Raw genomic sequence first — 72,089 nt, 5'->3', positions numbered from 1 at the left:
GTGAAAATAAAGGTAAGTTGCGGAAAGGTCCCAGAAAATACCTCGTTCTGCTTTCCTGACTTCGTCAGGACAGTATTGAATAAGTTGAAGAGTGCACACTCACATGTGGTTGGGTTAAATTGTCAGCATACATTATTTACTCCACAAATGCTTTTTGAGTGCCAACTCTTTGCTGAACTCTGGGTTCCATCATTTGCATTCAAAACCACACTGGGTGTCAGGGAAGAAAAGTGCCATCACTCTCACTCAGTTTCAGATGAGAAAATCATGGAAGAAAGTTTTTCCTGGGGGTTATTGATCCAGCTGTAAAGAATGCCCAGGCTTCTGCCCAGGCCGGCTCAGGTGCAGCAAGGGCAGGGCCACACTCTTGCCAATGACGATGTGCAGGACCACCTCTCACCTCACTGAGCTACAGTAGGACGAGGAGACACAGGCAGGAGGTGGGCTGTCCTGCACCAGTACCGGCCCAGCTCCCTGGGCCTGTTGCTCCCTCAGAGGGGCGCCACTCTGCCTGAAATTCGTCCCTCCCTCCAGGCCCCCAGTGTGGAGCTGGGGCTCTGCCCGGCTACCCGGGGGCCACTGAGGAACTCCCAGGCCTGCTGTCTCCAGCATGGCCCCAAGGTGGACACTAGCCCCTGCCGCTGTAGGTGCCATGCTGCTTCAGCTATGACGAACGAGCCATTTGTGAAAGAGACCCTGAGAAGTTCGTGTACTATGTAGTCAGTAGGCTGACCTGAGACCTATGTAAGAGGAAAGGCTATTCCAACAAACAGACTGTTTTGTACTAGAATTTGCTAACTTGTAACATGGGATTTTCCTTTTGGCCAATAATCAGGATTTCCCTATAAGTCACGTGTAGGAAATGTAAACTCTAATTATGACAGCTACATTGAAAAATAATTGTACTGAAATTCACTTGTCTAGCTTCATTTGGTTTTAGTATTTTTTAACTTTTTTAAATTTATTTTTTACACAGCAGATTCTTATTAGTTTATCTATTTTATACATATTAGTGTGTATATGTCAATCCCAATCTCCCAATTCATCCCACCAGTACCCCCCTGCTGGTTTTAATTTTTAAATGTTTGTAAAAAGAGACTGTTTTGGGGGAGATGGGGGAGAAGGTGGGCGATTTCTTTTGTAAACGTAAAATAAATGAACATGCATTGGATACCAAAAAAAAAAAAAAAATAGTGAAAGAATGCCCAGGCTTCTGGACAAGCGCAATGCTTGACTATACTCAATGCTGTGGGCTTCCTAGCACCACTAAGCCATACAGAACAGGCTGTTTTTATTAAATATTTCCAAGGGTAATCCTTATTTGCTGAGCCGTACCTGCCACTAAGAAATCAAGGATTCAGCTTAAAGTTTTACTTGGCTCTTCCTGGGATTCCATCTCCTCCAGCCGCAGTCTCCTCCCTAGCCTTGCCTCTACCTCGGTAAACTATGACGCGGGCTACGTCTCGATTCCTGCTACTGAAAATAAGTAGTGTGTGGACTACTTGAGTCTTGAGTGCCTACTGTTTAAATTATTATCAGTTTGTTTACCCAGAATCTGTTGCTATAGAAGTTTGGTGTTCTTATAAGAGCTCCATTTATTCAAGCACTTTACAAATCAGTCTAGTGGTCTTTCTGGAAATCATGAGTTGCTTTTATGCACATAACATTGTATTAGATATCTTGAAAATGCCTTGAAAACAAAGGGAAGCAATTACAACAGGATAATTGGCACTGGCAGGTTTATTATCTAAAAATTCCCAAAGAATATGAAAATTCCATGACTTGGAAATATATTTCTCATAATAAAGAGAAAGATAGAGGTGATCATGAGGGATGAGGATTGAAGGAAACACTGAGGTGAACTGAAGAGGTTGGGCTGGAATGAACTAGAATGACAGGGTTAAACTGGGAAGGCGTGAATCCTTGAAGATTTGATCTAACATCTTCACCTGTAGGCATGATGTCATCTCATGAATTTTCCTTTATAGGAAACCACTATAAAGTATTTGACACCAGGAATAGTGGTGGTCCCCTCGTCCTCTTGGGAGTGGTTTAAGGTAGACTCAGAAATCTTTATTCCTTTTTCTTTGGAATTTTAGGAGCAGAAACTATCCAAATTCAGCTTCATCATACATTTATTTCTAATACAACACACATTCAGATTTTATAGAGCAGGCTTACAGAATCTTATTTCTTGAGCTCTCCCAGTCTTTGTTTTTTTGGCTGCTTTTGGTCAGACAGGGTCCCCTGAACTAGTTCACTCAGCATGCAAATATCCACTATGAAAATATGCCCATTCTGTAATCATTCTCTTTTGCTCACTCTGGGTACTGTATTTATTGACCTTAAGGGTGACTAGTCTCAGAAGATTTGACAGAAAGAAAAATTTCTAAAAAGTTTTTGGGTCATTGTCTCAGCAATCCCACTACTGGGCATATAGCCTGAGAAAACCATAATTCAGAAAGAGTAATGTACCACAATGTTCATTGCAGCACTATTTACAATAGCCAGGGCACGGAAACAACCTAAGTGTCCATCGACAGATGAATGGATAAAGAAGATGTGGCACATATATACAATGGAATATTACTCAGCCATAAAAAGAAATGAAACTGGTTATCTGTAGTGAGGCGGATGGACCTAGAGTCTGTCATAAGAGTGAAGTAAGTCAGAAAGAGAAAAACAAATACCGTATGCTAACACATATATATGGAATCTTAAAAAAAAAAAAAGGTTCTGAAGAACCTAGGGGCAGGACAGGAATAAAGATGCAGATGTAGAAAATGGACTTGAGGAAATGGAGATGGGGAAGGGTAAACTGGGACGAAGTGAGAGAGTGGCATGGACATATATACACTACCAAATGTAGAATAGATAGCTAGTGGGAAAGAGCTGCACAGGGAGATCAGCTCGGTGCTTTGTGCCCACCTAGAGGGGTGGGATAGGGAAGGTGGGAGGGAGACGCAAGAGGGAGGTGATACGGTGTTATGTGTATACGTATAGCTGATTCACTTTGTTATACAGCAGAAACTAATACAACCATGTAAAGCAATTATACTCCAAAAAAAATGTTAAAAAAACAAAAAGTTTTTGGGTCATTGTCCCACATGCTATATAGCAGGAGAAGGGGAGAACTATAATCCAACCTTAGAGTGGGAAACCCTGGGCTGAACCTGCCCCACCAAATAGTATTTGGATGGCATGAATGAGATCATTTAATGTATTTGGCAGTCGAACTGGAAGTCTTAATGTCATTATGCCTCAGGTCTAGGAAGAGAGAAAAGAGGTTTTAGCAAAAGAAAAAGACAATGAAACAGTATCTGTCATCTGTCTTCTCATCCACAAGTCTGTATTTCCCTGTGTAATAAACCATGAAGTTTATCTTCTGGCCAATGTGTTAATATCAGACTCATATTTTGGCAAAATAACTAAGTGGACTTTTGTTTTCAGGGTAAGAATATTTTAAAAACCAAGACCTTTCAAAAGAAATATTGGTCTCTTTCCTTATGACTATTGATAAAGAGAAGAGTAAGTCACAGCTCAGGGCTTTCTGATCCACCAGCCAAATAATTTTAGACAGATAGTGCATGATCCCCAAGGAAGTGCAAACTTCAGTCCCTCTATAAATATTATGGTAAATTCTGTAAATTCAACACTTTTTTTCATCTGGACTCTACAGTTATTCTAAAAACCTGCTTCTAATTTAAGAGAATTTTGTAGGGGATGCAAAATATATATTTTGAATAGAAGAAAGGATGAAAGTCGGTATTTTAAGCATAGAAAACATGCATATAATAAACTTATAAATATGATTTGTCCCAAATGAGAAAGATCATCATGACATAAAGGTTTTCAAGTTACTAAATGTTGTAATATTTTATCACAAAATAGATTTATATAATTTCCTCCTTCTTCCCTGCTCATCTCTGCATATAGGGAATGAGAAAAGAAATCAGGACTAATAAACTCTAAATATTAAAAGATTTTATTTTTTAAAACAATTTTTAAAATTATTTTAAAGATTATAATTATAAATTATAATAAAGATTATAATTTACCATAATCCTTAGATGTTTACACCAGGGGGAAATGTACTGCAGTCTTGAGGAGAGGAAAAGAAAGTAAAGTGATAACAAATGCAAAATGCTTTTGTATAATTATCAAGAGCTGCGAGAATAATAAACTACATCGATCTATCCTTTAGACTGTTGTTCTGCCCAAGTCCATATAATAGTTTACTCTTAGCAGCCACATAAAATCCCATTAATATTTTCTGGTTCTTCCTTATCTCGCCCAGTCTCATTTTGTGTTCTGCTTGGCACATTCATTCATTCATGATCTTTCCACTATTTTTGTGTAAACTACATCATTCCTTTACCACTGGGCTTCATTGGTGTTATTCATACCCGACCTGGAACACCATTTCTTCAACTTACTGCCTACCCTTGTCTTACAGATGTTTTTAGCATATTCAGCCCAAGTTCCTTTATGAAAACTTCTACACTTCTTAGACTACTTGGATTATTTATTTTTCATTAAACTTCACAAAATCCACACTGCACAATTTATCCTTTAACTGTCTTCTAATGGTTTTCAAGTGTGATTCTTGCTTTGACTTCTAGGATATATTATTAAACTCTCTAGAGAAGAAAACATATCTTAAGTTTCTACTCTACCTAACATGAATCTTAGCAATTCTGGGCTTAAATCTGATGTGGCATGAATACTGGAAGGTGATTGATTTGGTTTTGTCTGTTTGACAAAATGCATGCTAATTTTCCAATTATTTCAAATATCTGTATGAAATGAGTGCTGCATCAAAAAGAGAAGGAATAAAAAAAAGTGGCTAGAATGGGGTGGGAGTGAGTGAATGTGAGTGAAGAAGAGGTATAGAGTATATACTCATTTTATTTCATCTTCTCTTTGAATCTGATATTACAGCCACCATTTTAAATTTGAAGAGACTGATACTCAGAGAGGTTATATGTTTTGCTCAAGTTTATAAGGCAAACATGGCAGAAGCAAGATTTGAACACTTGTCTTTTGATTCAATGCTAAGGTTCTTTCTATGATGTTGATAATCAGCTTTCTCAACAAGTTACCATAAAAATGACTATTAAGTGAATATTAGTGAATGAGGAGTGAACAACGAGTCAATTATTTTATTGAAAATGAAATGAATCAGAGCTAAAATACATGGTATTGATTTTGGTCCCTATTAAACCTGAGGGGGTGTTCATACAATGTAGAGTGAGAGTCAAAGAAAGCTTTGCATGTGGGGGAGAGCTTGATCTGGGATTTGTAAATGCAGAGGGGACAGGGGAAGGGCACTGGAAGAATGAATGAGACAGGGATAAGCCTGGTTTATGCAGAGAGCAGAAAACCTAATTAGAGTGGGAGATATATTTTAAGGTGAAAAATAGAGTTGGAAGTTAGTGTATTGGTCAGTTTTGCTGCAATGTTGCTGTGTATCAAACAAGCCCCAGATCTTAGTGGCTTCCCCTAACGAACATTTCTTTCTTTCTCATGAGTCTGCAGGTTAGGTATGCCTCTGCTTTGTCTGGTTAAGATTTCCTGGGTTCAGCTGGATTTGGCTGTAGTCTGCAAGTGATATTTGCTCATCCTATGACTCAGGCTGCAGGATCTATGATAATCTGGAACACGGTTTCTAATGGAAGATATCGGAAACTCAGGAGGGCTCACAGAATCTTGCCATGCCTTTTAAACCCTTGGCTGAGAACTAACATCTTGTCCCTTCTGTCCATTCCATTTGGCAAAACCAAGTGACATGCCCACACCTAATATCAGTAGGGTGGGGAAATATACCCAGAGGGAAGTCATGGCAAAAATGGGGAAGGGAGGAAACATTGTGAACAAATCAAACTATCTGTCAGGTTCAGACTGGGTAAGTCTTGGGTAGGGGAGTAGGCAGGTGATGGAAGGAAATAAAGTTAGAAAGGTTCACATTATTGAAGGAGACATGTATTCTCTTACCCTAGGCAATGGCAGAAGGAAATCCTGTTTTGGGGAGTTCTAAATTACAGCAGACTGTATGGTGGCACGAAGGTGGAAAAGAATGACTTACCATAGAGAAAAGTACCTGCTATGGTAACAGAGGTCTAAGGTCTGGTTAAAGTTACCATTGGAATAAAGAGAAAAGAGTATATTAAGGGTACATTGAAAAAGCAGTAATGACAGAAAACACTAAAAAATTCATCCCAATACTTCAGTCTTGTGTCCTGGAAGAACTGTATGACCAGGAGGAGGGTAAAAGGGAGATGGGATGGGACTAAGATGCCGAGTCCCTTTGGGATAGCTGATTTGCAGTGGTGATGGAGTAAGTGGATGCACATTGCCAGCAATAATTACAAAGAAAAAGAATCCAGATAAGATGTCAAAATTTTAAAAATAGACTTTAGAATCATCTGCATATGGATGATGATTTTAGTCATCAAAGTGAATTAAATAGGGCTTCCCTGGTGGCGCAGTGGTTGCGGGTCCGCCTGCCAATGCAGGGGACACGGGTTCGTGTCCCGGTCCGCGAAGCTCCCACATGTCGTGGAGCGGCTGGGCCCGTGAGCCATGGCCGCTGAGCCTGCGTGTCCGGAGCCTGTGCTCCGCAACGGGAGAGGCCACAACAGTGAGAGGCCCGTGTACCGCAAAAAAAAAAAAAAAAAAAAAAAAAAAGTGAATTAAAAAACTTAAAAAGTTAGAGTGAGTAAAGAGTTAATTATGTTATTTTATTATTAACATTCATTTATGAATTAAAAACTTCTAACGATAAGAATTATAATGAGCAATATATTGTCTGTATTTCTACTCATCTTTGTGGTCAAAAAGTAGAGAGACCAGTTACTGCTTTCTAAGTTAGATTGCCCTTTCTCTTTGAGTACGCCCACATACATTAGGTAAAATAGGGTATTTTTCTTGAGCTTTAAGAGGATTCCAGTGTGTAAATTCTGACATATGCTACAACATGGATTAACCTTGAGGATATTTTGCTAAGTGAAATAAGCCAGTCACAAAAAGGTGACTACTGTATGATTCCACTTACATGTGGTACTTAGAGTGGGCAAAATCATGGTGACGGAAAGTAGAAAGGTGGCTGCCAGGCATTTGGGAGGTGGTGATGGCAGGTCACTGTTTAATGGTCCTAGAATTTCAGTTTTACAAGATGAAAAGAGTTCATGGAGATGGATCGATGCACAACATTATGAATGTATTTAATACCACTGAACTGTACATATAAATTGCGTAAGATGGTAAATTTTACGTTATGTGTATTTTACCACACACACGTACACACACACAAAGGATTACAGTGTGATTGGATGCAAAGCTTCTGGAACTAGAGTCTTTCTGGTGTCCACAGGGAACATGGTCATTACTATGTTCACTGAGTCAGATCAGGCTGAAGAAAGACCTTCAAGAAAACTTGCCAGAACACCAGACTGTGTGTCAAAGTCCTGAAGGTCAATAACACCAAGACCCAGTATCGTAGGATGAAAATACCCCTGGACTAGGATTCATCGGTCAGGAAGTTTTTCTGACTATATTAGCCATGAAAGCTTGAGGAATTGTTCAGGACCTTACTCAAATCAGGAGTCACTTTGGTAAGTAGTGAGACAGAAATTTCCGGGTACCAAGACACCAGTCAATAAATAAGTCATGGGGATGTAATATACTGCAAAAGGAGCATGGTAAATAATGTTGTAATCATTTTGTATGAGGACAGATGGTTATTAGACTTATCATGGTAAGCATTTCATAATGTCTGCAAATGTCAAATTATTATGTAGTACATCTGAAACTAACGTAATGTACATCAACAATGTTTTAATTTAAAAATTCAACATTAACTTTAAAAAAAGACGAGTCAAAGGTATTGCTTTGACTTTTTATTCTCTACCCAAATCATCATTAAACCCCATTCAGATATTACCCACACAGGTTTCATCCCTCTACTGTTAAGAATTCCTTCATCTAAAGTCTGAGCAGTCCTAGAGTTTTCACTACTCTGTTTTTCTGGTGGGTAGAGGACAGAGACATCCGGATGACCTCTTCAAAGTGGTGCTAGGAGTTTGAGCATGTCCCGAACTCTTTAATTGTACCTCTCTTGAAGGTAATGGAAGGCCATGGTTAACAACCACTCATGATTCTATTACTTATATGAGGCAAGTTCCATAGGTCACTCTTTCTTCTCTAACAGCAACGTTAAAAGAATGAAACAAGCATTATAGCTTTTATTTATTACAACATCTGGAGTTTTCTTTCTGGGAAAACAGCGCACAGATGGTACTGTGCCTTGCTTGCCAGGTGGCAATAGGGTGGGTTTCAGACATATACAAGAGAATTTGTCCAAGAGTCCCCTGGAAGAGTATGCCAAATCAATAGTTCCAACATGTTCCATGAGCCAATGCCACCCACTGCCAAGTTTTTATTGTTACATAATAAAAATGTTAGAAGCATCACCGTACACTGCATATAAACATATAGAATTATACGCATACAAATATTAAGTAAATAAAAATATAACTATACCTTTATGACGTTGTATAATTTCTGTTTTCTGAGGAGGATTGCCCTTTATTCTAACAGTAAGTTCTGCTTAACTTTGGGGGTTAAAATGTCTCCTTTAAAAAATACAATCTAAAGGCTAATGCTCAGTATTACATGGCCCTTCAGTGTGTGGCTTCTGGACTCAAGTTTTCTGGGTGAGAGGATTATTTTTACCACCTGTTAGCTGAGTGGCATTTGGCAACTTGGTTAACCTCTCTACTCGCCTCTTGGGCAGTTGTGAGGATTAAGTGAGATTATTTGCTCATTTAACAAATAGCTATAGTGCTTACTCTGAGCCAGACGTTGCTCTGAGCCCTTGACAAATATTAACTTATGTAATGCTCACGATAAACTTATGAGTTACATGATACTAGTTATCTCATAAGTGAGGAAAGTGATGTAACAAGAGGGGAATTGATTTGTCCTGGTCGCATGGCCTTTAAATGGTAGAACTGGTATCTCCCAGGGAATTTGGACTTCACTGCCCACAATTTCACAGCCCACAGTAAGTGGGTAAGTGTGTGGTACAGCGTGTGGCACTGATTGTCATCATAATTATTGATGAACACTTTTTTTAATGTCCTCATTTGCCAAAACACTAATTTGGTACCTTAAATGCCTTCCTTAATTAGTTTAAAATGTTTTAATATACCATGAAATTGAAAATTCAACACATTCAATTTTGTGCCTTTTCTGACTCTGTTTCTTCATCTCTAAGGTGAAAATCATACCTTCTGGCTTCTGTACTACACTGGATTTTTGTGAAGATTAAATGAGATAATTAAGTGAAAATATTTTGAAAAACCATGATTGTTTTCATCAACACAGAGAAAGCCTTTTCATTTTTGTGGTGAATGAGAGGAAAGTTCCCTGGGCCACCCTTGCACAGGCGTACGCATGCATACTCTCAGAAGGATGAAAATCCCTTCAGTGTGTTGATTTAATGACACAGCCAGGTTTCATGCTGTTTTACAAAATACAGCACAGGCCTGAAACCCTTTGGACATCAGAGGGTACATAACTGCCACCTTTCTAATTGGGGGTTAAAAAGTGGGCACGAGAACCAAGGAATCTCAAGTCACTGTATGTAAGACAGTCCGGCTGTGGCGAGCAGATCATCCAGGCTGCAGACACTTGCACAATTTTACGAGTACAAACACCCAGGGTACCAATGCTTTCATGGAAATGCTGGCTGTGTAACTGTATTAACATTGGCAGAGGCTTGAAGCTATTTTCAGAAGTCTTCACAAACCTACAGGAAGTGCCTTCCCTTTTTATTTACATTCGGTATTGTTATTTTTAAGTATTGCACATGCAGGAAGACTTTTTTTCTTTGCCTCCATACAAACAGTCACATCTTTCAAATCACACATGTATGAACAATCATGAAAACGTAACATTTTGGTTGAGCCAATCTTAAAAAAACACCGCCCTCTCACCTGATTGAGATGCTAGATCTGATGGCTCTTTCTAGCAAAGCTTGAGTGCTCACAGACTTGGTGGTGTAGACTGACCCTCCCTGGGCTCCAGTGTGAGCTGTGGCAAAATCAATAAACAAATAAATAAAGTAAAGTAAAGACCAGAGGCTCCGTAGAGAGTTGGGGCTCCCTGTCTCTTTTATGAGTAATGAATGTGGCAACCACATAGACTTGGAAAGGACCGGGATTCTTAAATCTGCAAGCTGACTTTCAAGTAGGTCAGTGCCCTGTTACAGGGATTTGCTGGGAGTGGGAGGAATCAAGGAATAAGTAAGAAGTGAGGTAGTTCAGGCAGAAGACTGGGGGGGGGCTTGGAAAGGAAGATATGCTAGGGATTGCTGTAAATGCACCCTCACGCCCTCCCAAAATTTGTGTGTATTAAAGTTTGAAATCCCAGGATCTGTTGTGCAGTGTGACTGAATTCCCCAGCCAATCTCTTGAGAAGTAAGACAACTTTTGTCCAAAGAGGCCCACCTGATGAGGCCATCTGTCTCAGGCTGTTTCGCTGTCCTGGGTGGTCCCAGGCTCTTGAAAGGGAACATCTTTCTCTTGAGAAATACACATGAAGTAAATAGAACAGAAGCTGGCTCTTACACACTGGCATCCCCACTCCATTCCAAAGTCTTCATGTTTTCTTAAATATGTGTGGGGGGGGGCAGGTGGGGCGGTCTCTCATGTGTCAGTCCATTATGTGGCTGTTCTTAAATGCCAGCAAAGAAAGATGGCAAGAGAGAAGAAAGAGAGACCTGAGGGGCCCAGAGAGCACTTGCAGATCCAGACATAGTAAAACAACTGTAATTATCTTAGTAACTGTGACCTCTCCCCTCACAACCCAATAGTCAATCTTCAAGGTCATGGGAGGTCAGAACGATAGAAATATGGCACTGTGTTTCATGCAAAATAGTTGCTATTCTACAATACCAATTCTTTCCGTGTTTACAATGAAAAATATCTTTGGAACGCTAATATGGACCTTAATTTGTTTGGGAATTACCTTTTCAATAACGTATCCACAGAGATCAAGAAGAACAAAAAGAAGATTTATTTTTTATCACATTTGTTAAAAGAGGTTCCTACTCACCTCTACACAGAATGCTTACTTAATGGGTCACTCAACCCACTCTATATCTAAAGCATTTTTTGACTCAAAGAATAATAATTCTTCAGAAGAGAACAATGTACCTAAGGGACCGCTTCTTTAAGAGAAAGTCAGAAGCAGGAAATCTGTATAAGAGGGAACCAGTTGAAGCTATCATGTAGTTCCCTTTACCTCCTCTGGAGTAACCGAGACTGACCAGGCCTTTGCCCTGCTTTGGAAGCATGTGGAGAAGCCTGGGGAAAGAGAGAATCTCCACTTAGCTGTGCTAGTCATGAGGAGGTTCATCATTTACTCATACAATAAGAGGAGCTCTGAGGCTTAAGGTGTAAAGAGATGGAAAAGGAAAGAGACTTTTTAAAACTTCCAAGTTATGAGATTAAAGAGAATAGATCAATATTGGAAATGGAAGAGGAAGAAATGAAATGAAAACCAATCACAATACAGTGACTCACCTGGCTTTGATTTTTTTTTCCCATTTAAAAATATCAGGATACAAGTGAATTTCAACCCTCGTCCCGTTTTTAAAAAATAACTCAAGCTTATGTTGATCTCAAAACACAACAAAGACATTACAAGAAAGAAAAATTATAGTTTAATCTCTGAAGAACATAAATGCAAACATTCTAAACAAACTGTAAGCAGTGAAATATAGAAAGGATAATATATTACAACCTGGTAATGTTTATTCTAGGGATGCAAAGTTGTTTAACATTGATAATCAGTCAATATATTTTAATGCATTAAGAGAACAAAAGAGAGAAATCATGTAATCTCATAAATGCAGAAAGTACTTTTAGTATAATTCAACAGCAGGTCAAAGTTTTCTCAGGAAACTAGTAATAGATGGGAACTTTCTACTCTAATAAAGAGAAGCTGTAAGATCATATAGCAAACACACATTTAATGGTGAAATAGTTAAAGCTGGCCGTGGGATTGGGAATGAAACATAGATGCCCACTAACATCACTTCTCTTCAGCACTGTACTTAATTTAAGTCCTAGACAGTTCAGTAAGCAAGGGCAAAATAGTAAAATGTGTAAGAATAGGAAAGGAAGAATAGAATTATTCAGAGATGACATAATTGTGCATATAGAAAATTCAAAAACATCTATAGAAAAACTACATAAGAGTCGATTTGGCAAAGTTGCTGGATACAAGATCAATTTGCAAAAATCAATTGGACTTCAACATAGACCAGTAACAAACAAGTAGAAGACAAATGTGAGATCTTTACACTGAAAGCTAGAAACACTATTGAGAAAAATTAGAGAAGACCAAGGTAAATGGAGAGCTATATAGTGTTAAGGAATTGCAAGATTCAATGTTTTGAGACATGTTAAAACAGGTTTCCCCTGCTATTGGAAAGTAGAGCTTCCTATGAAATCTTTTATAAACTGAAATGGCATAAAGTGAAGGCTATTCCCCACTCTCCGAAGTTCACTTTATGCCACTTCCTTTTTAGGAAAGAAGGACCTATATTAGTGTCTGTTTTCACTAACTGAAAGAAGATTTTTGCTTTTATGAAAAAAGCTGTTACCATAATAATGTAGGTCTTTGGGAGGAATTACATTACTAGCTAGCTAGACCTGTCATAGAGCTATAGTAACTAAGACAGCATAGGATTAACATAAGGATAAATGTATGACCAAAGGATAGACCAGACAGTCCAGAAACAGAGCCATACATTAAATTAATGGCAAAGGTGACGAGGCACTGTGATGGGGAAAGGAAGTTTTTTCTTAATCAATAAATGATACTAGGCAAAATATACACACACACTCACACACACATGTACATATATATCTTAACCTCTAACATAAAAACATTAATCAATTCCAGATGTAATCCAGATCTAAATATAAAAAGTAAAGCAAAAAGGCTTTTAGAAAAACAATATAAAAAGGATTCCAAATGTGCCAATCATAAAGAAAATATGGTACAGTATATTATTACCTTAAAATTGAAAACTTTAATTCCCCAAAATACATCATCAAGAGAGAAAAAAGGCAACCTATAGAGTGGGTGATGATAATTGCAATATCTCTATCTGACAAAGAGCCCTTACACACATATACATTTTATGAATATATATATATATATATATATGAACATGTAAAGACTGTAACAAATCAGTAAGACAGACAACCCAAGAACTAATGGGCGAAAGACTTGAAAGGGCACTTCATTAAGAGAGGATATCAAACTGGCCAAGTTTATTATTCATTACAGAAATATAAATTAGCACCAACATGGCTAAAATGAAAAAGATGGAAAATATTAAGTGTTGACAAGGATGTGGAGCAATTCAAATTTTTGTACATTGCAGATAGAAATTTTAATTGGCACACCATTTGGGAAACTTGCAGTATCTGTTAAAGCTGAATACATGTGTAATCTATGACCCAGCAATTCTACTCTTAAGCATGTACCCAACAGAAATGTACATACACTAAAAACTAAAATATACTAGAATTCTTATAGCTGGTCTATTAATAATAGCCCAAACCTGGAAACTATCCAAATGTCCATTGATAAAAGAATGAATAATGAAATTGTGGTATATTTATACAATATATAGTATATAGGAATAGGAAAGAAAAAACTAGAACTTCACACAATATGGATTTATCTCATAAAAATAATGGTGACCAAAGGGAGCCAGACACAAAAAATACTGTATTATTCCATCTATATTTATTCCATTCATGTAAAGTTCAGAAACAGGCAAAATTAATCAACGTGGTTAGAAGTCAGAAAGTGGTCTCCTCTGGGGATGGGGCAGATAGTAGTGAGGAGGGAGCAAGACAGGGCTTTCTGGAGTGCTAACATGTTTACTTTCTGGATTTGGACAGCAGTTACATGGGTGTGGCCACTGGTGAATATTCACTGAGCTGTATACTTAGGATTTCTGCACTTTCTGTAAGCGCATCATTAAATTAATGAGTGATTTATAGTTCATTCTAAATTCGAACAAAATTTTTTTCTCATAGTGTTTTTGGCTAAGTTAATTAAAATAAAAGTGGACTGATTTATGCGTTAATTTACAAAACCTTTTTGCCACACCGTTAACGATGAAACCTATTTCTTTTTTTCCGCCAAAGCAGGATTTTCCATTACTGCCTGCTGCTACTGCATGAGACAGTTGCCATTTCAAACACTACTGGGAGGTTCCATTTCTTCTTGGAGCCTATTTAAATTACACATTTAGAACTTTTAATTACCAAAAAGTCCCCTGTGCCCTTTATAGGCATTTGGCAGTTCTCACCATCTTTTTTTTTTTTTTAATATAATAGTGTTTATATATTTTTACTTGTTGACAGTTTGCTTTACTTATTTATGGCTGTGTTGGGTCTTCGTTTCTGTGTGAGGGCTTTCTCTAGTTGTGGCAAGTGGGGGCCACTCTTCATCGCAGGGCGTGGGCCTCTCACTATCGCGGCCTCTCTTGTTGCGGAGCACAGGCTCCAGACACGCAGGCTCAGTAATTGTGGCTCACGGGCCCAGTTGCTCCGCGGCATGTGGGATCTTCCCAGACCAGGGCTCGAACCCGTGTCCCCTGCATTAGCAGGCAGATTCTCTTACCATCTTTAAATGGAGGAAAAGTTGTGTCTTAACGTTTATTTTACTGGCAAGTGAGCATAGGATTTTGGGGTAAAAGGCTTTTGCACTCATGCTTATGTCTGGTATTCCTTAGAAGAATTGTTTCACGGAATCATACATTCTACGTGAAATCAGGAGAGCTGAGAGGGCAGGCAGGAGAAAATGGAGATCAGTTCTCTGAGCGACCTCTTCACGGGTAGCCAAATTTTCATAATGAAAGATTGATGCTCTCTAGAGGTTAAATTTCATGAAACAAGCAGAGTTTACTGGACACACACACTGAGAAGCTTCTCCTTCTGACCTTCTGAAAGCTACTGTACTAAAACCACTCCCATACAAGGGCAGTCTTGGCAGAGAAAGGTCAAGTGTAGCTAAAAGCCACCATCTTGATGAAGCATTTCCTGATTTCTCTACTCATAATTAATCTTTTCTTCTCCTTTAATTCAATTTACTTTGTTCATATCCATTTTTACCTTTATATTCAACCAAATGATATTGTTCCCCTTTAACCAAAATGGCCTCATTTGCCTTTTTGATAAAAATTGAGGTGTTTCAAGGATGATTATAGCATCATACTATTACATTTTGTCTAATGTTGCACAAATCTTCCTTAACTAGCATGTTATTGCAACTTCCTCCTTATGGTGCAATAAAGAATTCTTAGGCCCAAACAGATATATTTACACGCATATTCATAGCAGCATTATTCACAATATCTGAAAGGTGGAAGCAATGCAAATGTCCATTGAAACATGAATAGATAAACAAAATGTGGTTCATACATGTAATGGAATATCATTCAGCCTTAGAAAGAAGGAAATTCTGACACAGGCTACAAGGTAGATAAACCCCAAAGACGTGATGCTAAGTGAAATAAGCCAGGCATAAAAGAATAAATATTGTATGATTCCATTTATATGAGGTTCCAGAATAACCAGATTCATAGACGCAGAAGTAGAATGCTGGTTGCCAGGGGCTGACGGGAGGAAGGAATGGGGAGTTATTGTTTAATGGGCACAGAGTCTCAGCTGGAGAAGATGAAAAAGTTCTTGAGATGGATGGACACACAAGGTGAATGTACTTAATGCCATAGAACTGTACACTTAAAAAGAGTAAAAATGGTAAATTTTATGTTGTGCATATTTTACCACAATAAAATCTTTTTTGTTAGAAATTTTAAAAATAATTCTTAGCTCTTTTCCCTCAGAAACTCATGTTTTTATGGTCATTTTGGTTTCCGATTTTCTGTTCTGCCTGTCCCCAATCCTTCTGTCTCATGTACTGACACATGCCCTGTATTTGACTTTGGACAACATTTTAGTATATTCCCAAACACAAGTGCTAAACACATTGCCTAGGGAACCTAGTAAAGCATTTTCTTTTGTTTAGCAGCAAGGCCTCACAACAGAGAAACTTAGTTATGTTTTAGTCCCATAAAGAAGCTATTTTGCCCTGGTTAGTTTTTTGGACAATGGGACACAATATTCTGAAACAAATAAATAATGACACTAATAATAGTGTTGGTATCATAGGAGGTTACCCACCTCCCTGCTTTAGAGTTCAGAGGAAATACGTCTTTAGAAATTAAAGGGTGCCTCATTTTCTGAGCGTATACAAACGTGAAAGTAACGTTGCCTCATGGAAAAGCTCATTACTTAAAAAAAATTAAATTCAGGTTGAAAGGAAAAAATAATAATTTCTCCTGTACTTTCTAATTTGTCTTATATTTTTTACTAAAATGTAAGCACCGTCCAACTGCTTATTTAATCTCTGCTTTCTCTTGTTCTCTCAGTCTCCTTTGCACACATAGAGCTCTTTAGAAACCACAGAATAAAATCCAAACTCTGTCATAGGTTACAAGATTCATCACAATCCAGCCACAGACTGTTTTTCTTACCTTCTCTTCTCATACTGGCCCAACACATCCTAGATTCACCCCAGTAGGATCACACTTTTCAGAACAGGCCATGGTACATACATCATGTGTTCCTTTGTTTTACGTATGCTATGTGCTCTGATCACAATACCTTCCCATCTTTTTCTGTGTCACGGCTTTTCATCCTTCTCTGAAACAGTTCAATTAGCACCTTCTCTGTGAAGTATTCTGTGCTTTTCCCCTCCTCTGCCCAGTCAATCACCTCTCCCTTGTCAAGGATCCTCAGAGATGAACATTCTACTGTTGTGCTCATAGCACAAGGTAGCCATTGTCCACAGGTAGGTCAGCTCTGAGACTAGAAGTTTCTCCAGAGTGGTGTCCTACACGCATCACAGCATCTGACACAGTGCCTTCATGTGGACTCTCAGACGCTTGTTTGAATACATGAATGAATAATGAATGGAGGAATGAGTGAAAATCAAGACATACACATTCATTATTGTGGATTTCACAGAGAGAACACAGAGGCTTGTGGGTCCAGAAGCAGGAATGAAAGTAAAGTTTCATTTCCAACAGAGGAGGCAGCGTTTTATAGTTACTGATTCAATGTCAACCCAACCTACAGCACAAAGTCACTTACTCTGTATCTGCCGAGCAGAGCACACTACCATAACACATGGCATGGCTGTGAAAATCAGTTCACATCAGTTAACTCCTTCTAAATTGAAAGGTGGTAAATTGCCTTCAATATATAAAATAAAAGTAGTGTTGTCCTCTAGCAATTTTTTTTTTTTTTTTAGTAAAAAGAATCCTTTTCTTCATAGAAAATGCATGGCAGGAAAGTAAATAGAATTGTTTCCACTTATAATGCTTTCAAGTTATATCCCCGGAGCCATCTGGCCTGAGATATAAATGTGGAAAGAAACTCAGTTTTATGCATACACATGCTCACACACAGTACACCCTCTCGTGTAAACCAGGCAGTGACAAGTTACTTGGATGCTAAATCGAAACTCGTCCACCAAACAAAATTGTGCACTGTGTGGGAGAGCATTAGGGCTGCTGGGTTTGAAGGTTTGCCTTGGCTGGAATTCACTGCAACACCACCCACCTCTCTCCAATTGCAATATTCTAACCAGGTCACCTAGATCCTATGAAACAGATGTTCATTGAAGAGAAAAGGAAATAGGTGGTGTCCATTGAAAAGTGATAGCCAGGGCAGAGGGGAAAGTATATTTTTACCTACAACACAAGCTGAATATTCTGGAAAATTCTTGGTAGGGCAGAAATTCCTAGCTCTCCAGGAATCTGCAGCACTTAGTAAGCACTTCAGTATACTGAGAGGCAGGAAAGCAGAGTGGAGAATGGCTCAGACTCTGGGAAGAGCCTGGCTTTGACTCAGCTCTGCACGTCCTAGCCATGGACCCTTGGGAAAAATGACTTAAGCTTTGTTTTCAGTTTCTTATCTATAAACCTGGAATAATAATACCTACTTCATATGGTTCTTGTGATGATTATGTGTGTTGATACACATAAAGGACTTCAAAAAGCGCATAACACAGTCAACTGTTGTCACATTGCCCAGTTGGGTTGGCAACAAACTTAAGTTTCTAACAAGGGAGGAACAGCGCTCAGGGCTTCTTCAGGAGGCTAGAAAACCCAGTCAGTTCTCAGTGCTAAGAAGACTTGCACTTACAAAAGCCAGGAATGGAGATGGCAAAACAACCAAATACAGAGCCTCAAATCATCCTTTGACATCACAGAAGCCACACTTTACAAAAGTGCACCACAGGCTGTGGACTGGTTGCAGTCCTCTACCTGGGAATCTTCTTAGCAATTGGACAGAGCTATTACTTGGTAATGCTTGGCCTCAGTTTTGGGGCCCCAGACTCCTTGCTTGAGTCTTCCTCCCCTGCATCGTCACGACCTTTCCAAACTTTCACTCATCATTGATTTGCCAAAGGGCATTTTATGAAGAAAGATGACTGTAACATTGGTAGTTTTCATCTTACAAAGTACTTTAGAGTGTTTCTTTCAGTTTCTCATAGTCCATCCTTTCTTATTTTCTTCTAGCACTCTGAACTATAATGATTCAACTGGAGAATTTTTGGATCTAATGATATTATGGATCAGATAACTTTAATACTAACTTTCTGCAAACATCTACATATGCTGGATAAGTTGCAATACCCATTATTTTAAATGCATAGTTACATTTGTAAGGGAAAAAAAAGTAAATCTTATATAAGTGAAAAAAAAAAAAGCAATCTGAAAATCAGGATAGTGATCCCATTACTGGAAGTGGACTTTGCTAACTAGAGTGAGGAGTGGTGTACACGTGGGGTGTTTTCAGTCTTAATAATCCAAAGACTTGAGTTTCATGTCTGCACAGGGACAGAAGATGGTGGTCTCAAGGCTGCATGAGGCTGGGAGATGGAATTGGAAAGCCACACAATCAGGACTTTACAAGGAGAAACCAGAAAAAACATACTTCCATTGGCATAAGTTGGTGGCAAGGAAACTTTAGAGTTCTGTCAAGATCCAGGGTAAAAAAATAAAATAAAAAGACTTTGGAAATTAGGAATAAAAGGGCCATTCTTAAGCTGATAAGGGGAATTACAAAAATGTCTAGAACAAACATCAAACCTAATGCTAAAATTTTTAAAACTTCACTTTGGGAGAAGGATATCAATACCACCACCTATAGTCATTATTAGTCATCACAGTGAGGGGAAAAAATGGTATAAGAATTGGAAGTGAGGAGCTCAACACATTGTTTTACATTCTGTGATTTTCTTCATAGAAAACACTAAAAAATATACAAATTGCTAGATATAATAGGGGAGTTTAGCAGGGTAGAAGAAAAAAAAACTGAAACAATTCAAAGAAAAATGGTCAAAGGATTTGACCAGGTGCTTTACTAGAAAGGAAATACAAACAGCCAGTAAATATATAGAAAACAGCTCAACTTGACTAGCAATCAGGAGAATTCAAATTAAGACCATGCTGAATTGTGATTTTACATCCACCTGACTGGCAAAAAACAAAGTATGATGAACTAAAGGAATCTTCTAAGTGGATCTCTGGAGATCTTTTTGTCTATATAGTTTCCTCCCTTCTGTAACTCTGCCCCAGGACTTCCAGCCACCTCACCCTCTCTGACCCCCAATCTGTGCTTCCTCAGCTCAGTGAGACAACCAAACATTGCTTGCAATGATTTTCCCTGTTGGAATGTGCCTCCAGCAGAAAGTTAGCTGGACAATCATTGGACTCACCTTGTTTTTCCCCTTCTCTCAGGCATCACAGTCTGGGACTGCCTGTTGTCTAACACCTGAAAACAGTTGTTTAATTTACCTTGTTCAGTTTTCTAGGTGTTTGCAGTGGGAAGGTATTTCTGGTTCCTGTTACTCTTTCATGGCTGGAAACTGAAACTCCCTGTATTATGCATGGCTGAGTTCTGAGAGAATGAAGTAATGAAGAAAAAGGACTCCAGAAATCTGCACAGGGGTGCCCTTGAATCTTTCTTCATATTAAAATATTCATGCATAGGGTAAAATATTAAAATATTCATGCATAGGGTAAAATTTCATGCAGTTGGAAAATAAAAAATGACAAGGCACCTGTAAACGGAGTGGTTCCAAGAACTCAAGCAGGATATGAAATTTTAACCAAAGTTACAAGTCCTCACTGGTCATTTATTAGAGACTGTAGATGGGTCAGACCATATAAATGAAACTAAATCATCCCTGTAGTAAAGGTTATTCTGGGACTTCCCTGACAAAGCTTAAAATAAGACCCCAAGAGACTAATCTAACTTGCAATTAATGTTACTACCTATAAAAACAAAGCATAAAAGTCTGTAGAGGAAGTCAACAAAATCCAGACACTTAAAATATATTTACCTAAAAAATTCACAATGTCCAGAATTCAATGAAAAATTATTAGACTTGTAAAGCAGGAAAATGTGACAAAGGATTAGGAGAAAAATCAGCCATTAGAAAAAGACCAAAATGATGGAAACAGATGGAAATGATGGAATTAGCAGACAAGGATGTTAGAATTATATGAAGTAAAATATGAAATGAATGAGAGAAATGGAGATGTAAAACGAAAACCAAATGAAATTACAGACATGAAAAATAAAATACTTGAAATGAGAAGTTCACCAAATTGTGCTAATGGCAGACTGAATTCTGCAAAAGACGACTGAATTATAGAAACTAACCACAAAGAAGTATGGAGCAAATAATTTTAGTACGTCTAATCCAGTTGTATATGTATGTGTATATATATAATATATATAATATATAATAAATTAGATACCTAAAATTATAACTATATGTAATATATATTTGTATAATAAAATATATTATATTTTATTATAATTATATATACTATATAAATATATTACATATTATATATTTTATATTATATAAATAATTATATATATTTATATATATGATTATATATATTTATATTATATTTTTACAATATATAATATATCATATTTTATATTACAATAATGATATTATATACTTATTATATATTACCTATAATATATACAATATGTAATATATATTTTATAATATATTACATCATATTATATATTATAATATTATATATTAATAAATAAGTATATAATCAACATATAATATTAATATACATTAATATATTAATATATAATTTTTATATGTTAATACTATTATAATATAATATAATTAAAGTAATATAGTAATATAATTAATATAATATATTAATATAATTAATATATAATCAATGTTATATTAATATATTATATATTAATGTAATATAATAATATATATGATATATGATATACTATATTATATCATATAATTATATATTATATAATAGGATGTAATATAGTATATCATATATAATATAATATATTATTATACATTATATATATTTATATATATAATAGTAATAATTTTAATATATCAATATAATATAATATTTATTTAGATATATACATATAAAATACATATATATGTATATGTAATTCTGTATATATAAACTAAAATATAGTATTTTTGTAGAAATAAATCAAATTACAGAAGAGAGAAGTTAGAAACAGATCCCTATATATATAAGAAATGGAATATGACAAGAGTGTAATTAGTAGTTAGTGGAGAAATAATAATTATTGTTATATATAACACATGTGTGTGTGAGATACACTTATAAAAATCTTATTATCTGTCATGCTCAGTTATAAGCACTTCTATATATTAAGACATAGTCCTTATAACCAGCCTTTGAAAGCAGACTATTCAAAAAATAGTGACATCAGGTATTCTTTTCAGATACTCAAGATAATTCCCTAAATTATTTAAGTACAGTATTGAACATTTGTAGCTCATGTGAAAAATTATATTTATAATTCCCTCAAAAAAGAAAAAAAAGACTTAAAGAAGTCTTGAAAACATCTTTTTTCTCTGTTAAAAATTATTGGTTTCTATACACACATATACACACACACACACTATTTAGTAATTAGTAAACCTTTGTTAGGAACTTTAGCATAATATATATGATTGTGTTAAACATAGGTGAGCAAATGGGAGAGAAAGTAACTTATTCTCCTAAGTAAACAATCTCCTAAAAATATAATAGCTATGTTTGTTGAGAATTTTCTATATGCCAGATACTTCCAATAGGTTATCTCATTGACTGTACTATTAACATTAACATAGACCATTGATATACATTACTTGAACTTCATAAGTTTGGTGGGTAAGTTCTCTGTCATTAGGAATTCAAAACCTAATGAAAGAAGACATACACAAAACACAGATATAATGAAAATGAGTTAACTACATATGTTTCATTATTGAATCTATAAGTCAAAAAGATGTTTGGATTCTAAAGATGGAATAGTTTAACTGGATCTAAATCAGTTGAGGACTATGTCCTCAGGGAGATGAACTTTTAAGTGCTTTTACTAGGAAGAATCAGTCTATTCTAAGCATATGTTTATGTTTTAGTAAGGGATTGGATATGGAGAATCCTTTTCCTGGCTAGGTTGAACATGTGAACAAAATTGATTAGGAGGTAACTAGAGTTAAACAGTGTAGGCTAAAATAATAGAATTCCTTAATCAACATTAAGGAGCCAAAATCAAGATTTTATATTTCAGCCAATGGGTAAGTCTTATGCTCTTAGGAATCAGAAGAGAATTAAATAGATGCAGCCAGAAAAACTTGCATGAAAACTCTTGAAGAGTGAAGAAGCTGGGTATGGGCAAACCATACAATGTACTGGTTAAGAACACCACAATTTCTGGAGTCAAATGCCTGAACTCAAGTCCTGACTCAGTCACTTACTGGGTATGTGATTGTAGGCAAGGTTCTTAACCTCTTTGTGTCTCAGTTAGTTCAATAGGAAAGGAAGCAAACACTAAAACCTCTCTCATACTGTTTTGAAAATTAATTAAAGAATCTAAGCAATTAGTACAATGCCTAACATATAGTAAGAACTCCATAAATGTTAGTTTTTATCATTAATATTATTTTGGCTCTCAAACAAAGAGTGTTGAAGAGGGGCCCAAGATGACAATGCAGGAAGAACCTGAGTTCACCTCCTCCCATGGGCACATAAAATCTACATCTACATAAAGAGCAATTCCACTTGAAGAAGACCTGAGTGTTTACTGAACAGCTACTACACATAGAAAGACCACATAGAAATGAGTAGGAAAGATGGAGACAAGGTATCCACAAGAACACCACCCCTGAAACAGCAACCTGCAGTAAGGAAGGATAATGCTGAAGGACCTGAGTGTAGACTTGCCTGCCCTGAGACAAAGAGAAAAAACAAACAAATGAAAACAGAAGGTTAAAGTGTACCTAGACTATATGGGAAGAAAATCCATTTACTAACCCCAGAGCTACTGCCAATTAGAGACACCATTGAGTGCCACTGTTTGAGTTTCCCTGGGACTTTCCCTGGTCCGTACCCATTCCAGCCCCAGCTTCCCTGGCAAGGCAGCCTTGGCCCAGGAACTGCCTCTGGCCAGGGACTTCAGCCCCAGCAGTCCACCAAGGCAGCCTCAGGTGCAGTGCTTACCAGGAACTGCTATATATACAGGTGGATATATATGAATCTCATGGTAAACACAAACCAGAAACCTACAACAAAAAATAGAGAGAAAGGAATGCAAACATAATGCTAAAGGAATCTGTCAAAGCACAGAGGAAGATAAGAACAGAGAAGAACTACAAAAACAACCCAAAAACAATGAACAAAATTGCAGTAAGTACATACCTATCAATGATTACTTTAAACATAAATGGACTAAATGTTCCAATCAAAAGACACAGACAATGTGGCTGAATGGATAAAAAAACAGCATCCATATATATGCTGCCTACCAGAAATTCACCTTGGATCTAAAAACACACACAGACTGAAAGTGAGGGAATGGAAAAAGCTATTCCATGCACAGAGAAATGAAAAGAAAGCTGGTGTAGGAATATTTATATCAGACAAAAGCAACTTTAAAACAAAGAGTGTAATAAGAGACAAAGAAGGACATTACATGATAAAGGTATGGATCCAACAAAAAGATGTAACAATGGTAAATATATATGTAACCAACATAGGAGCACCTAAACACATAAGGCAAATATTAACAAACATAAAGGGAGAAATTGACAGCAACACAGTAACAGTAGGGGACTTTAATACCTCATTTACATCAATAGACAGATCATCCAGACAGAAAATCAATAAGGAAATGTTGGCCTTAAATGACACATTAAATGAGATTGACTTAATAGATATATATAGAACATTTCATCCAAAGCAACAGAATACAACTGCACATAGAACATTCTCCAGGACAGATCACATGCTAGGCCACACAACAAGATGCAATTAACTTTAAAATATTGAAATCAAATTAAGCATCATTTCCAACCACAATGATATGAGAATAAAGTCAACTACAAAAAAAAAATCTGCAAAACACACAAACATATTAAGGCCAAACTGTATGCTACTCAACAACAAATGGGTCACTGAAGAGATCAAAGAGGTAATTAAAAAATACCTATAGAGAATAAAAATGGAAACACAACAATCCAAAATCTATGGGATGCAGCAAAAGCAGTTCTAAGAGAGAATTATGTAGTAATACAAGCCTAGCTCAGGAAACAAGAAAAATCTGAAATAAGCAATCTAACCTTACACCTAAAGTAACTAGAAAAAGAAAAAACAAAATCTAAAGTTAGTAGAATGTCTTTCCTTATAATAAAGATCATAGCAGAAATAAATGAAATAGAGACTAAAACAATAGAAAATTTCAACAAAACTAAGAGCCGGTTTTTTGAAAAGATAAGCAAAATTGATAAACTTTAGCCAGATTCTTGAAAAAAAAAAAACGAGAGAGCCTAAGTCAATAAAATCAGAAAATGGACAACCTAGAAGAAATGGATAAATTCTTAGAAACATACAATTACCCAAGTCTGAATCAGAAAGAAACAGAAAATATGAACAGACTGATTACCAGTAATGAAAATGAACCAATAAAAAATTTGAAACTCCCAACAAACAAAAGTTCAGGACCAGACAGCTTCACAGTTAAATTCTACCTAATATTTAAAGAAGAGCTAATACCTATATTTCTCAAACTATTGCAAAATTGAACAGGAACACTTCTTGATTCACTCTACAAGGCCAGCATCACCCTAATACTAAAACCAGAGAAAGATGCCACAAAAGAATTGTAGGCCAATATCCCTGATGAACATAGAAATAAAATTCCTCAACAACAAAGTAGCAAACTGAATACAACAGTACATTAAAAGGATCATACACCATAATCAAGTAGGATTTATCCCAGGGATGAAAGTGTGGTTCAATATCCGCAAATCAATTAATGTGACATGTCACATTAAAAAATTGAAGAATAAAAATTATAAGACCATCTCCATTTATGCAGAAGGTATTTGCAAACAATATATTAGATAAGGGGTTGATATCCAAAATATATGAAGAACTCATACAACTCAATATAAAGAAAATGATTAAAAAATGGACAAATGACCTGAATAAACAAATTTCCAAAGAAGACATACAGGTGCCCAACAGGCACCAACATCACTAGTCATCAGGGAAATGTGAATCAAAACTACTGTAAGATACCACCTCACACCTGTTTGAATGGCTATTATCAAATAGACAAGAAACAACAAGTGTGGTGAGAATATGGAGAAAAGGGAACCTTTTGTGCACTGTTGGCGGGAAAGTAAGCTGGTGCAGCCGCTATAGAAAACAGTGTGGAGGTTCCTCAAAAAACTAAAACTAGAACTATTATATGATGCAGGAATTCCACTTCTGGGTCTTTACTGAAAGGAAATGAAATCACTAATTTGACAAGATGCATGTACCCCTATGTTCATTGCAGCATTATTTACAATAGTTAAGATATGGAAGGAACTAAAATGTCCATCAACAGACAATTGGATAAAAAGGATGTGATACACACACACACACACACACACACACACACACACACACACGTGTGATGGAATATTACTCAGCCATAAAAAAGAATAAAATCTTGCCATTTGAGACAACAAGTATGGATATGTAGGGTACTGTGCTATGTAAAATAAGTTAAACAGAAAAACAAATACAATACAATTTTACATATATATGGAATCCAAAAAAAATAAAGCCAAACAAAACAAAACAGAAACAGACACATAGATTCAGAGAACAAACTGCTTTTTGCAGGAGAGGCAGGGGAAGTTGGGAACAGACAGATTAGGGAAAGAGGGTTATGAAGTACAAACTTCCAACTATAAGATAAATAAATCACAGGGATGTTATATACAGCATAGAAAGTACCGTCAATAAAGTGATAAGTTAGCATGGTGGTGGACAGTAACAGGTCTTAATGTGGTATACGTTTCATAATATATAAAAATATCACATCACTATGTTGTATCACCTGAAATAATATTGTATGTTAATTATAACTCAATTTTTAAAAAAGGCAAAGAAAATGTTGATAAGGAAAAAGACAAAATGATTGCTTTAGCTTGTGAATATAATCTGATCATAATTTAGGTGAAATACCAACTTTAATGCACACACACACCTGCAATCCAGGAAGAGGTGACAGTTATAACAGTGCCGTTGTAAGACTCCAGCAAAAGTCTTGTTCATAGAAACAGAGGCTCAGAGACCAGTTGGAGAGGTATTATTAGCCAAGGAAAGTGTTGGGACTTGTCAGTGAACCAGAATTACTTTGATTTATAAGAATTCGGAAGAGACTGTTGAGTATTGTTCAAATGTGTGACCATTCCTGAATTACAATCTCAGTGAGTCATGCTGCACTTATTGCACTGGGGAGTGTAGGGGGTGACACCCATCTATGTTCTTGCACATACTGGCCTGTTTGCTCACTGGGGATGGGGTGTTTATGGACATAACTTCACTCAAGCCTGTGCTCCTTGCAGAGTTGCAAACATTATGCCAATAGCCTTCATCTTGCCTCAATCTGCCTATTTCATGCACTTTTTCTAACCTACTTGAGGCTTTAAATCCTTACTTCATCATTACCTCATATTGTACCCAGTTGAAGATACTAAGTATTTTTTTCACCTAGTCACATCTTCCTCATCCTGAACTTATGATTTAGGGGCTTTAGGAAAGGACTTTAAATTCCTTTGATAATATTTCAGTTTGTTAGATTCGGTCCATCAGTCCTGTCTGTTGAGATCAGACTCTGCCATCCATTCTGATTTTGGGTCCTCAGGGTATCTGGTTAAACATGTGTTCTATGACTTCATCCGAGCCATTAATAAAAATATTGAAAATAATAAGCTGAAGGACAGAGCCCTAATGCAAATCACTGTAGAAATCCCTCCAGTTTAACATTAATTTAATAGTTAACACGCTTCAGGTATATACTCTAATTAGCTCTAGATAGTAGACTACATCATTCAGCTAAGCCAAGAGATTGTATATTTGGGGGACTGTATATAGTCAGGGAGTTCAAAGAAAAATCCCTTAAACTGAAATCTGAAAATATGGCTCTGATACTTCTCATTCACTATAACTGTTCAATTCCTAGCAGGGCTACAGTGTTAGGGCTACACTTCCTCTGAATCATAAAGCTGTGTTCTTAAAGAGCAGACAGGAGCTCCTATAAATTACCTTTGCGTATTTCTCATAGTGTCAGTCCTGGGAGATTTTTGGTTAGAACGACATCACGGGTTTCATAGTCAAATCTATTCTGAAGATGTTACCTTAGAGGTCCAAGTTGCATGTTAGCATCATAAAGATTTAGACAATCCCTCAGTGCAGAAGGACTTACTTGGCCAGGAAATACCTGTTCATGAGACACCACTTAACACTGCAGGGAACTGCAGTTGCAGAGCACGAGGAGAGCCGGAGGGTCCTGTGAGGCAAGGTCTAACACCCCAGGGAGAGGCCCTCAGCTTCATGTAGGGTGGAATGCCATAGTGTAGAGGAGCCAAAATCCTGTGTGAGGAGAGCTCCAGGCCTCCGGGTGTTCTGATGGTTCTATTCCACTGAGCTGGAAGTCTCCAGAAGCTCAGTGTTCTTCCTCACTGGTTCTGCTAGTACCTGCAGAAGAGTGTGGAGGACTCGGATTGTAACCATGATTTCAGAAAGATAGTAAAGGAACTGTAGTCAGTCCTGGCTCGAACTGGAGTCATCCTGAGTGGAGGTGTCCAAATGGTTTAACAAACGAAAACAGTTCACTGTGAAATAAAATGTCTCTAAACTGTGTGACTCTTGGGTACCATGCTTCTCATTCCCATGGCTGACTGTCAATCATTCTATAAGCTGTAGCTAAAGTGACAGTCTATTCCCTGGAATGAACTGGAAGAAAGATATACTTATTCTGCTTTTCCCCCCAACCCTCTGAAAGTCCTTTTTCTATTAGAGCTTCAGAGATAAGAAGAAAGAAAAGAATAGACTCTACTTTGTTTGCTGTCTTTGTGAGGAGGAACCACGGTGGGTACGGAGGAATGAGGCTGACCTCTGCTTCACACAAGCCAGGACTGATGCCTGCGTCTTCCTTCCCCTCTCCCTGGGTGTGCTGGGACCAAAGGATTATGAGAATGTCGAGACATGATTTCAGTTTTTTGATTATCTAGGGGTTATGTCAGACAGCCAAACAACACACTTCTGTCCCTACCTCCTCACCCCAGGGCTGACCCTGACTTAGCAAGACTACCCTCCGCCTAGCATAACATCCAGTCCTCCCATTTTTTCACCCTGAGCTCTCCCACACACTGAAGAGGCCAAATGTGTTTAATGACCAGAGATTATTTTGTAATCCACTGGGCTAACACCCTACAGAGACTCCCGCTGAGATCAGAATGTTCATTTCCCTGTCAGAGGTCAGCTGTGATGTTAATCCATGTTGTGTCAGAAGTGAAGAGTTCCATGATCTAAGCTCAGATCTTAGACCATATGTCAGTGACGGGATGCTTTCGGCAGCAGCAGGAATCATGTTCCCGAACCCCTAAACAATAACTTTTTAAAAAGTTCTTCCAATCTCTAAACACATAAATTCTCCTACCCAGTCCACCTTTTTTGCCTCCTGTTTTTCTTTCTATTTTTCTTGGCAGCAGTTGATGTTGGGTAAATACTCCTTTCACAGAGGTGCTTGTCTGTTGGGTCCCACAGAGAGTAAAGAAAATGGCAACTTAATGAATTCAGGACTGTGTCTGGCAGAAGGTGTGTTTCTATCCCATGTGGCACATCTGGCGGCAGGTTAAAACAAAACGAAACATAACAATGGAGTGAAAATGTAGCCCTCAGAAACCTGAGGTTAAAGCAGAATTAAGTAAATATCCTAAATGCAAATGTCCCTAAAACTGAGAGCATGTGATGAACGCAGAGAAAGGGGACCAGAAGAAACAAATTCATCATTATTGGACAATTTAAAAAATACTTAAAAAGCAGCAATAAGAAGAATTCAAAATGAAGCTGGTCCAAAAATGTACAATGTTTTAGGCTCTTGCCCTACCGGTGCCGTATAAGGGAGGGACAAGTAATGAACTGCCAGAAGCCGAGCACCTTCCCCACGACGCCAGAGTTGCCCCGGGCACGTCCCCCTTACTGTCTCATTCTCTGTATCGGCACTGCTGTTGCTTTAGAGAAAATGCAGGATGATTGGTCGTTATTTCAAGGCAAAAAGATTAGACAATCACGTCTAAAGATGTTGCTGGTTGAAAGTGAGAACCATTTCATTTCACTTCTACAAGGTGGTAGAAAGTTTTGTTTGCCTAAACCACTAACAACAAGTCTTTCTTTGCCAAAAGCAAGAAATCCCACCAAACAAAAAAAAAAAAACTAAAAAGCAATAATAAAAACTTCAGAAGAACAAACACAAATCCTCGGTGGTGCAATTAACTTCAAGAAATTCATGTGCTCATTGGGCATCTCATCATCCCTGACCTCTCAGCTTACACTTGTATCTCATCCCTCACCAATGTCAAGTACAGAGTCACTTTAATAAGTAAATATTTGCTAACAAGCAATAACAGGATGGAAAGCAGATATTGAATAAAAGGATTCATCTTCCTTGAAGACTTAAAGGTAAAGAAACTGAAGGCAAAAATTTCCAGGAGAAGAAAATTTGGCGTTTGATTTAATTATTCAAGTGGTCTTATGATGTTATCTGTTAGAAGGTTACAGGGAGTCCCTCTGTAGAAGATACGTCCTAAGAGCCATAATGCACTGATGTTATGAGTTACCTTTCCATAGACCAAGACTCCCCTAAGGCCAATTAGACAGATTTCACGCTGAACATGTATTATGAAAGAATGTCAGAGTATGAGCATGAACTCCTGTATCTGGAGGGCAAGAAGGGTAGACCTGTCAGAGGTCTTTTTTTTTTTTTTGCGGTACGTGGGCCTCTCGCTGTTGTGGCCTCTCCCGTTGCGGAGCACAGGCTCCGGATGCGCAGGCTCAGCGGCCATGGCTCACAGGCGCAGCCGCTCCGCGGCATGTGGGATCTTCCTGGGCCGGGGCACGAACCTGTGTCCCCTACATCGGCAGGCGGACTCCCAACCACTGCGCCACCAGGGAAACCCTGTCAGAGGTCTTTTTGCAATGATGCCAGGGAACAGCACAGGAGAAACCTGACCCCAAGGATATAAGGAGACTCACTGGGAAACCCTAGTCCAGGGACAATAAGCCACTGGTGAGATTAAAAGAAGAATTTTGAGAACAGCAGAATAGCAGTTACTCTATTTTTCCAAAGCCTTGCAAACTCTGACCCAGGGACTTGGACCAGATACCTAGGGAGAGGTGCTTATAAAACGGTAGGACTCTATGAATAAAGCTGCTATAGAACATTTGAGTTCAAGGTAATGTTCTTTATGTACTGGTGTAACAAAATGAGTATAAAGGATTTTTCCTTCTCTTTACTAAATGGGTTATAGGAGCACACTGGAAGGAATAGTGGAAGAATCAATGGTTATCACAAGAAGTGACAGAGGACTTGAAGCCACAGTTGCCTACGTCAAGGTCACATTTTTTCACTCTTATCCCAAACAAAAACAACTAAAAAGCAATAATAAAAACTGCAGATGAACAAACACAAATCCTCGGTGGTGCAATTAACTTCAAGAAATCCATGTGCTCATTGGGCACCTTATCATCCCTGACTTCTCAGCTTACACTTGTACCTCATTCCTCACCAATGTCAAGTACAGAGTCACTTTACTTTACTGTACAGAGGAGTACAAAGTCATCCTCTAGTGGATTCCCACCATACTCCGAATAAAACTGAAACTCCTTGCCAAGGTGAACAAAACTGTATGCATTGACCCCCTCCCTTCTTCACCCACTATTTTCCCTCCCACTCTCCCTCTTTCAGCTTTAGTCTTTATGACTTTCTTGATGCTTCATAAGCAAGCCAAGCTACTGCAGCCTCTGGGCCTCTGCACTGGCCTTCCCTTCATTCTGCCCTGCTCTCACTCTAGATCTTCACCTTTCACTTCAAGCAGGTTTCTGCTAAAATGTCTCCTTCTTAGAGAGGCCTTTCCTGAGTTCTGAAACCTGTGAGGAAGAATTAGAGGTGGGGTTAGAGTTTCCCTGTTCTGAAAGTTGAGGCTAAAACAGAATTGTGCTCTTAGTTAACAATGTTTCTGTGACATGCTGAGCCTAAGGTGGCCAGAAACAAGTGGGTATCACAGATATATTTCAAGGTCAGACTGTGATACCTTTTTTATTACAACTGTTCAGCATCATGATTTGAATGTTCTTTGAACTACTGTTACTCTGTAGAGTTGAATGCTGAAAGGTACTCTACCCAAACTCTCAGCATTGAGAAGTAATAGATCAAACATGGTAATCAGATCATTCTGGAAATTAAGTTTCTAAGAAATAAGGAACTCTGTGAAGCTGTATAAGAACATCTAATAGTCTTGTGGAATCACCTTTTCAAACACACTTCAAGACATCTATACTGAAGACTGCTTGGGGAACAGCAAAATGAGTCTAAGAGTAAAAATAAGTCATCTGACATCAAATTTTGACAAACAGGCAACCATTCTTAAATCTCTCTTTTCTATGATACAAAGTAATAATAGAACTAACAGAAAAGAGAACTGAGAATGAATATTTTAAACTCCTTTATTCTCAAATACCATGAATGAATATTTACTGCAAAAAAGATTGAATGCAGATGAGAGAGCATCCTATTATCAAATTTTGGTTTTAAAAAAACATGCTTTTAACTTTGGAACGTTTATAGGCAAGTTTGTTTATCTAAAGTCAATCACACCCCAGTGAATTTCCTAAAGTTACTACAGTGCTAACTCATTTAGTACCAGGCGCGTCTAACTACTATCAGTTTAATAAGTCTTGGCACCATGCAAGTGGAGATAGAAAGAGATACTATCATAGTTTATAAACAGAAAAAGGGGAGCTACTAATATTACGTGAATCCGTTCACACTTGAGAGTGCCAAGATTTTTTTTTAAGTTACAGCGCTGATCTTCATGATAATTAAAGAATAGACACAAGCGACCCTGATTTTCATTTATCAGTACAGATGAGGCGGGGCTTCTGCAGGTACAGGTGTGCATGGTAGGAGTATACACATGCCCAGGATGTCAGATTCTTGCTCTGCTCACACAGGTGAGATGCGTAAGTGGGGAAATATTCTAGATGCTCTACTCAAAATTCATAGAACACAGACCCAAGAAAAGGCCTCCATCACCATAATGTAACCATTCCAAGTATAGGCCATATAATGGGTGGGTCCCAGATTTAGATTTAAAGTAAACTTTAGGGGTTTATCCAGGACTACAATTTCTTATTTAGGGGAAACATAAGTACCTGAGTTTGTCTCAGATATTTCTTCTGAAACCTCCACCTAGGCAGTGCTGATTCATTATAACAGTATTTCTCCTGAAATATTCTTCTTTAAAATATACATGATTTGGAGAGAGAGCTGATTCTAGAATTGGGACAGGGAAAATCCAAGATGAATCCAGAGCATCTTGTAACACAAATAAGTAGGAAAATGCTCAAAAAAAGAGATAAAAAAGCAAAGTTTGGTATCGGGTAACCCAGTTGATGCTAAGGTTGTGAATTCTGTACTGTATTTTGAAAGCACGGACCTAGAACGACCATCTTAACATTTTGCCTTTTAGTAAATAGATGAGGGCTGTGAAATGGTGTTGTTTTCCAAGTTATAGTCAGATTGACTGTACTACCAGCTGCTTAAGGTAAATGTGCCCTTAAGATGAGCTGAGATGCATTGTTTATGGACCACTTACACATAAATGATACTCTTTGTAGCTTATCAGAGTACTGAGTATTCCTTATCAGAGTACTGAGTATTGCTCCATAATGTGATACCAAGATAAACAATGGAGACCCCTATTTGGCAATGCTTACATTTCAGAGTCTTCTATAGGAGCATGGCCGGTCACCCTGACAGCTATAATCCCACTCTATAAGGCAAAAGGAGTGAGTGAACTTACCCAGACTTTGCCTCCCTCCATTGTCAAATTTTCCCTTTTGCCGGTTCCTATTTTCCTTTTGTATGATTTATTTTCTCATTTTAGTGAAGTATGGCCACTAGAAGTCTCTTAAGAAAGAAGAATGGGAGGTAAGTAATTTTCAAACTTGCCTGTCTGAAAGTGATTTTTTTTTTTTTTTTTTTTTTTTGCGGTACGCGGGCCTCTCACTGCTGTGGCCTCTCCCATTGCGGAGCACAGGCTCCGGATGCGCAGGCTCAGCAGCCATGGCTCACGGGCCCAGCCACTCCGCGGCACGTGGGATCCTCCCAGACCGGGGCACGAACCCGCGTCCCCTGCATCGGCAGGCAGACTCTCAACCACTGCGCCACCAGGGAAGCCCTGAAAGTGATTTTTTTTTATCCATATATTGGATTGGTAGTTTAAGTATCAATTATTTTAAGTTGAAATTCATGATAAGTTTATAACATTTACAATTTTTAATGCATTGCCTCACTGTCTTCCATTTACCAGTTTTGCTGGACTGAAAGCCACGCTTATTCTTTCTTTTTTCTTCAAAACAAAATTGTTTCTCCAGAATCTTTAGGATCTTCTCTTTATCCCAAATATTCTGTAATTCATGTTGTTATTGTGTCTGGGTATTGGTCTTTTTTATTCATTTAGCTGGAATCTCACATCCTTTTGTTCTGGTAAATTTTCTAATATTTCGTTGATAATTTGCTCTCCTCTATTTTCTCTGTTTTCTTTCAGGAGTCCTCTTCATTACATGCTGGGCTGCCAGAATTGATCCTCTAACTTTCTCACATTTGATCTCCAATTTTCCATCACTTTACCTTTTGCCCTACTTTCTTGATGATTTCTTTGAATTTATTTTTCCAAATCTTCTATCAAGTTTTTATTTATGCTATCATGTTTTTAATTTTCAAAAGCTCTTTTTCTCTTCTTCCTTTTTATAATACCTATTTTTTATGAATGCAGTCTCATCTTTTATTTATCTAAGTGTGTTTACCAAAGTTGCATTTTAAAAGTTATCCTATGTTCCCTGCATTGCTATATTTTTTTGAAGTTCCTTATTTTCTTCCATTTGTTTTGGCTGCTACATTTAATTTTTGCTTTCATAATTAGCCTAAATGGTAGCCTGATCATTTAGGGGACCTCCAAACATCAGTATCTGTAAGCCTTTTCTTTAGAGCTATTCCATTTCTCCAAAGGAAAAAACAATTCACCAATGTTCTGCAGAGGGCGGGGCTGGGGATGGTATATCCCTGACTGCCAGTGTCTCCAAAGGGCAAAGATGAGACACGGTTAACTACAGAACTTTTCACTTAGTCCTCTTTCAGTTTGCATTTGACCCCCTTCCTTCAGTTTTTGCCTCTCATTCTCTTTGTCCTTTCTGGTTTATGTCTTTTTAAAATTTTCTTTATTTCATGATTTGAGCTTGTGGTTTATCTACCATGTTTGACCAGTTTAACTTCCCCCATTCCACAGTGCCTAGAATACAAGAGATTTTCAGTAAATGTCAGCTGAGTGGGTAACTGAGAATCACAGACATTTAAACAGGAAACAAGAGAGAACATTCTATTCTTTGAAATTTTGTTTTCTGAGAAACACCATTTTTTCCTCAAATATAGTAGACTTCTTCGATTAAAAGAGATGAGTCATGTTCCTGCCACTTTCCTCGCACAGCATCTGAAATTTAGAATTTCCATCACGTTCCCTGATTCCAACCATGGTTGGACTGAGAGGTCCTCAAGGTCAGGCTCAAGGTCTGACTCTTCCTTTAGGCTGGCACACAGCCAGCTCCTAAAAATGCTGAATGAAATTTTCCTTCGGATAAAAATGAACCTGGTCTAAATTGATCTTAATCAAGGTCTAGCTCCGTAGCTTGACAACAAGATGGGAAAATCTCGGAAGAGTCAGACTGACAAATCCCTCAGGCAAACCGATGTTTGGTTGTTCTGGGCAGGCCTTTTCACACTGGTATTTTAAGATTTCATTCACTTTTATTTGGAAGAGAGGCAAGATTGCATATCAAACGGTAGGATAAGAGGACCAGAGGCGGTAGCGCCCCAAACTTGCATATTCCAGTTTATAAAAGAGAAGCTTCACATTAAAAGGATTTGCAGTTAATAAGAGCCCTTTAAAAATTATTTCAGACACCATCTATTGCATAAACACAATTCTTAGAAGTGGAGCAATGCTAAGGGTGGTGGGAGTTCTTATAGCTTATCCCATGTGACTCATATGTTCTCTGCCTAAAAGGAGTGCACATATGTTCAATTTTCTCTATCCCACTACATTTCCAGTGCCTCTTAGAAATTCAGGTCTGGAATAATTGCTCAACAAGTATTGCCCTTAATTGAACTTTGTTGAATGTGTATCTACATTGAATTATGTTTTTTTTTTTTCTTTAAGCTGAAAAACTGATACTGGAGAGAAAGAAAGGAAAAGGTGACTTATGATCTTAATTAGGTAATTAGTCTTCCTAAGCTTAAATCTAGGGTATGACCACATATACTGATTTCCCAGAATTGTTATGGGATTATAAAGTGAAACTCATTTTATTAATCTGTAATTAGGTTTTGAATAATAAGTTCTATTAATTAGGTTAAGTGTTTCTCAGAGCTCACTGTACACCAAAATCACCAGAAGCACTTAAAAATAAATACAAATGTCTGAGCCTCAGAGATTCTGATCCAACCAGATGGTGTAGGACCTGGACGATGGTAGTTTTAAAGCTCCCCAGGTGATTCTAATGTGCAGCCAGTGTTGAAAACTGTTGGACTAGAGCTCAGTGAATGTTGACGATTATCATTCTGGGGTGATGATGAGTAACTTCTTCTCAGGAAACTTAAAATGTTAACAATTCTTCAGCCACCATGGGGAAGATGAGAATCTATGGGCTAAAAAGTAATCAGTTCATTCTCATCTACTCTCAGGGTTAGCAATGCTAGAGGAAAAATAGTCATATATGACATTTCTTCTTTTTTCTGCAGCTACAAAGGCCCTTGAATGTATTTTATAGGCTCTGCAGAGAGAGCGGAGACCAGTGATCTTAATATCATCAAGATATTTTTAAAAACAGATTTTTTTAGTAGTTATTTCTCATAGATGCCCTCCTATAGTGGTTAACAAAATTTGATATAAAATTAAAAGGAAAATCCCTTACAAGGAGTCAAAATAATTCTTACATGTAAATTTACAGATACATTTTAAATGTTTGATATTTATCTTTTTATAAAACTTCAAATTGGAAACAGGTTATAAAACTTTAGTATGTGTACTAAACAAAGTTTTAAGCTATTCTAACATAAATGTAAGTCAGAAATTCTCTATAATCTTCCTGGGATGGTTTTTGCTTTCAGTTGAAGAAAAAAAGACATAAATCTCATAGCAATATGTTACTAGTACTGGGGGATCTATAATTAAGTTATTCCATACTTAAAAGGTAACTCTAGAAAGTAAGTCAGAACAAACATTTTCACATGCTAACAAAACCAGAATAAGGGTAAGGCCACCAGGGATGAATAAAGATCTGATTTCTTTTGTAGCTTGTCCAGAGATCTGCCTACAAGAGAATTAATATACAGTACTATGTTGAAGGTAAATATATTATTATTTTTATTATTACCAATAATAATAAATTTATTCACTGCACTGGAGAGACTATATAAACAGCCCAAAATAACCACTTAAAGGAATTCCTACAGTGTTTGGAAATGTAAAATAGAAAATTTAGAATGAGTTATTTGTTCCGGAACACACACACAAATTCACATCAAAGACATATAGGATGCCTTTGTGGGTTTTTCCATAAAATGCAACTAATATATAGTACTAAAATATCTTATCCTATTATCAAGTACTTAATAGTTGCCTGGTATCATCTCATTCAATCTTCATAACAACTTAACCATTGTTTTCCCCATTTTATAGATGAGGAAACAACTGAGGCTCAAAGAGTTTAAGTCCCCATTACTCAAAGGGTTGTCTAAGAACAACAGCAGTGGCATTACCTAGGAGCCTGTAACAAATGCATAACGATAGGCTCTTTCTGAACACTATTAAATCAACATGAGCATTTTAACAAAATCTCCAGGTGACTCATATGAGAGTAGCACTGGTTTAAGTAAGTTGCCCCCGCCATGCATGTAGGTGCTGAGCCAGGCCTTAGCCTGGTCAGTGTTAGAATAAACAGACTCTAAAATGTGTATGCTAGGAAGTAAATGATAATATTATTTTATAAATTAAAATAAAAGAGGTAAGACTTTGAAAATGGGCACGCATAGGTCATCCCAGAGTGAAGGAGGGTAAAGAGGATTGCAGACCCTACAGGTGTGAGCCAGAGATGAGTCCACATTCACAGCAATGTGATCCTCTGCCCTGCCTCTGAGGAGAAAGTTGCATCTGTTTCTCCAATGGCCCCAAGTGCCCACACCTCACGGTGTCTGTCCCCTCACACTCCGCACACGGAAGGAGCATCTTGGATGGGGTCAGCAGAGGAACTGCTCCACTCCCCTTGCTGTGGCTGTTGTCACCATTGCTGGGACCATCCTCTGAGTCGGGTGTCAGCTCATGCTCCTGCAATAGGACAGTACTGCTTGTGAGTTTCCCTGGTTATGGAACATACCTCTTGCTGCAGTTCTCCAAACCTTCACAAAGACAGAGCCCCCCTCATCTGTGTCTGAGGATCCCCATGGGTATCTTATGTGTGTTCACAGGTAAGCCCTACCCTTACCCTACCTTGGTGCCTGCTGTTTTCTTTTTCCTCCTCTGGTTTTCCTATTCCCCAATCCCTTGACTTTGTCCACAGATACTGCGCTTCAGCCAGTCACAACTGAAGATTTTCCTGAGAACCTCTCTGTCCACCAGGCAGCAGCCAACACAGCATTCCTGGGAGCCTTTAGCAGCTAAAGGCAGGCTATGACTTGTGCAGCTGTGAGAAGAAAGACACTGTCCCTCGAGGTCTTCCCCTCTACATCCCTGGAGAGCTCATAGGAAAGTCCAAGCCACGTGACCACGGGACAGCCCAGACTAAGACTAAGCTAAGACTTCACTAGTGGCGCAGCGTCCTCTGCTTGTTTTCCTTCTCCTGCACAGCACTATCTGTTTACCTCTCAGTATATGGGGCTTTGTTCAGCGCCTAGTGCATCATAGATGTTCAATCAGCACTGATGGTTTTGAATGGATCGTTAATTCTCTCTCCATAGCTCCTCATGCAAATTCACCAGACATGCTCAGACGTGTCTGAGCCACCTCAGTGGAGACAGCTTAAGCGCCCAATGGGATTCCCTTCCATTGATGCTGATGACAGATTCTACAGAGATCGGTGTTGTTATACATCAGAGAGGAGCCACTGCTCTGCTCCTGCCCCTCTCCACTGCAGGCTTGTAACCTGCAGCTCCTGGAGGGCGGCTTCTTCTCCTGAGACACTTCCCCGACTGATCCTGCAGCCATGTGAAATTAAGGGAAGACCTGGCTTCCCTGACTCCCAAGTGATGTGGTCAAATGGGGCTTATCAGCCCCAGCCACCTCCTTGCCGCCAATGCACATGACCCAGCCCCAAAGAGACGGGACTCCTCTCTATGATACGCCCCCGCCCCCCGCATTTGCCAAGAAACCTCTAATCCCAGGGGATGTGTGAATCACCACACTAGGGAATTATTGTATGTTTGGGTTCACTTTTTTTTTTTAGGGAAAGTAGCATATAACCAGAGACTAAACTGAGTGCTATCAAATCAATGACTGCATTTAATTTAATCCTTACAGCCCCTTTGCAAGATAGAACACTTTTTAGGTGAGGAAACAAAGACTGAGCTAGGCAAGTTGACAAGCTAGGTAGCTAAGGAAGTAACTCAGTTAATAAGTGATATAAGCTAGATTAAAATTCATATCTATCTGCCTCCACATCTGGTCAGATTCTCTGGACAAGTGTAGACAGTGGTCCGAGGGAGTGATGGGCTCTTTCTCCTGATGGGGCACCTTTATGAGGACATGTGCCTGTCCTCAGCAGACAGAGAATTGGTGACTCTGAGCTTAAACGAGGGAAATGACGTGTGTGGTGTCGCTTAAGTCTGCACTACATCACACCTACAGAGGCCGTTTACAAGTTCATTTACAGATTGGTGTATAGGAACTCCTATCGAAATGCTCGGCAAGTCTCTGCTGTGGGCAGCCGTCCAAGGTGATGCTTAAACTGTCCCTACGTGTGTCAGCAAGACCCTCAGGGCCCAAAGGTGGGCCCCAGGAATAGTGCTGACAGAAGCATGTCCTGCCACTGCCAACGGAAGGCCCTGCCGACAAGAGCCACCATCATTGTAACTTGGTGATGAGGCATGCCTGGGAATCTCTGGCCAATGACTGCTGCCTCCACCGAGAACCAATTCCTCTCGGGAGGCTACGTGGAAGTCTGGCGCTGGCACAACCCCTGGAAGGCAAGCCAGGCCACATTTGGGAGCCCAGATAACATGTAGACTGGGGAGACCTGGCTCGCCTCACCATTCCCAGCGTGAGTCACATTTGTGAGGATAGAGTTGTTGATCTTTCAGTAAACTCCTCACTGAGAATGAATAACAAATTCCCAAATGAAAAACTGGCAGGATTAGAGGCACTGAAACTTGAGGTTGGGGAGCCTTCTGCAGAGTTTCAGTTCTGACTAGGTTCCTTGGCTGGAGGGGCAGTGGGGGGGGCGCGCCGGCAGAAGGAGGGTATGAGTTATTATTTGCCATGTGCTTTGGGACATCTGGCCAGCAGCTGTTTACCGGAAGTCATCTCTTCTAAACTTCAGGCGTCCCCATCATCACTGCGCAAAGACGTTTTTCCCTTATCCTTCTGGCACCTCCATCTTTCTGACATCTATTTTTGAGGTGTAACCTAATTCCCTCCTGAAATTTCTGGGTGTTTCTCTGAGGCTCTCGCCTTGTTCTCTATTTTAAACACTTTTTTGGGAGTTCTGTTTACATGCCTTTCTTAAGGGTCCCCAGACTCCTCTCCTTCAGCTATGCTGGGCTGCCAGTGCAAAGCCTCCTTTCATCATTTCACTCATGTTTGGGTCTTGTCTTGCAGCTCCTTAAATGTCCCCTTCATGTTCCCACCACACAAACATTTCACTCTTCGCTCTTACACAAAAACACCCTCAGTGATGTTTACATATAATAAGCTACCTTTTTTCCAGGGCTTGAGAAATTCTCTAGGAAAAACTTAGTCATTTGCGGAGGCTTCTTTAAATTCTATCGTTCTGCTGAGTCTCCAGGTAATTACTGCTAACTGCAATGCTAACAGCAGCCTCGGATTACCTTCTCCACACCGGCCAAGAACATTCCCATGGCACTAGGCAGAGTTTCCGAGGGTGGGAGGTCACTGCCAATCCCTCCTTCAGTGAAATGTGCCACAAAGTGCTGGTTGTCCCACAGGCTTGCCGTGGAGACTGAATGACATCATGGATCAATGCATTCATGTATATTAGTAAATACAGCACAATGCCTAGGCTCCTTTCCATCTGCGTTATATGTCTTTGATGCTAAATATGTTTGAATTCCTTTCCAGTCATCATTCATTTGTCTCATATACTTTGACTCTCTTGTGATCAGGTGTCCCTACAGAGATGATTCTTATGAATTGAATAAGTCTTTACAAAGACTTTCCCTTATACATATAGACTGTTTTTCCTAACAAATGGTACCTTTTACTCTTTTCTTAATTTGTTTCTCCTTTTCTTACCTAAAAAAGGTTGCTAGAAATATGTACTGAATTCTCATTAAAGACAACACGACCCTATATCCTCAGGTGAATGTGCTTCAGAAATTTAATTATATTTTTTCCAGTAAAACAATTACAGTGATTTTTTTAACTAAAAATATTTTCTCATTACCTTGATGAAATGTTGTAAATGTCGTTTCTTATCTGGTTCAGACTCACCTTTTTGGTTGAGAGTACAAAGATTATATATTTTCCCTTAATGCTGAAATAGTTTATTGCAGATATTCCAGACCAAACATGCTTTAATTATCCTTTTAAACTCACTCTTTTAATTTGAAAATAGAAAATGTTTTTAACTTTAATCAACAACTGAATATATGCCATAAAAGGACATCTGAGCATGCCAAAAATGTCACAAGACCCAAGAAGAGGTCTTTATTGTTCAATGATTTTAATCATTTAGTCATTTAGTTATAGGAAATATGCATAAAACAATAGATTACTAGGCTTAGAAAGTAATTCTTTTATCCTAAATCAGGACTACTAATTTTCATCCAGTTTTATTTTGGTATAATTGATGCATAAAAATGGAATATATTTAAGGTATACAAAGTGATGATTTCATATAGATATACATTGTGAAATAATTACCAAAATCAAGTTAATCAACACATCCATCACATTACATAGTTAATATTTTTGTGTGTGGGGTGAGAACACTTAAGATCTACTCTCAGGAAATTCCACGTATACAATACATTATTATTCACTATAGTCATCCGGCTGTACATTAGATTCCCACAACTTATTCATCTTATAACTGAAAGTCTGTATGCTATGGCCAACATTTACCTGTTTCCCCAATTCCCATCCCCTGGCAACCACCAGTCTACTTTCTGCTTCTAAGGGATTTAATGTTTTAGATTTCACATAAGGGTGAGATCATGCAGTATTTGTCTTTCTCTGTCTGACTTATTTCATTTAGTGTAATGTCCTCCAGGTTCATCCATGTTGTTGCCCATGGCAGGATTTCCTTCCTTTTTATGGCTGATACGTCAACAGACACTTAGGTTGTTTCCATATCTTGACTAGTGTGAATAATGTTACAATGAACATGGGACTGCAGATATCTCTTGGAGATCCTGCTATAATGTGCTTTGGATATATACCCAGATGGGATTGTTGGATCATATAATCATTCTACTTTTAATTTAACAAAATTTTACAGAAATTTCTATAATTTCATACTTTCATAATAGCTGTACCAGTGTACATTCTCATCAACAGTATACTAGTGTTCTCTTTTCTCCACACCCTTGTGAAGACTTGTTGTCTCTTGTTTCTTGATAAAAAACATCATAACAGGTGTGACGTTTTGATTTTCATTTCCCTGATGATTTGTGACGTTGAACACATTTTCATGTACCTCCTGGCCATTTTATTGGCCAGGTACCTGTTTGTCTTCTTTGAAGAAATCTATTCAGGTCCTTTGCCCATTTTTTAATTGGATTATTTGATTTTTTTTTTTGCTATGAGTTGTACATGTTCTTTATATTATTTAGATATTAACTCTATCACATTTGCAAATATTTTCTCCTATTCCATAGGTGACCTTTGCATTTTATTGATGGTTTCCTTCACTGTGAAGATTTTAGTTTGTTGTAGTTCCATTTGCCTCCAGGGTCACAGATGGATATGTCTCTTACCAGGTTCCTGGACAGGTGGGGTTACTCCTGGACCATGGCTGAGAGGAGCTAGAGCTGGGTCATGGGCCTTATAGTCTACCTAAAGTTTTATCAATTTTGTTTATCTTTAAAAAAAACCCTCCTACTTTCATTGATCTTTTCTATTATCTTTCTAGTTTCTATTTCACTTATTGTTTCTCTAATTTTTGTTATTTTGTTCCTTCTGCTAAATTTGAGCTTAGTTTGCTCTCCTTTTTCTAGTATAAAGTTAGGTTAAAACTATGTAAAATTAAGTTGTTTATTTGAGATCTGCTTTGTTTTCTCTACGTGTAAGCACTTATCATTATGTTTCCCTCTAGGAACTGCTTTTGCTGCATCCCATACATTTTGGGTGCTGTGTTCCCATTTTCATTTGTCTCAAGATACTTTTTGATTTCCCTTTTGAATTCTTCTTTTATCCATTGGTTGTTCAAGGGTGTGTTAGTTAATTTCCACATATTAATGAATTTTCCCATTTTCCTCCTGTAATTAATCTCTAATTTCAGACCACTGTGGTCAGAAAAGATACTTTATATCAGCTGGGTTCACAGACAGATCTGCAGATGGTGAGCCTGTTACAAGGTCCACAGAAGGGGTGCTTCAGGGTCCATAGCTAGGACCAAAGTTGGCCTGTCCATCACCCAAGGCATGGGCAGGCATGGCTTTTCCCAGGTAACCCGAGGGATGGTGCTGGTGGCAGGACCAAGGCTAAATGGGGCTGTAGCCAAGTCCATGGGGGACTGGGCTGTTTTGGGGTCTGTAGCCAGAGCCACGGTCAGCAAGCCTGCCACCTGCAAGTGGTCCTGCCTTACCAAAATGGCCCTTCTTAGTCTTGGGCTCCATCAGGGCTTCACTACAATTTGACTGAATCCTAAAGCTCCCACAAAGGTAATTGTGCTCATGGATGGCTACCAAATTATTGTTTCTGTAAGAGGATACAAGCAGGGTAATTCCTATTTTGTCATCTTGCTGACATCACCTCCAGGCTTATTAATTTGCATACTGGGAAATAGGAAACAGCCTTATCTAATTCAGTGGATTTTTCTTCCATCAGTAAATAACAGATACAAACACGTGGAAATCTTGGTTAAAAAAATTGAAGGTTAAAAATGAAAAGGGCAGCCGGGGCCTCCATTTATGATTTTGTGATGAGGCTGGTGATCCTCTCCCCACCACTGCCCACCCCCGCAAAAAAAACTTAGCTGGACAAAATTGGAAAAACAACCATTTCTTACTGATTATAGGTAGACAGTAAAGTGAAAAATATTTGTCGTTGAAAAATTCCTATAGAGCATCAGCTAAGAATGTGGGAATCTGTGGCCTATTTGCTAGTGGTTCCTCCCACCCCACCCATCCCCTTGCATAATTGGATGATAACTATAGTTTTAGTAGCTGGGGACAGGCTTCAAAATTTGCACCTTTGCTACCAAAGGAGGCAGGATTGATTTGTAGCAGAGCACAAAAACTCATAGCTTTGCAACATTGCTATACTTAGTAGAATTAGTCAATACAGTAGTAACCTGGAGTGGATTATGATGAGGTTATGACCAGTTAAAGATTTATCTTGGTGCCTTCAAGATGGTGGAGGAGTAGACGTGGAGATCACCTTCCTCCCCACAAATACATCAAAACTACATCTACATGTGGAACAACTCCTACAGGACACCTGCTGAACGCGCAGAAAACCTCAGACTTCCCAAAAAGCAAGAAACTCCCCACGTACCTGGGTAGGGCGAAAGAAAAAACAAAAAACAGAGACAAAAGAATAGGGACGGGACCTGCACCTCTGGGAGGGAGCTGTGAAGGAGGAAAGTTTTCCACACACTAGGAAACCCCTTCCCTGGCAGAGACGGGGTGTGGCAGGAGGGAAGCTTCAGAGCCACGGAGGAGAACTCAGCCACAGGGGTGCAGAGGGCAAAGCAGAGAGATTCCCTCACAGAGAATCAATGCCGACCCGTACTCACCAGCCTGAGAGGCTTGTATGCTCACCCGCTGGAGCGGGCGATGGCTGGGAGCTGAGTCTCAGGCTTCGGAGGTCGGATCCCAGGGAGAGGACTGGGGTTAGCTGCGAGCACACATCCTGAAGGGGGCTAGTGCGCCACGGCTAGCCGGGAGGGAGTCCGGGAAAAGGTCTGGAACTGCCGAAGAGTCAAGAGACCATTGTTTCAGGGTGCATGAGGAAAGGGGATTTAGAGCATTGCCTAAACAAGCTCCAGAGAAGGGCGCGAGCTGCGGCTATCAGCGCGACCCCAGAGACGGGCATGAGACGCTAAGGCTGCTGCTGCAGTCACCAAGAATCCTGTGTGTAAGCACAGGTAACTATCCACACGTCCCCTCCCCAAAACCTGTGCAGCCAACCACTGCCAGGGTCCCATGATCCAGGGACAACTTCCCCGGGAGAACACATGGTGCACCCCAAGCTGTTGCAACATCACACTGGCCTCTGCTGCCGCAGGCTCGCCCTGCATTCCATACCCCTCCCTTCCCCTGGACCTGAGTAAGCCAGAGCCCCCTAATCGCCCCGCACTCCAAATCCCTTCCTCCCCCCAGACCTGAGTGAGCCAGAGCCCCCAATCAGACGCTCCTTTAACCCCGTACTGTTTGGGGGAGGAACAGACGCCCTCAGGCGACCTACACACAGAGGCAGGGCCAAATCCAAAGCTGAAGCCCAGGAGCTGTGCAAACAAAGAAGAGAAAGGGAAATTTCTCCCAGCAGCCTCAGGAGCCATGGATTAAATCTCCACAAACAACTGGATACACCCTGCATCCGTGGAATACCTGAAGAGACAACGAATCATCCCAAAATTGAGGCGATCCCAAAATTGGGAGCAACTGTAGACTCGGGGTTTGCTTTCTGCATCTAATTTGTCTCTGGTTTTATATTTATCTTAGTTTAGTATTTAGAGCTTATTATCATTGGTAGATTTGTTTATTGATTTGGTTGCTCTGTTCCTTTCTTTTTATATATATTTTTTTTCCCTTTTTCTTCTTTTATGAGTGTGTACATGTATGCTTCATTGTGTGATTTTCTCTGTATAGGTTTGCTTTTGACATTTGTCCTAGGGTTCCAACTTTACTTTTTTTTTTTAGTACACTTTTTAGTGCTTTTATTTTATTTTATTTTTTTTTGTGGTACTCGGGCCTCTCACTGTTGTGGCCTCTCCCGTTGCGGAGCACAGGCTCTGGACATGCAGGCTCAGTGGCCATGGCTCACGGGCCTAGCCGCTCCGCAGCATGTGGGATCTTCCTGGACCGAGGCACAAACCCATGTCCCCTGCATCGGCAGGCGAACTCTCAACCACTGTGCCACCAGGGAAGCCCTTAGTGCTTGTTTTCATTGGAGGATTTGTTTTTTGGTTTGGTTGCTTTCTTCTATCTTTCTCTCTTTCTTTTCTTTTTATTGATTTTTAATTTTTTAATTTTTAACACTTCTTTATATTTTAATAAATTTTCTTTCTTTCTTTTCCTTTCTTTCTCTCTCTCTCTTTCTTTCTTTCTTTCTTTCTTTCTTTCTTTCTTTCTTTCTTTTCTCCCTTTTCTTCTGAGCCATGTGGCTGACAGGGTCTTGATGCTCTGTCTGGGTTTCAGGCCTGAGCCACTGAGGTGGGAGAGCCGAGTTCAGGACGTTGGCCCACCAGAGACCTCCCAGCCCCACGTGATATCAACAGTGAAAGTCCTCCCAGAGATCTCCATCTCAACGCTAAGACCCAGCTCCACTCAACGACAAGCAAGCTACAGTGCTGCACACACTATGCCAAACAACTAGCAAGACAGGAACACAAACCCACCCATTAGTAGAGAGGTTGCCTAAAATCATAATAGGTTCACAGACACCCCAAAACACACCACTGGATGTGGTCCTGTCCACCAGAAAGAAAGACACAGCCTCATTCACCAGAACACAGGCACCAGTCCTTTCTGCTAGGAAGCCTACAAAACCCACTAAACCAAACTTACCCACTGGGAGCAGACACCAGAAACAATGGGAACTATGAGCCTGCAGCCTGTGAAAAGGACACCCCAAACACAGTAAGTTAAGCAACGTGAGAAGACAGAGAAATACACAGCAGATGAAGGAGCAAGGTAAAAACAAACCAGACCAAACAAATGAAGAGGAAATAGATAGTCTACCTGAAAAGGAATTCAGAGTAATGATAGTAAAGGTGATCCAAAATCTTGGAAACAGAATGGACAAAATACAAGAAATAATTAACAAGGACCTAGAAGAACTGCAGAGCAAACAAACAATGATGAATAACACAATAAATGAAATAAAAGATTCTCTGGAAGGAATCAATAGCAGAATAACTGAGGCAGAAGAATGGATAAGTGACCTGGAAAATAAAATAGCAAAAAAATGACCACAGTGCAGAATAAAGAAAAAAGAATGAAAAGAATTGAGGACAACATTCAACAGCCATTTATGATTAAAAAAACCCTGCAGAAAGTAGACATAGAGGGAACTTTCCTCAACACAATGAAGGCCATATGTGACAAACCCACAGCCAACATCGTTCTCCATGGTGAAAAACTGAAACCATTTCCACTAAGATCAGGAACAAGACAAGGTCGTCCACTCTCACCACAATTACTGAACATAGTTTTGGAAGTTTTAGCCACAGCAAGCAGAGAAGAAAAAGAAATTAAAGGAATCCAAATCAGAAAAGAAGAAGTAAACAGTCATTGTTTGCAGATGACATGATACTACACATAGAGAATCCTAAAGAGGCTACCAGAAGACTACTAGAGCTAATCAATGAATTTGGTAAAGTAGCAGGATACAAAATTAATGCACAGAAATCTCTTGCATTCCTATACATTAATGATGAAAAATCTGAAAGAGAAATTAAGGAAACACTCCCATTTACCACTGCAACAAAAAGAATAAAATACCCAGGAATAAACCTAACTAGGGAGACAAAAGCCCTGTATGCAGAAAACTATAAGATACTGATGAAAGAAATGTAAAATGATGCAAACAGATGGAGAGATATACCATGCTCTTGGATTGGAAGAATCAACATTGTGAAAATGACTATACTACCCAAAGCAATCTACAGTTTCAGTGCAATTCCTATCAAACTACCACTTGCATTTTTCACAGAACTAGAGCAATAAATTTCACAATTTGTATGGAAACTCAAAAGACCCCCGAATAGCCAAAACAATCTTTAGAAAGAAAAACGGAACTGGAGGAATCAGGCTCCCTGACTTCAGACTATACTACAAAGCTACAGTAATCAAGACAGTATGGTACTGGCCCCAAACAGGAATATAGATGAATGGAACAGGATAGAAAGCCCAGAGATAAACCCATGCAAATATGGTCACCTTATTTTTGATAAAGGAGGCAAGAATACACAATGGAGAAAAGAGAGTGTCTTCAATAGGTGGTGCTGGGAAAACTGAACAGCTCCATGTAAAGCAATAAGAGCACTTCCTAACACCATACACAAAATAAACTCAAAATGGATTAAAGACCTTAATGTAATGCCAGACACTATAAAACTCTTAGAGAAAAACAAAGGCAGAACACCCTCTGACATAAATCATATCACAGCAAGATCTTTTTTGACCCACCTCCTAGAGAAATGGAAATAAAAACAAAAATAAAGAAATGGGACCTAATGAAACTTAAAAGCTTTTGCACAGCAAATGAAACCATAAACAAGACCAAAAGACAACCCTCAGAATGGGAGAAAATATTTGCAAATGAAGCAACCAACAAAGGACTGATCTCCAAAATTTAGAAGCAGCTCATGCAGCTCAATATCAAAAAAACAAACGACCCAATCCAAAAATGGGCAGAAGACCTAAATAGACATTTCTCAAAGAAGATATACAGATTGCCAACAAACACATGAACGGATGCTCAACAGCACGAATCATTAGAAAATGCAAATCAAAACTACAATGAGGTATCACCTCACACCAGTCATAATGGCTATCATCAAAAAATCTACAAACAATAAATGCTGGACAAAGTGTGGAGAAAATGAAACCCTCTTGTACTGTTGGTTGGAATGTAAATTGATACAGTCACTATGGAGAACAGTATGGAGGTTCCTCCAAAAACTAAAAATGGTACTACCATACGACCCAGCAATCCCACTACTGGGCATATACCCTCAGGAAACCATAATTCAAAAAGAGTCATGTACCACAATGTTCATTGCCACTCTGTTTACAATAGCCAGGGCATGGAAGCAACCTAAGTGTCCATCGACAGATGAATGGATAAAGATGTGGCACATATATACAATGGAATATTGCTGAGAAATAAAAAGAAAAGAAATTGAGTTATTTGTAGTGGATAGATGGACCTAGAGTCTGTCTTACAGAGTAAAGTAAGTCAGAAAGAGAAAAAAAATACCGTATGCTAACACATATATATGGAATCTAAAAAAAAAAAAAAAAAGGTTTTGAAGAACATAGGGGCAGGACAGGAATAATGATGCAGATGTAGAGAAGGGACTTGAGGACATGGGGAGGGGGTAGGGTAAGCTGTGACAAAGTGAGAGAGTGGCATGGACATATATACACTACCAAATGTAAAATTGATAGCTATTGGGAAGCAGCTGCATGGCACAAGGAGATCAGCTAGGTGCCTTATGACCACCTAGAGGGGTGGGATAGGGATATTGGGAGGGAGACACAAGAGGGAGGAGATATGGGGATGTATGTATATGTATAGCTGATTCATTTTGTTATAAAGCAGAAACTAACACACCATTGTAAAGCAGTTATACTCCAATAAAGATATTAAAAAAAAGAAAAAAGAAGTAAGGGTCACCTGCTGTTATACATTTCACTCTCATCCCAATCATAGCCCTTGAAAACAAAGCTGAAGGAATTTTCACTGCAACAAAATCAAGCAGAGGATGGATCTGCCAAAGGCTATTTTTTCTACTCTGGAAGAAATATTGTGACGTCCCGTTTCTAACAGCCTCGTTTTTATTTTGATTCCTTTTCTCGGTACGCGGGCCTCTCACTGTTGTGGCCTCTCCCATTGTGGAGCACAGCGTCCAGACGCGCAGGCTCAGCGGCCATGGCTCACGGGCCCAGCCTCTCCGCGGCATGTGGGATCTTCCCGGACCGGGGCACGAACCCATGTCCCCTGCATCGGCAGGTGGACTCTCAACCACTGCGCCACCAGGGAAGCCCTTGATTCCATTTTTTGTTTTAGGCATTTAGAATGATGTATATTTTATTTTTTAATTCTATTAGAAAAGGAGGGATTTCATTCCAAGAATGCAGAGAGATTTTCGTGTCTGAGTTGGTGTTGATGCTCTTTCAGAAAAATTAATGAACGTTTCTTTTTCAGTCCCTAAATAGAAGACCAAATTTAAAATCTGGAATTCAAATCTGCATCCAGGCTGAACCAAAATAATTTTCACCATTCCTCTTTAAATTACTAGACTGCAAGATTAAATACAGAGCATCAAGTACCCTGATAATACTTTATATTGCATTTACAAAATTTAAAATACTGTGTATATTTTAAATAAACTAAGAAACTATTTAAGAAAATAAAAATAAAAAAGATTTACCTTGTAATCCCCAGAGTAAAGGAATCTCAGAAATATAGTTAATAAAATAAAAGGGAGTTAAAATTGCACACTAAAAGTATATATATGTTTAACCAAAAAGAAGATAGTAAAGGGGGGACAGAGGAACAAAAGGATGTAAGACATATAGAATACATATACAAAACGTAAATGGACTAAACATTTTAGTTAAAAGGCATAGAGTGTCACACTGGATAAAAATGATACAACTGTATGCTTTCTATAAGAGATACACTTCAGTTCTAAAAACACAAATGAGTTCAAAATCAAAAGATGGAAGAAGATATACCATGCAAATAATAACACAAACAGTAACTGTAGGAGAGCTATAGAATCTATATTAATCACCTACGCATGTATCATTTCAGTTTCTCTGGATCAGGAACCTGGGCATGTCTTAACTGGCACTACAGGTATCAGTCAGAACTGCAGTGTCATGTGAGGCTCAAGTGGAGGAAGATCTGCTTTCAAGCTCACTCAGGTTGTTGGCAGAATCAGTTCCCTGCAGTTTCTGAACTGAGAACTCAGTTTCTTGTGGGCTGTTGTCCAGAGGCCACCTTCAGCTCCTGCCACATGAGATTCCTCAACATGCCCACTGGCTTCCTCAAAGCCAGAGGGGTGGGGTGAGAGAGTGAGAGACTCTGGTAAGATTACTGACCAATTTCAACCCAACTACATATATAGAAAACTGGACCCAACTACAGCAGAATATACATTCTTTTCAAGAGCACAGTGAACATTCTCCAGGTAATAAATGCATGGTGATTTAAACTGTTAACTTTGTGGGTATTTTTATGAAGCAGTAGATAACTAATACAAAGGGAAACTTCTTCATCTTGATACATGGCATCTATAAAAAAATGTATAGCTAGCATCACACTTAATGGTGAAAGCCTGAATGGTTTCCCTCTTAGATTGATAATAAAGCAAGGCTGTCTACTCTCACCACTCCTAATCCACACTGTACTGAGGGTTCTAGCCAGGGAAGTAAGGCAAGGAAAAGAAATTAAAGGCATATAGATTGGAAACGAAAAAGTAAAACTGTCTTTATTTGCAGATGATATGTTTATGTAGAAAATCCTATGGAACCTATACAAATTTTAATCTAATAAGTGAGTTTAGCAAGGTTCAAGATGCAAGACCAATGATCAGTGTACAAAACTCAATTGTATTTTTATATATTAGCAATGAACAATCCAACCACAAAATTAAGAAAATGATTCCATTTACAAAGAATATTCCTAAAAGCTGGGAGGGAAGGATGAGGTAGTGGAGGAGAAAGGGGAGGAGAGAAAAAGAGAGAGAGAGAGAAAGAGAGAGAGGATGAGAGAGAATGAGAATATTTCTGTAGGAACTGAAAGAAAGTTGGAGAGTGGTTTGAAATAAAGTTATAAAGGGCACAAGAGGGCTGGGTCATAAAGTTCCTTGCAAAATATATTAAGGAGTTTGGACATTAGCCTAAGAACTAGTAGGACATATTTGAGGGTTTTATGTTTTTAAAGAAGGAAAATAACATAGAATTTTTATTTCAGAAAGATGGTTCTGGCTGCAGTGTGGGTTGAAGAATGACAAAACTGAATTTAGGGAGATAGGATGCTGTTGCAGTAACACAGGCAAGACTGGAAATTTAGCAAAACTGGAAAGAAGCGGTCAGATTTGAAGGTTATTTTGAAAGGTAAGTAATCTGAAAATGATTAGGTATACAAAACAAAGTAGGATTCAGTATCTTCAGTGTTTTCTCATGAATACAGAGTTTTCTGAGAAAGCTATCTAGATGGGCTATGAAACTTGGTTCTAGGCAAGATCATATTTCCTCATGGAAATTTCCTCAATCTCTTTTACCTGGTGGCTTGCTGAGAACAGTCCTCAGCTATGGCAGTTGGGCTAGATGAACGTTAAGGTCTCTTTAGCTGCTAAGAGTCTATGGATGGTAAAACTAGCTACTGGACAAAATGCTCAGAGGACAAATGAAGTTGAGAAAAAGGGAACTTTTGGAAATGAGCAAAGGGTATAAAACTCTTCTATCAATGAGCAAAAACTCCAAGAGCAAGATGAAATTATGACATGGGCCATGTTTTTCAGTTTTTCACATATTTACTTATTTATTCATTTAGGAAATATCTATTGTGTATTTACTATACACAATATGTCAGGAATTATCTCAGGCATTTAGGGCACAAAAATGCACAGGACAGTAAGGTCACCTTACCATGATGAAACATATTCTGGTGGGGAGAACACTATAAACTGATAAACAAATGAGTAAGATGGTGTCAGAGATTCTGAAGAATTTCAAAGGATACAAACTTGGAGATGTAGTAGAGCCTGAGAGGGGATTCCATGAACGGGTAATCAGCAAAGTCCTCTCTGAGAAAATGGCACCTAAACTGAAACAAAGGAGCTCCCAAGGCATCATGATATGTAACAGTTGTAACAAATACAAGATCGAAAATAGTGAAGATGTGCTCATATTCTACTTAGGTCTAAAACAATATCATGGATAGAATCAGTGAGTTATTTGATAAGTCGAAGTAAGCTAGCTGGGATGTTGTTTGTTATCTTGAAAGTTTTCTAAAATCCTAAAACTGAGAATAATGGGAAATAAGTACAGTCAAATTCTAAAGACGCTGACTGCAACCAACTTATGATCGATCTGTGTCACTCAAGTCTGGACTATAAAGGAGAAGATCAGATGTCTGAAAGGATGATCTGAGAGCACCACTAATATAATGCGTTGTAAGTCAAGTAGAGATTACCCCTCCCCTTCTTGTGGAGTCAGCCAGTTCATGACTCTTATCAGCAAAGGGGAATTAGTGATTCCTGCAGGGTTTTCTTCAGAAGCAACTTTCCAAACTTTTGTGTCTCTATATTGGAACTAACGTGGTTGAGGTACATGAGGAACTATTTTCTGGTAAATGCCCAGAATTGATACATGGGAAAACTGAACAGGAGGCATATGAGCCTGTTTGCAACTCCACAGTTATGGAGTCCAGTGGGGCCCAGGACCCCAAGGTATAGGAGTTGCCCAGGCAGAAACAGTCCTTTGCCCACAACCATCCCATTCCATCCCTTGGTTTTCATGTTATTTTCCTTGATTCTCTTTGTCTCTTCCCAGCTCTGGAGTAGTACCCTGTTTTCTACCTCTAGCAACTTGTCTCTACCACCTCTTTGATTTCTCTTGTCTGACTGAGGCCTAGGGTAACTGTTTTTCTAAATGGCTCAAACATTTCACATGCCCACCAGCACTTTATGAAGGTTCTGATTTCTCTACATCTTCACTCACACTTGTTACTGTCTATCTTTTTAATTAGAGCCATGCTAATGGTTGTGAATTGTTACCTCATTGTAGTTTTGATTTGCATTTCCTAAATGACTAATATGTCACATATCTTTTCATGTGCTTTCTGTCCATTTGTATGTTTTCTTTTGAGAAATATTTACCCAGATCTTTTGCCCATTTTTAAATTGGATTATCTTATTTTTTATTATTTACTGTTTTTTGGTGGTGTTTTCTCTTAATGTCTATTATGCCTAGTTTTTTTATGGTGTTGTTCAAGTCTTCTATTTCTTTATTAGTTATTGTCTAATTGTTCTATATTGAATTTTCTATTTCTTCCTTCAATTCTGTCAGACTTTGATTCTCTTAATTTGGGGTTCTCTTGTTAGGTACATATATGTTTAAAACTGATGTATCTTCTTGATGTATTGTCCCTTTATCTTTATAAAATGCTCTTCTTTGTCTCTAGTAACAATTTGTCTTTTTTAAAGAAAATTTATTGAAGTATAGTTGCATTACAATGTTGTGTTTAATTTCTGCTGCAGAGCAAAGTGACTCAATTATACATATATATATTCTTTTTTGTATTCTTTTCCATTATAATTTATCACAGGATATTGAATATAGTTCCCTGTGGTATACAGTAGGACCTTGTTGTTTCAATTTGTCTTAAAGTCTATTTTTAAAAATATTTATTAGTATAGCCATTCCAACTCTCTTTAGGTTACTGTTTGCATGGTCTATATCTTTTTATATCTTTCAAATAGGTTCAACTTTCAACCTATTTTTGTCTTTGGATATTAAATGTGTCTCTTGTAGAAAGCATATAGTTGAAGCATGGAGTTGGAAAGGGGAAAATTGGAAAAGTTAAAATACCACAAATCTCACTATTCTTAATGAGAATAGTGATTAATGAGATTTAACCATTTTTCTTGGATAAATGCTTCCTGAATTTCTGTAAGCCTTTAGTTAATTTCCAGAGTTCAGAAAGGCTGATTCTGACAATTTTTACCAATGTTCCCTTTTTTTTTATTGATGAAAAGATTTTCGGAAGTTTTAGTTCAATTTTTAGGGATATAAGCATGTAATTTGATTTTTTAAATGGTGTATCAACCAAAGATACTGAGGTATTCATAACTGATTATAAACTCTAAAAGAGAATCATCAATATATTTGAAAAGTATAAATAATAATTGCAAATCCTGCATTCATACCTTTCAAGGACTGCATTATATAATAGTTGTTGGTTAGTTGTTCAAAACCAAATTATTTTTAGAGAAAGGAAAGAGAGTTTCTGCCTGACTTGTGAGATGTGGAATTGTTTCTATACATAAATGCTTTAGTCTAGACATAAGACACTTTTAGTTCCTCTGAATAGACAGTTTTGTCTTCTTGTTTCTAAGCCTCTGAGTATACATATTCCTGTGCTTAGAATGGAATCGTTCCTTAATATGCTTGAATATCTCTGCCTTGTTTTTCAGGACTTAAATTAGACGTTTATTTCTCTGGGATATAGTCCCTGACAACCAAGTACAACCACGTCAAGAGAATGTGTTTAAAAAGGAAATGATGACAAAGAATAACTGTACTTTCTGCTTTTACCTTACAAAATTAATACTTTTTATCAACTAGCTACAGCAACATAGGAGAGTGGTATACACGGGGATTGCAAATAATTTTTCAGATTGAAAGTAGCCATAGGACAGATTATGAAAAGCCTCACATACACTGATAGGGAGTATTTAGGTGGTGGTGGAGTATCTGATCAGATTTGCCTTTTATTTTTTTATTTATTTTTTAACTTACAGGTTTTTAAAAAATTTTTATTTTATATTGAAGAATAGTTGATTTACAATATTGTGTGGTTTCCAGTGTACAGCAAAGTGATTCAGTTACACATATACATATATCTATTCTTTTTCAAATTCTTTTCCCATTTAGGTTATTACAGAATATTGAGTAGAGTTCCCTGTACTATACAGTAGGTCCTTGTTGGTTTTTAGAATATCACTTTAGTAATACAGAATTATATTGTTAAATATTGAAGAGTTAAATGTTAAAGTGGGATGACTATTCATCAGGCTATTGCAATCTTATAGGCAAAAGCTATCAGGGCCAAAACTAAGGCAAGAATAAATGAAATAAAAAGAAATATTTAGAGTCAGACTATATAAGACTTGATTACAATTAAATATAATTTCTAGAAGGGAGATTTGAGCATCATAACAAGAATTCTGTCTTAGGATGTCTATTGGAATGGAGGACATCTATGGAGTCTATGGGGGAGCAATGTGAGTGGAAGAAGAATTCAGTTTTGGATTGGATATGTGGTGCATGAGTTGCCTCTGGTACATATGAATGGAGCTAGATATATAGATCTGGAGTCCAAGAGAGAATTCAAGAGAGAGGTCAGAGTTGGAAATATAATTGGACTTCCTTTTATCTATTATGGAGCCATGGATACCATGTGACATAGTTTGAATGAGATAAAATTGGAAATCTGTTGAATGGGAGGTTCCAGAAAAAGTGAACTTCCTCAATTGCAAAAGATATGGACTTGGCCATCATGTTCTTTGTTCTTCTGCCCTTTGTCATTTCTCCTTTTCTTTTCCTACCTGGAATGAGATCATAAGGCTTGGAGGTACAGAAGCCATTTCATATCCATTGGCAACAGCAGAAAGGCAACAACACCTGTAAGTAGGGCATAGAGTAGCAGAAAGATGAAAGGAGCCAGGATCCCTGTAGGCATTATTAAAATACCCTGGACTGAAAACCCCTGTATTTTTTCTTATATGAGATAAACCTATAAATATTTAATCCACTATTAGTGAAATTTTTATATTGTTAAGAGTTAAATACAGTTAAAACTGATATACCCATCATTCACTCTTAGATGGTAGTTGAATAAGATCATGACTATATATGCCCAAGGCACTCAACTAAGTATTCAGGAGATATTAGCTTGCATATATTGAGTTCCTGTGCAAGCCAAAAAGAGTTGTGTCACCAAGGAGCAAGTGAACAATTGAAGCAAATAAGCCCAAGAGGTCAAGTAAAATGGCCCTAGTATTTCAGTTGTTTACAAAATTCATTCTATAGATGTGCATGAGACACTCACAGCTCAGTGAGTAGCCTCCTCTGGGGCAAGTGAAAATGGTAGAAATTTTCCTACATGAGTTTTCTTAATAATTGCAGTTGATGATCTTGCCGAAATGTATTCTTGCTCACACCTTTGTTTTTATTTCAGTCTCAACTTCCTGACTCCTGGGGATCCCTAGTCTTAGACTGAATCCCCACCAACATGTGTGCTTCAAAAACACACAAACAACACAAACTCTCTCTGTATATTAAAAGGGGTTTGCTATGGATTGATTGTGTCCCCCCCTCCCAAATTCATACATTGAAATACTAAGGTCATTGCAGATGTAATTAGTTAAGATGAGATCATATTGGAGTAGGATGGACCCCTTAATCCAATACAACTTAGGTGTCCTTATGAAAAGGGGAAATTTGAACCTAGGCACATACACAGGAAGAACACCATGTGAAGATAAAGGCAGAGATCAGGATGATGTTTGTATATGCCAAGGAAAGCCAAAGATTTCCAGAAAACCACCCAGAGGCTAGGCGAGAGGCATGGAACAAATTCTTCTTCAGAGTCCTCAAAAGGAGCCAACTTGTTGACATCTTGATCTGAGACTTCCGGCCTCCAAAACTGTGATATAATAAATTTCTGTTGTTTTAGCCACTCAGTTTGTCATACTTTGTTATGCAGTTCTAGCAAACTAATGCAGAGGCTTTTGTTTCTTTCCGTTGGTATTTCTTGTATAAATTCAATAGAAAGAATTTTTCTCTCTTCTTTTTCTGCTTTTACTTTTCTCCTAAGACACTCACTTCCTGGATCTCTTGGGATCTCCCTTTCTAATCAGTTATCCGAGGAATCTTCTCTATAATACGTTCTTAAGGTAGTCCTTGTTGCATTTAAGTTTCAAAACCAAAAATTTATTAATGGTCTTCCTCTTGATGATTGTGTTGGAAAGGTTGACTGGATCCATTCTTTAAAGTGTGATTCAACATTCATTTGTCTCCTTATTTATTCTCCTGGACTTGGAAAGAGTATCTTAAAATGAACTGTTATGGAGATTTTATGGTTCTGATGAAACATTTATATTCAGAATTAAAATAAAATGTTCAGTTTCAATGCCATTCCTTTCTATTTAGAGTGAGTAATAGGGTTTAGTTACCCTCAACTTCAACTGAAGAGAGGGTATATTGGAAAGAGGCCTGGTAGAGGGGTGCGGGAGAGGAAGTTTGTGTTGCATTTCTGAGTTTGTGATGAATACTGTTTTAGATCATAGAGAGCTACATAAAATTTGGAAAGGATGAGAAAAAGAAGCTAAAAGGTGGACTATTACTGTACTTTATTCCAAGAAAAGTTAGTCTGTCCTCTTTAGAGAGCAGCATGATTTAAAGAGGGGGTCAGCCAATGGCCATGTGTATCAGAGAAATACCCAAAACAGCCTGAGCTTCCATACCCTGTGCAGGGTCCTGCCAGGCCACAGAACCATTTTGGCCTGTTTCATATGGATTCTTCAACCATGCACAGAGAGTTACATTAAAGGAAAGTAAATGACAATCCATCTTTTCTATAATTTAACCTAATTCAAGCCACATCTATCAAATGCTTCTATGTGGCATGTCCTATGCTAACTGTGCAAAGATGAATAAGGTTTGGGGTACGCCTCATTCACTGTACAGTACACTGAGGAAAATTTTAAAAACTTCATGCAATAGGTCAGACTTGTAATATATCGAGAATAATGATCAAGTCATATTCTTCACATATAGTAGATCTTTGGTAAGAATTAAATAGTACAGGTACTTGTGAGGTGACTATAGGGACCCAGAAGAAAGTAACAATTAATTCTACCAAGATACACTAAGGAAAGGCTTGGAAAAGAAGCTATAATTAGATTGGGACTTAAAACCTATCTAGAATTTCACTTGGTTAAAAAAAAATGTAGAAAAAAGGCATTTCTGGTTGAGATACTCAGTTTAGTAAAGGCTAGAAGGCAAACAAGTGTGACTTGATTAAAACAAACGTAATAATAGTATTGACTAAATGCATAATTCATTCTGGGTGTTATACATACCTCATTTTATTTTTCAACAATACTGTGGGGAGTATTATTATACCTAGCACAGGAATGAAAGCATGATGGTCACACAGCCACCAAGTATCAGCCAGGATTTGAACCACTAGCCCCTCATTATACAATCTTCCTTGGAAAAATGCAGGGAGGGGATTCTGATGATTTTTAATCAAAGAGATGACATGCTTTCATTTGTTTTCAGCCAAGAGGAACAAAGATTGGAAGGTGGAAACTTTCTGCCAAGATTACTTAAACCAGATTCAATAATCAACTTAGAAAACACACACCTCTGATGCTCTAATTCAATAAAACGATTTGAAGGTAGGTACTCAGTTTCTAAGTTCTGAACATATATGCTTTCAGCACCATTGAACGTAGAAATAATCCATAGTAAATGTATATATTTGTAAGTATTTTAAATTAATGTAGGCCCCATGGACATACATTTAGAACCAGGATATTTAATATACCCTGCCTTTATCCCACAAGGCCTAATTCCAAAGTCAGGCAACCAAATATATAAAGATTCAAGTGCCATTTTTTAAAAATGGAGGACCTGAGAAGGGGTAGAATTTTTAACTTCTGCATCCTCAAACATAGCAATTTACCTTCAAAAGAGGCCTAGACTTTACTGTCCTCAATGTCACTTTGTAATCATTATTATAGTCTGCTTTCATTCAAAGGTCCAAATGCTAGTATTCATAAGCAGGAATTCTAGAGGACATTTGGCTTCCGGATGTCAAGAACTTCAGAAGGAACATACAGGGATGCTTTCAAAATTTTAGTAATTACTAAAATTTTAATTCACCTTCCTCTCACCATGAAGTCAATTTTATTTTTCCAGCTGAGCAGCTTCCTACAAGTCATTATGGCTCACTCAGACTCTCAACAATCATAAGAACACATGAGGAAGTAGAAAGAATTAGAGGTGAAGAAAATGGGAAGTCTGTTCAAATATACTTGTAGTAACACAGTAACCAAAGTAGTGACCAGACCTTTCTAACTGGCAGATTTTATTGTTTTAGATACTTCTTAAACTGTTGGTCTTCTTTCAGATATTATTTCAGTATTCTGACTATATTCTTTCCAGGGAAGAGAAAAGCATACTATATGGATACTTTTTCACATATTCTCCATTCTCCCTAAGACAGCTGATTTTAAAGCTGTATTATGACTTTTCATATTGTTGCTGTTTCTTTTGTTATTAATGAGGAAACCCACCATTAATTGGACACACTTTAAAATCATACATGGTAGGCAGAATTTTGGGAAAGACAAAATGGCTCAGAAGTTCTAAGACTGTGTGTTAAACACTAGCAATTCCTAATCAGGGGGTTGGTGGGTAAATGGAGGGACTTAGAATAAACTGAGTTATCTTGTAAAGAGGCAATTTAAGTCATGAAAAGAATGGCAGTTACGTGTTATCATTTTGTGCCATTGTAATAGCATTTTGGCTAAGTAAGGAAAATTGTGGCCTCTTACGTTTCATTTCCACAAAGGGAAACTCAGCATTTCCTGGGGTATGATCTGCAGAAAAATAGTTCCTTGCGGCCAAAATATAGGTGTTATAAGGAAAAATGGGAAGGTAAGTTTTTATAAAGATTAAAACAAAGTTAAATGTGTCTCTTTGTAAAACGACTTTTCAGAGTTTTTGCGGCACGCGGGCCTCTCACTGTTGTGGCCTCTCCCGTTGCGGAGCACAGGCTCTGGACGCGCAGGCTCAGCGGTCATGGCTCACGGGCCCAGCCGCTCTGCGGCACGTGGGATCCTCCCGGACCGGGGCACGAACCGGTGTCCCCTGCATCTGTAGGTGGGCTCCCAACCCCTGCGCCACCAGGGAAGCCCTCTCAGAGTATTTTAACATGCTAATATGCATTGTGTTACTGAAACAAGAGAACTTACTATGTTGCATTTGTAGAATTTGTCTCTTACTTTTTTGTGGAGGAAGTGTCAGGACCAGTGTTCCTGAAAACACCTTAGAGCCCACAGCAAAAGATATTTTACTTTGGTGTAAGAAATGGCCTCACGCTATTTCATGAAATAAAGGTGTTACCAACTAGGTATAATTTAAATAAGTTACTTTGGCTATTAGGGTACTTTTTTTCATGCCTCCTTCAGAATTTTTAGGGACTAACATCGCATTCAAGGTCAGAGGGTGGACAATATGGCAGCTGGTTGCACTTTATTTAGCTGACTGCACCAAAAGTTTTCTTGTATCTACAAACATAGTTGATAAATATCTAAAAGGTTGCTATGACCCTTTGCTAGCAATGGTCCCTGAGGGAAGGACAAGAAATAATTAAAGGAGGAGGTTTAGGAAAAATAATTTTAAAAGGCAGATTGGTTTACTGAAGGACCATGTGTACTCTGCCAGTGTGGGAGGCATGCAGTTCAATGTAACTTAAGTGAGTTATTGAGATCTCACAAGTGACCTTACACTGTATTTTTAGATGGGAGTTTTATGTTGGGTGGTGTGCTTAGCCAGAAAATATAGAATGAATGGCAACTGCTAAAATTCTGTGAGCAGGAAGGCTGATGCTTTCATAGAAGTCCTACCAGTAAATTGAAAGCTCAGCCATTCCAAAGCTAGAAATCATTGTGACATAACAAATGGGAAGACTCTTGCTATTTGATGGTCATTACTCTTAGCTTTGTTTTAAAAAATCTTACTCTTTCAACTTTCAAGGAGATGGCATGAATGTTATCAAAATCGTTATGATTTCAGAAGTTGGTCCATTCCCAAGTAATAACTGAATTTCCCAAAGAAATACTCCCAGAGTAAACATCTCTTGTTGCTCAATGAATTCCACAAAGCATCTTTAGAGGCTTTTAAAAGTTTATTCCAAGGTCCTTGATGAAATAGCCATGTATAGTGTTGAAATCCATTCAGTAGGGTGAAGGCCTAAAGAATAATCGTATCTCCAAATCCAGAACTCCTGGGCATAAGTGTTTCCATGATAGAGTCTTCTTCATTCTCCCAGGGTACTTATTGCTTTTAATGTATTTTAGAAAGTATGTGAAGTATTTAAATCACTTCTACAGTATATAAATCCTCTTATTTCAAGCTACATACATTTGAGAAGAAAGACATTTAACATTCTTCTCTGCTTTTCTTATATATGAGGTTGATTTCAGAGGTTTTTTTCAGCCTTTACTGTCAACAGACTGATCTGTTCAACATCTTATACTCAACAATTCATATTATACTGAATGTCTACCTGACAATTTTATACAGATACTGACTCCCAGTCTGTCACTGGCTTCCCAATATAGGTAGTATTATTACTTCATCTTCAACCAGACTTACTGGACACCTGTTTTTATGTTTGCCCGGTTTTTGCTCATGCCTATTCTTTGATGGTATAGATGAGCTATACGATCACAAACACCAATTTAACTCAATAAGCTATAGTCATCAAATGTTTGAAAAGCAATCCAGACCTTTAAACAATCCTGTAGTAAAGCATTCTTTCCAAGCATCAAAGCAAGAGAATTACAACACGACATCATGGACTTACTGAACGGAAGAGCAGTAAAACACAACAACAACAACAGAAAATCAGGCTTAGAGTCTTAGAATGTTAGAGCTAGAAAGGGAAGTTAGACATTATGTAGTTCAATATCACTTTACAGCAAGAAAACTGAGCCTTCCTGTAATTAAATGACTCTTCAGTAAAAGCTAAACAGTTAGTTGCAGAGGTTTTCTGTTTCCTAATCTGGTGAATTTTTGGTATATCATTTGATTAGCTATAGTATCTTTGCTAAAAGACCACCCTAGCTATGGTTCTCTAACTTGCTCCCAAATTACCCAAAATATTCAATGAAATGTAATTATTCACTTTTTTCCATTAATATTATACCATAGGGTCTTCTGGCATAGACCTGTGTTCTGCTATGTTATCCTTCTTAAGCTTAAAGGCATCAGGCTATAGAAAATTGTACCAGACAAAAACAGGCCCTTTTTATAAAGTCATCCTAAGTTCTTCTTACTCTGTCTTTATATTCCAGCCAATAGAATGCCCAGAAAAGTGTGATTTGATTCATTCAAATTCAGTGTGGTTAGACTTTCAAGATTTTATATGTACTGAAAAAGAACTAAAGTAATATTGTGGAATATTCTACTCTTGATCTAAACATACATCTATAGAACATACAATAGTTATAGATAATTTTAGAGGCCTCACTGGCATGTGAGTCTATCAATCACCATTAATGCCACCTCACTAGAGAAGAGGAAATACTTCACTAGGAATGGGAAAACGACTCCCCAGTTTTGTGTCAGTCTTTGCCATCCTTTCTCATGCTGATTCTCTATTAACCACTGATTCATTTCTAAGACCACATATTTTAGTCCAAGACTCAGACGAAGTCACAGTGTTACATAACAGATCCTCCATCATTCTTTAACTCAGTAGAGATTTAAGGGGCGACTATACGTGCTGAAACTGGACCAGTGAGTGGAGATCGTATATTGAACATAATCCTCATTCTCATAGTGCTCACATTTTAGTGACTGTATCTTTTTTGACATATAGACTGTAGAAAATTACTGGATTTTATGTCTATAGTTGCTCAATGTTTTGTCATCATTCACTCTTTTGTATCGTTTCAACTATTTTTATTCTTATTTTATACTGGTACAGGCAATTCAACGTTGAAATATTGGAGGCTTACTCTCTCCTTGTGGGAATGTATTCATTTAGCTCCTATGATCAAATGCTTCCTTTACTAGATTGATGAAGTGAACAGGGTTTTACAGATTTTCCCAACTTGCAGCAAGAAGAGAATAATCCAAATTGTATATTCCTGACCCATTTTCTTCCCTACTCCATGTAAGTTCTTTATATTATGGCTATCTTCTGTTTCCTAATGTTATGTGTCTTCTTGACTGCAGATAATTTTAAGAGTTGAGTTTTTGCTTTCGTATTAGATTTGGTATTCAAAAACATTTTTCTGTATAAGTGTCACTACTATCTTCACATAGTCAAGGCACAATCTAAACCATCACCCACCAAAAGCAAAAACCAAACAGCTCATTCAATAGAGATGTATCTTTGAGAGGCTGTGGTTCCAGAATAACATCATGACAAACTGAAGATCTGTTTCTAGACTTGGAAGAGAATCACAGTTTTCCACATTGAAGCTGCTATGAGTGATATATTTGGTTTCTGGGGGTGTCTCATTAATGTTACCTATGAAGCATGTTTTACATTAAACAGAGAATAGGTCTAGAATGGCACAAGTATATTTATTTTAAACCAATGACCATGAATTCCAGAGGTGCCATTTTTGCATAATAGTGATCTGGGGACAAAGGTTATCCATCCTGGAGTTTTCATAAGTGGTGAAAGCAAGTAAGACATTTCCATTAATCCTGTAAACAAGTGCTAAGCTTGTGCACGCATGTTCAAAATTTAGAATTTTATATAAATTTATGTGTAAATTAAGCATGACCCTCAGGCTCCTGGCAAGTTGCCATTGTAGCCCTTGGAATATAGAACTGGGCAGCTCCAAATTTATAGCTTTTTCCACTGAGGTCTGTTTTACAGATTTCTGCTTTTTTGTGGTCTTCTGGGAACTCGATGCCTGATTCTAAAACATACATTCTTGATCTTATCTCTCTACTAGTGAGACCCAATGAATGAAATGACAAAAACAAGTAAATTAAATTATTTAAGTTTGGAGAAAATATTTTGAGCTCACTTTTCCTGTTTGGAGACTCTCTGTTAAGCTATTGAAAACTTTCATTTGTTAATAATTATTTAAACAGAACAGCAAAAGGATGGATAAGTTCTCTTGTTTCTAGGTACCTCTTATTAAAACTTACCTTTCCAAATGGTTGATCTTGTGAACATTAAATTGGCCCTAACTTATTCAAAGGTCATTAACCCACCAAACTTTGCCAGATGATATCCAAGTAGCTGGAAGAATTCCTATAAAAACAATCAAAACTGATTTTGCGGTCTCTGTGCCAAAGGTCATGTACTACACCCATAAAAGAGACTTCTCTGACAATCAATAAAAGCCCATTGTATTCATAATTTGCCCTTAAATTCTAATATATTTAATTAGTCTGTTTCCTGGTCCACACTAGTTTGGATGTGAAAATTCAGGAGAAGTAGTTTTACAGCCAGGCTCCCTGACTCCAAGAAGCAATGACATTTGACAATCTGATAATACAATGGGAGAGGGAATACCAAAACCAAAACGAAACCAAAACAAAACAAAAAACTGGCTTAAGAGTGTCAATCTGAGGACATTTGCTATGTGGTCAAAAGCTCCATTCACTACTGCAGACCATATTATCATGGCCTTACTACACAACAAAGAGATGGATTATTTTGCTCAACACACATTTATTAAGAACTTAATACATGCCTGGGGTTGGGGAAACAAAGACAAGTAAGACATAGGTCATGCCCTTGAGAATATTACAGTTCACCTGGGAAAGCAGAAACATAAGCAATGACGAGAGAAAGAGAAAGTGCTATAAGCGTATAGAGAAGGGAAAAGTGATTTGTCTTGACGATTAATGGAAAAGTGAGATCTGAAGTTGGTCTTAAAAGCCAATCAGGGGCTTTCCAAATTGATAATGAAGGAACGTAATGAAGTATATAATAGAAAGAAAGGACAGAATATGCAGCAGCGTAAGTAATGAAAGAGCATGCCGTGTACAGCAGACAGAATTCTAGGCTGACCCCCTCTGAACATGCCCCGTATAATCCCTTCCCCTTGAGTGTGAGCAGAACATGCCTGTGAATATAATGCAATATGACTTACATGATTGTATTGCATTATATGTCAAAGGGATTTTACAGATTGAATTAATGTTCCTAATCAGTTGACTTTGAGTTGATCAAAATGGAGGGCCTCCCTGGTGGCGCAGTGGTTGAGAGTCCGCCTGCCGATGCAGGGGACGCGGGTTCGTGTCCCAGTCTGGGAAGATCCCACATGCCGTGGAGCGGCTGGGACCGTGAGCCTTGGCCATTGAGCCTGCGCATACGGAGCCTGTGCTCCGCAACGGGCAAGGCCACAACAGTGAGACACCCGCGTACCGCAAAAAAAAAAAAAACAACAACAAAAAATGGAGATAATTTTGGGTGGGTCTGACCTAATTAGATGAGCTCTTCAAAGAGGCTAAAAGATTCAAAGAGAGAAGCATATTGAGAAGAATTCCCTGTGCTATACAGTAGGTCCTTACTAGTTATCTATGTTATATATAGTAGTGTATATATGTCAATCCCAGTAAAAGAATCTTAAAAAGAGTGGATATATGCATATGTGTAACTGATACACTTTGCTGTACAAGCAGAAACCAATGCAACATTGTGAATCAACTATACTCTAAGAAAAATTTAAAAAATAAAACAAAATAAAAAACAAACGAAGATTCAAAGAGAGAGATAGATTCTCCTGCTGGCCTTGAAGAAGCACACTGCCACAGTGTAAACAGGGCCTGTGATGGGGATCTAAGAGCCACCTGTAAGGAGCTGAGAATGGCCCCTACTTCTAGTGTCGCCTACAGCAGCTAGTAATAAAACAGCTACCTCAGTCATACAGCTGCGAGGAAATAAATTCTACAAACCACCTGAAGGAATCTGGAGTTGGCTCTCCCCCTAGTTAAGCTTCTATATAGGGACGCAGATGGCTGACACCTTGATTTCACCTTAGTGAGACCCTGGGTGGAAGACACAGCTAAAATGTGCCAGAGTCCTGATTTACAGAAACTATGAGATAATGAATTTATGTCACTTTAAATTGCTAAAGTTCTAGTTATTTGTTACATACCAATAAAAAAATGAATACGGCATTTTGGAGGAATAGGAGTTTAAATTTTCTGGATCATGGAGTAGATGGACAAGACAGCAGGAAGAACAGAGACAAGGGAAAAATTAATTAAGCGGTTTGATACATAATGAAAAAAGTCATCTGAATTTATCTTCTGGGTCACAGGGAGTTATTAAAAGTAGTTAGTACAAACGGTGCCAATGTAAAGGGTATTTTAGAAAGTTGATGCTGGCCAAAGTGAGAAAGATGGATTGAACAGGAGAGATGATGGAAGAAGGGAATTGGACTGTACTAAAATAACCCTAATAAGTGGTTATGAAAGTTTTTTGAAAGGCAATGACAGTAGTGAGGAAACAAAAGGAAAAGATTAGAAAAATATTTAGTAGGTAAGATGAACATGGTGACCAATGTGAGACTAACATGAAAGAAAAAGATTAACAGAGAATGATTCCAAACTTCCTTGCCCCAAAGTTATGAGAATAAGGGAAGATAAACAATTAGAGAGAAAAGTTATTTCATATTTTGAAAACATTTTAGCTGCCTGCAGGATTTCCAAGTGATTAAGAAGAAGCTACTCATAGTTAGTTAAAAATATAGTTCTGGACTTTAAAACAAGGTGGAGGCTGGAGATTTATTTGGGGAGTTATCAATAGAGTTGAAGGCATGGAAATAAATGAGATCATTTCAGGAGACTATGTATTCTGAAAAGATAATGGTGGATTAAACTCTGGGGAACGTCAACATTTAAGTATAAATAGAATAAAAGGACCAGAGGAAGAAAATAAGGAATCGTTATTATAATAGGAGTAAAATCTGGAAAAAAATGATGTAATGGAAGTGAACGAGGAGAAATTTTAAAAGAAAAGAAGATTGAACATTGCCAAATGTCAGGTGGCAAGTAGAATGAGCTTTAAGAAAATGCCTTTGGATTTAACAATAAGAAAGTCCTCTTTGGCCTTAATAAGAACAGTTTGGCCTTAGTAAGAGGGTTTCAAAGGAATAGTGGGTGTTGACACCACATTGCAGTAGATTTTAGGAATGAATGAAAAGTGAGATGTAGCAGACTATAAGGACTATGAGAAACTTCCTTCAAGCAGCTGGGCAACAAGAGAAGAAGGAAATTAAGGGAAAAGGACACCATCAAAACAACCTATAGAGTGGGAAAGAATATTTGTAAATCATATATCTGATATGGGACTTGTCATATATTTTATATATAGAATACAATATAGAGAGAGAATCTATAAAGAACTCTTACAACTCAATAGTAAAAAGATAACCCAATTAAAAGTGGGCAGGGCTTCCCTGGTGGCACAGTGGTTGAGAGTCCACCTGCCAATGCAGGGGACACGGGTTTGTGCCCCGGTCCAGGAAGATCCCACGTGCCATGGAGCGGCTGGGCCCATGAGCCATGGCCGCTGAGCCTGCGTGTCCGGAGCCTGTGCTCCACAACGGGGGAGGCCACAACAGTGAGAGGCCCGTGTACTGCAAAAAAAAACAGAAAACAAAAAAACTGGGCAAAGAATCTGCATAGACAATTCTACAATGATATACAAATGGCCAGTAAGCACATGAAAACATGCTTGACATAATTAATGATCAGAAAAATGCAAATCAAGACCAAAATGAGATACCACTTCACACCCACTAGAATGGTTAGAATCAAAAAGTCAGATAACAAATGTTGGCAAGGATGTGGAGAAATTAGAAACCTCATATACTGCTGGGGTCGGTGGGGGGAGGGTGTAAAATGGTACAGTCACTTTGGAAAATAGTCTAGCAGTTACTTAAACAATTAAATATGGAACTGTCATATGACTCAGCAATATCATCCCTAGGTTTATACTCAAGAGAGATGAAGACATGCCCACACAAAAGCTTGTACATGAATGTTTATAGCAGCATTATTTGAAAGAGTCAAAGGTACGATATTTGTTTTTCTCTTTCCGACTTACTTCACTCTGTATGACAGACTCTAGGTCCATCCACATCTCTACAAATGACCCAATTTCATTTCTATTTATGGCTGAGTAATATCCAATTGTATATATGTACCACATCTTCTTTATCCATTCCTCTGTCGATGGACAGTTAGGTTGCTTCCATGTCCTGAGTATTGTAAATAGTGCTGCAATGAACATTGGGGTATATGTGTCTTTTTGAATTATGGTTTTCTCAGGGTATATGCCCAGTAGTGGGATTGCTGGGTCCAAAAATGGTACAGATGAATGTATTTGCAGGGCAGGAATAGAGAAGCAGACGTAGGGAACAGACGTGTGGACACAGAGGGGGAAGGGGAGGGTAGGACAAATTGGGAGATTAGGATTGACATATATACACTACCATGTGTAAAATAGATAGCTAGTGGGAACCTGCTGTATAGTGCAGGAAGCTCAGCTCAGTGCTCTGTGGTGACCTAGATGTGTGGGATGGGGGGGAAGGTCCAAGAGGGCGGGAGTGGATATAAGTATGCTTATAGCTGATTCACTTCGTTGTACAACAGAAACTAACACAACATTGTAAAGCAACTATACCCCAATTTAAAAAAAAAGAAACAGCCTAAATGTCCAACAACAAACAAATGGATTCTTAAAAATGTCCGTTATACCTGCACAATGGAGTGTTATTTGGCCATAAAGAGGAATGAAGTACTGATATAAGGATGAACCCTGAAAACACTATGCCAAGTGAAAGAAATCAGTCACATAAGACCCTGTACTATATGATTCCATTGATATGAAGTCCAGAATATGGAAATCTAGTGACAGAAAGTGGATTAGTATTGCTTTGGGCTGGAGGGGATGAGAGGTGGTACCAAAGGGCGGGGAGAATGATAGCTAGAGGGTATGAATTCCTTTTCGAAGGTGTTCTGAAATTGACTGTGGTGATGGTTGCACAGATGCATAAATATGCTAAAGCCATTCAACTGTACATTTTAAATGAGTAAATTATATGGTATATGAACTATATCTCAGTAAAGCTGCTTTTAAAAAAGAACATAAAGAATGTGAGAGGGAGAGGGGGCAGATGGCAGAAGAGTAAGACGTGGAGATCACCTTCCTCTCCACAAATACATCAGAAATACATCTACATGCGGAACAACTCCTACAGAACACCTACTGAATGCTGGCAGGAGACCTCAGACCTCCCAAAAGGCAAGAAACTCCCCACGTACCTGGGTAGCACAAAAGAAAAAACAGAGACAAAAGAATAGGGACGGGACCTGCACCAGTGGGAGGGAGCCGTGAAGGAGGAAAGGTTTCCACACACTAGGAAGCCCCTTCGCGGGCGGAGGCTGTGGGTGGCGGAGGGGGGAGCTTTGGGGCCGCGGAGGAGAGCACAGCAACAGGGGTGCGGAGGGCAAAGCAGAGAGATTCCCACACAGAGGATCGGTGCCTACCGGCACTCACCAGCCCGAGAGGCTTGCCTGCTCACCCGCTGGGCGGGCGGGGCTGGGAGCTGAGGCTTGGGCTTCAGTTGGAGCGCAGGGAGAGGACTGGGGTTGGTGGCGTGAACACAGCCTGCAGGGGTTAGTGCGCCACAGCTATCCGGGAGGGAATCCGGGGAAAAGTCTGGGCCTGCCAAAGAGGCAAGAGACTTTTTCTTCCCCTTTGTTTCCTGGTTCGCGAGGAGAGGGGATTAAGATCGCTGCGTAAAGGAGCTCCAGAGACGGGCGTGAGTTGCAGCTAACAGCGCGGACCCCAGAGACAGGCATGAGATGCTAAGGCTGCTGCTGCTGCCACCAAGAAGCCTGGGTGCAAGCACAGGTCACTATCCACACTTCCCTTCCGGGGATCCTGTGCAGCCCGCCCCTGCCAGGGTCCCGGGACCCAGGGACAACTTCCCTGGGAAAACGCACGGCGCGCCTCAGGCTGGTGCAACGTCCCGCTGGCCTCTGCCACCGCAGGCTCACCCCGCATTGTGCCCTTCCCTCCTGCTGGCCTGAGTGAGCCAGAGCCCCTGAATTAGCGGCTCCTTTAACCCCGTCCTGTATGAACGAAGAACAGATGCCCTCCAGCGACCTACACACAGAGGCGGGGCCAAATCCAAAGCTGAGCCCCGGGAGCTGTGTGAACAAAGAAGAGAAAGGGAAATCTCTCCCAGCAGCCTCAGGAGTAGTGGATTAAATCTCCACAATCAACCTGATGTACCCGGCATCTGTGGAATACCTGGATAGACAACGAATCATCCCAAATTGAGGAGGTGCACTTTGAGAGCAAGATTTATTATTTTTTCCCCTTTTTCTCTTTTTGTCAGCATGTATGTGTATGCTTCTGTGGGAGATTTTGTCTGTATAGCTTTGCTTTCACCATTTGTCCTAGGGTTCTATCCATCCGTTTTTTTTTTACTTTTTAAAAAATTTTTTTCTTAATAATTATTTTTTATTTTAATAACTTTATTTTATTTTATCTTACTTTATTTTATTTTCCTTTATACTATTCCTTTCTTTCTACTTTTTCTCCCTTTTATTCTGAGCCGTGTGGATGAAAGGCTCTTGGTGCTGCAGCCAGGAGTCAGTGCTGTGCCTCTGAGGTGGGACAGCCAACTTCAGGACACTGGTCCACAAGAGACCTCCCATCTCCATGTAATATCAAACAGAGAAAATCTCCCAGAGATCTCCATCTCAGCACCAATACCCAGCTCGACTCAAGGACCAGTAAGCTACAGTGCTGGAAACCCTATGCCAAACAACTAGCAGGACAGGAACACAGCCTCATCCATTAGCAGAGAGGCTGCCTAAAATCATAATAAGTCCACAGACACCCCAAAACACACCACCAGATGTGGACCTTCCCACCAGAAAGACAAGATCCAGCCTCATCCACCAGAACACAGGCACTAGTCCCCTCCACCAGGAAGCATACACAACCCACTGAACCAACTTTAGCCACTGGGGACAGACACCAAAAACAACAGGAACTACGAACCTGCAGCCTGCAAAAAGGAGACCCCAAACACAGTAAGATAAGCAAAATGAGAAGACTGAGAAACACACAGCAGATGAAGGAGCAAGATAAAAACCCACCAGACCTAACAAATGAAGAAGAAATAGGCAGTCTACCTGAAAAAGAATTCAGAATAATGATAGTAAAGATGATCCAAAATCTTGGAAATAGAATAGAGAAAATGCAAGAAACATTTAACAAGGACTTAGAAGAACTAAAGATGAAACAAGCAATGATGAACAACACAATAAATGAAATTAAATATACTCTAGAAGGGATCAATAGCAGAATAACTGAGACAGAAGAACGGATAACTGACCTGG

The sequence above is a fragment of the Delphinapterus leucas genome, chromosome 11, assembly GCF_059928025.1.
Source record: "Delphinapterus leucas isolate spDelLeu-1000000601 "Yukka" chromosome 11, BTC_Dleu_Yukka2, whole genome shotgun sequence".
Lineage (NCBI taxonomy): Eukaryota > Metazoa > Chordata > Mammalia > Artiodactyla > Monodontidae > Delphinapterus > Delphinapterus leucas.
This window is presented reverse-complemented; position numbering follows the sequence as displayed.